This window comes from Nannobrachium achirus, assembly GCF_963921795.1.
Source record: "Nannobrachium achirus genome assembly, chromosome: 2".
Lineage (NCBI taxonomy): Eukaryota > Metazoa > Chordata > Actinopteri > Myctophiformes > Myctophidae > Nannobrachium > Nannobrachium achirus.
Genome location: NC_137811.1, coordinates 19,458,850 through 19,530,938, shown reverse-complemented (window position 1 = coordinate 19,530,938; position 72,089 = coordinate 19,458,850). Strand labels below are relative to the sequence as shown.

The 72,089-nt window shown below is 42.3% G+C and overlaps 2 protein-coding genes across 2 annotated transcripts in view; one reads left to right on the top strand and one right to left on the bottom strand.

Moving 5' to 3' along the window:
* Positions 1 to 17,765: 17,765 nt before the first annotated feature.
* serinc2l (serine incorporator 2, like) lies at positions 17,766 to 51,549 on the bottom strand. The gene is made up of 10 exons (XM_080750881.1): positions 51,414 to 51,549; positions 46,669 to 46,830; positions 43,853 to 44,046; positions 43,110 to 43,189; positions 40,851 to 40,988; positions 38,500 to 38,669; positions 35,088 to 35,178; positions 29,276 to 29,435; positions 27,830 to 28,039; positions 17,766 to 25,946 (listed from the first exon to the last, which is right to left on the bottom strand). The coding sequence occupies exons 1-10, from the start codon at positions 51,450 to 51,452 to the stop codon at positions 25,808 to 25,810; spliced, it is 1,383 nt and encodes a 460-aa protein (XP_080607007.1). The 5' UTR covers positions 51,453 to 51,549; the 3' UTR covers positions 17,766 to 25,807.
* Positions 51,550 to 60,038: 8,489 nt separating this feature from the next.
* stmn1b (stathmin 1b) overlaps positions 60,039 to 72,089 on the top strand; it is a gene marked incomplete at its 5' end in the record, with an annotated part of 15,509 nt that continues 3,458 nt past the window's right edge. Inside the window, 2 exons of the mRNA XM_080740365.1 lie at positions 60,039 to 60,043; positions 70,857 to 70,894. Coding sequence (XP_080596491.1) covers positions 60,039 to 60,043; positions 70,857 to 70,894 — 43 coding nt within the window. The remainder of the gene's footprint in view (positions 60,044 to 70,856; positions 70,895 to 72,089) is intronic.

Genomic DNA, 72,089 nt, shown 5'->3' with positions numbered 1-72,089 from the left:
TGAATCTGATTGGTTGCAATAGCTCTACCCGTGTAATAACACGGGTAGAGAGCTGCCTACGGACACTCGCTGCCTGCGGCAACACAGGCGGGACAATAATCACGTTAACCCACACCCTCTCGTGTCATATTGCTTAATTAGTGAGGACCAATTACATGAAGATAGGTTGAAAATGGGTGGAGTCTTGTCGTCCTTTAAACGAGTTAGGCTACTTTGTATATAGGTTATTTAGATTATACAAAACGTATATTAAAGCAGCACTATGTAACTTTCCTCTTCTATCCCGGATTGTGAACTCGGTTTCCTGGTGACAGTTTTGAGCGGTGGTCACACCGTCTCCTTAGAGTGACTTTGTCCGTGTGTTACTGTCTATCTATGTTACTTTGTAGCCTGAGCTGCAATACCGCTGGTGACCAAGTGGCGCTGTTGAGTCACACAGACACACATGCATGACCCTGAAATGAACTGCTACACACACGCACACACACACATGCACCACCGGTCACTTCACCGGTCACCGGTTTGATTTTTATGGAGCTAATAGAGCCTGCCTGTTGGCTCAGGGGATAGGCTCCATTTTCCTGTTTTTAAGCTGCACACTGTTACACTGTATGGTATTGTATTGGGGTATGCAAATGTATACATTTATGTCTTTTGGGACTTGTTTTGTGTAACCTATGTGGTGTATTAGGTCTACACTTTTGTTGGTCACTGTGACCATGTCGCTGTGTCTTAAGGCTGAGAGTGCTCTTAGCACAAGCATTTCATTGTATTTATACTTTGTATGGATATATAGTATGTGACAATGAACTTGAATTTAGTGTCAGATCCTGTGATCATAGGTGAGATATGACCTTTGACACAATAGAAATATCCAGAAGAGCAGGGAGACACAATAAAACCACCCCAGTTGTGTAAGTTATATCGTATAAATAATAATATAAACATATGACATTGTTTATAGGTGTAGCTACCCAGCAGGCCATTAAAATCATTAAAGTGACACTTTCCATGCATGCATAATTCATGAGTAACAGGGCCATTCTGCATAATGAGTTTGATTTGGTACTTTAAGTATATATTTTGGTGCCAATATTTTTTTCAAGTAACATTTTGAATACAAGACATGTTGTAACAGTATTGCCAACATTGTGTTATTGTTATTTTTACAACAGAAATCTGAGTACCTCTTCCACCACCACATCTTACTTCTGGGTCCATCCACTGGATGGATGGATGGATGGACGGACGGACGGACGGACGGACGGACGGACGGACGGACGGACGGACGGACGGACGGACGGACGGATGGATGGATGGACGGACGGACGGACGGACGGACAAATATGGAAGAAAGAATGGATGCAGCAGGCACTGTGATCATGGGTGAGTGAAGCAGTGTTGATTTCGTCGACTAAAACTATGACGAAAAATGTTTGTCGACTGCATTTTCTTCACTGACGAAAACTAAATAAAAACAAAATAAAAACTAAGCTGTGATGACTAAAACTAAGACTAAATATAATGTCAATTTCGTCAACAAAATAAAAACTAGACTAAAATGTTAGGGAGGGACTAGTGGAGAAGAGAAAATAGCAGTGCTGAAAATAGCAGATCGCTGCGACACGTTGTGTGCTTGTAGATATTAGCTATTTTCAGCACACAACAAAGTGTAAAATCAGCCATTACAATGTCATCAAGGCCTGCCAAAATACATTTCAGTTGACTAAATCAACTGTAGATTTAGTGTCCGAAAAATCTTTTGATATTTAGTCGACTAAAATTAGACTAAAACTAAAACTTTTCAGGTGACTAAATTATGACTAAAACTAAATGACATTTTATTCAAAAGACTATGACTAAAACTAAATCAAAATGTGCTGTCAAAAACAACACTGGAGTGAAGGAATGGTGTATGGTGCAAATTCAATAGCACCTTCATCCAAAGCTTCAAGGACACTTCGACACAATCTCTGGAGATTATTTGGACCTGTTTGGACCACACTTCCGGTTTAACAGCAGACATACAAGCTCACGTCGCGTCGCAGATGCAGCCTGTTGTGAGCTTGTAAATCACACTCGGCTGCGCCGGAAGCTCGGTACAGCGTCTGCGCAATGCACTATGGGGCGTTGGAAACTCGTGGATATGACCTAGTGCATTGTCCTGCTGATGTGACAACGTCCCTTCTCCTCTGAGCCTCTTCATACCTGAGGGACCTGCTCACCTGGACACATGGGATTGGCTTGACCTCAGAAAAGGTCATTTAGGTACAAACAAAATGGGCCAGGTTAAACCAAGTGGTCCCCCCCACTCCCCTTCTAAATGAATGGAGCCTTATTACAGGTCTGTAACTCTGAGAGTACAGATGGAACCATCTGTGTACACTCTCTGAGTTATAGGGGTCAGTGGCTTGCGTAACAAACAGTGTGTGTGTGTGTGTGTGTGTGTGTGTGTGTGTGTGTGTGTGTGTGTGTGTGTGTGTGTGTGTGTGTGTGTGTGTGTGTGTGTGTGTGTGTGTGTGTCAGGGGGTCCTTGAAATGAAAAGGTTTGAGGACCCCTGGGTCAAACCGTCCAATCCTGGGTGCCCCCACCAGCCCTCCCCCTGGTCAGACCTCAGACAGTGCTTTGAAAGGCCAGCAGACATCAGAGCTCCACCGGCCAGCAGAGGCGGTGAGCCACGGCATGGCATGGCACACCTGATCTGTACTCCCTTCCACCATCGCCATGGTGACACAGAGCCCATGGAGGAGGAGGATGATGATGATGATGATGTGTGTGTGTGTGTGTGTGTGTGTGTGTGTGTGTGTGTGTGTGTGTGTGTGTGTGTGTGTGTGTGTGAGAGAGAGAGAGAGAGAGAGAAAGAGAGAGAGAGCATTATCATCACATGGATTGGAACAATACTGTTTCAGTCTGCAGCTTCACCCATGAAGAACTGCATCATCATGGAAGGTATTATTTTGTGCAGCTCTGACTCCAATAGAGAGGAAACATTTCTCTCTCTCTCTCTCTCTCTCTCTCTTTATTTGTCTCATCGTACATTATTTTCAGTTCAATTCGGTTCAGTTCAATTCAAAGGGGCTTTATTGACATGAGAAACCATACGTTTTTCCAAAGCAAGGTCTCCCTTTGTCTGACTGTCTCTGTTTCTCTCTGTGTGTCTCTGTCTGTCTGTCTGTCTGTCTGTCTGTCTGTCTGTCTGTATGTCTGTCTGTCTGTCTGTCTGTCTCATCCAAATGTGCATAGTTATGCTATGTGTGTCACACTCGAGCTGTTGTCCAGGCATCCGCAAGCGGCAGGCAGCAGCAGCAGCAGCAGTGCACACACTCGCCCTTTGTTAACCCGAGTTGAGAACAACAGCACCGCAAAGAAAACAGAAAGGAAGGGAAGGAAGATGGAAGGAAAGGGAGGGGAGGGGAGGGGGGGGGGGGGGGGGGCAGAAGGGGAGAGAGAGAGGGAGAGAGAGAGAGAGAGAGAGAGAGAGAGAGAGAGAGAGAGAGAGAGAGAGAGAGAGAGAGAGAGGAGAAGTGAGGGACGGAGGGAGGAAGGAAAGACACTGCATGTGGTCAGAACAGTGGTGGCCAAAGTACTCAACTTGAGTCAAAGTATAGATAGGCCTATTCCTGGTCAAATATTACTCCACTACAAGTCAAAGTTACTCCATACTGGAGTACTTGCTTTAAAAAATACTTAATACTTATAAGTATGAAAAGGTATTATCTTTGAAGTGTAATGGAGTGAAAGTATCCAAAAATACAAATAGGCTTACTTTCCAGGATTCCAATTCAAAAACGGCAAAAGTAGCAGATCTACAAGCTCAAAATGTGTTGAAGATTTTTGAGGTACCTTCTTTACGGGAGTATTTCCAATTTTCAGTACTTTTGTAAATAGTAGATAAAGAAATCACTGGCTTGTGTCAAAAAATACATAGGCTGGGGACATCGAGAGGGACATGCAGCAGGGTTTGAAACATCACTTTTTTCTGAGGCAAATATTGTATTTTTGACCCCACTACAATTATTCGAAAACTTTAGTTATTAGTTACTTTGTAGATTTGAATTATTATTACAAAACATAGCATACATTAACCACTTCAGTCCTAACTTTGGCTATTTGAAAATAGCCAATCTACAAGCTCACAACGCGTTGCGATGATAGATCTGCTATTTTCAATATATATATATATATTTCTTTTAATACATAATTATGATACCTTGTGACACGGGGCATTCTGCATAACGAGTACTTTTTCTTTTGGTACTTTAAGTATTTGAGGCCTTTACACTTTTACTCGTAACATAATGTTTCTGCATTTGCAGAACTGAATTTTACTTAAGTAAAACTTTGGAGTACTTTTTCCACCACTGTCCACCACCACCAGTGCTGGGTGTGAGCTGAGCTGTCTCTCTGACAGGCTTATGTAAGCAGGCTGGTCTGGGCTCCACACACACGCACGCACGCACGCACACACACACACACACACACACACACACAGCACAGCAGACACCGGCTGCACTGCCTGTTATATAACTGCATTATAGCTGCTGCTCTGGGCTGCAGGGGACCATGCGCGCGAGCACACACAAACGCGCGCACGCAGACACACGCACACACACATTTGTGTTTGCATTGCAACACAAATAAAAACAGAAACATACACATAAAAACACATCATGCTGTTGGGAGAGAGAATAACTGCAATGCACTGCCCAACACACGCACGCACGCACGCACGTCGCACGCACGCACGCACGCACGCACGCACGCACGCACACACACGCACACACACGCACACGCACACTTGGCAAAGAGGACGTGGAGAGGATCAAAGAAAATAGGGGAACAGGCTGACAGTCCACTGGAGGTTCAGGTGCAGTGGCATCAGGTTGATGGTACTGTCCGGGTTCAGCAGGTTGTTGGGGGTTACCCCAGCAGTCATCTGTCCAAGTTTAACTGAGGTCAGGCACGTGCACACATTGACATCAAAGGGGGCTTGAGCCTTGCCCTTTTATCCTTCTGTAAAAAAGTGCACATGCCCTCTCCAGACCATGAATGCAGTTTTTACTGCGGTGAAAGAAATGCAAATGTCCTCTTTCCATGCCATAGCTGAAGGCAGCGTTCAAGAGAATTGCCTTGTCCAAAACTCTCCTGAAAACGCAGCATCTTAAGTTGAAAGAATTGTCCCCTCACAAAAACCAAGCATTGAAAATAGCCGACCTCCAAGCTCACTGCGACGCGTTGTGAGCTTGGAGGTCTGCTATTTTCAAAATTTTCACCAAAATGCCCTTTTAGAAATTTCAGCCCCTGCCTCGATCTCTAACATTCTCTGCTCGTCCCTGACTGAGGTTATTTGGGGGGGGGGGGTTACCCCAGCAGTCATCACAAGCATCTCCCTCCTGTCAGCAAGTCGTCCATCCTGGACAGCCTAATTGGGGCTTAATGTTGGGTAAATGTTTCCAGTGCACATACTGCGTATGCCAGCAGCACGCAAACACAATTAGCCCTCCCGCATGCAGAGTTTAATTCAATGTGCCTGTGGGTCCAGAACGTAACCACTTTCAACCTGGCCTCCCTATTTTTTGGGCATGGCGTCATAGGAGAGAAAAAATAGCAAATCTACTCACTCACAACACGTTGTTGCACCACAATGCGCTGTGAGCTTGTATATCGACTATTCTGGCCGTGTGACACCATCCGAAGTATACAGTGGTGTAAAGTAACTACCGTTGTTCCCTATTGAGCTTGGCACATTTCCTGGGGCAAGCTGCCCAGATCACACATGTCACACGTGTCTTCTTATTTTTTCAATCTCAAAAAGTGCCTGCAATGTAGTGCATTTGAAACTACATTGCAGTGAACATCATGGGGTGATCACTGCTTGCCTCCTGTGAATTGTTTTATTTTTATTTTTGTTTATTTTCTGTATATTTTGTTGCTGAGTGAGGTCAGCAGACAAAGTGACGTGAGTGAGATGAAAAAAACCTGGGTGAAATGTGCAAATCTCAACAGGAAACAACGGTAAGTATTTATTTACTCATTTAGGCCTACTGTACAATTTTGAAGACATTTTTACTTTACTGGAATACTTCAAATGTGCAATACTTTTACCTATTTATTATTCTTATATAAATATTTGAGAACTTTAGTTACTTTGTAGATGTTGATTATTATTACAAAACATACATTAACCACTTTAGCCCTACATACATTTCGGCCATTTGAAAACATGATTTAAGTTATTAATGCAAACAAAGAGTGAAGCTGCTGTGCTTTGGTTAAGTGCTTATCATTAAATAACGTCATTTTTCTCAACCAACGAAGGAGAAAAAGATGAAGAAGTAGAGGAGTGTAAGTTCAATGCTGTCAGGACGGTTGTTTTAGGTGTTGTTTTAGGTGTGCGGTCTTTGGGAATAATGTTAAAACAGGCTGAAGCAATTAAGACCAACATACCAAAAGATATCTGTAATCAGAGACAACCTGGAAGGCCTGTCTCATGGGGCTGATGGGCGGTATGACGTCAAATCATTATCACCATTATTACAAACTTTTAGCCTCGATCACTATGAATGGACCACCAGGGACATGCTGGGCCCCTGATTCAGCCCGGGAAAAAGAGTTGGAGAGGCCCTCATTGCGCGATGCTGCAACTCAAAGATTTGCCATTTCAGATCATGACAAGTGACAACTGACAAGCCAGTGGGTGAATTACATGAGTTATATTTCGTCGTTGTCGGGTGGAAACCTTGTATGTCCAAAACAGTGGCGGATTTATGCAGAGGCTTTGGGGACTTAAGCACCACTATTTTCCGGACTAGCACCAGTAGTTTTCGGGGCTAGCAAAATCGGGAGAGAGACGGTCAGACCAAAAAGGCCCCCCACCGCCCCTCCTCTGCAGAAAAGAATGCACCGAACTGTCTTTTGACACCAGCGCTACTGCCATCTTAGCCTGAATGAGACATCTCTGATAAACCTCGCATAGCCAGACTTACTCGTGTCCCTGATTGGCTCTCACGGCTCTTTGCCGTTGTCCCATTGGCCAAAAAGAAAAAGCAGACAACATTTCTTGATTCCAGAACTCTTTGGGAGTTTCCGCCCCGCCCCCCTTTCAGAGGCTAGTGTGTGTTTACTTTCGCTTTGACAATGCACGTTTATCTTTCTGGATATGAGAAAAAGACAAAGAAAAAGCGTCAAACGGGACTGCGGCAACAGCGAACAGGTAAATAAACATTCTTGCACTGTCAGTTGTAACTTGTGTTGTGCGATGGAGCCACGTTGCTGCTTTAGTGGCGATAAGGGCTGAGTTGCGTTAGCCAGCTGCCTTGCGTGTCACGGATAGACACTTGTAATGCTGCTGTTTTGTAATCTCTCCTACCTCGCTGTCTGTCGGTGACAGTCGCTACAGTCTTCAGTGCAAGCAAGGGCTTTGAGTTGTGTGTTAGCCTGGAACTCCTTCCTATGGGGAATCGTTAAACACAACATTTTACTTCTACTCCACTACATCTCAGATCTAAATATTGTACTTTTATTCATTTGAAAACCTTAGTAACTTTACTATTCATTATGATGATATTTTTATCATTATGATATTATAAATCATACATAAATCCCTTTAGCCCTATTTATGTTTTTGGGGGGCAGAGGATTTAGTGCTATATGTACATTTACAAATTATAGCCTAGGGCCACTGCAACATGTTTGTGTGTTGTTAAGAGAGAGGGGCTTTTCATCAATCTTTTTCCAAAAACTGGGACAAATGGATAAACAGGATAAAATATACTGCTCTGCTGTTGATTGTTGTCAACTGGTTTTGGAATCTAATTCTTCTGGATGGTGAGTACACTTGACTGCTGCTGCAGCTTGCCTAACTCTTTTCTTGATGTCAAAAGTTGTCCGCTGAGACAAATGTTACTTAAATCATCAGTTGTTTTGCTTAACCTAAGGGGTGGGTGGGGACTGGGAGACTGCTGGTGAATAGGGCAAAATGACTGCAAAACTTAAAAAATAAATTAATAAAACTGCGCTAACGCGCGTGCGCAAATTTCGTGCACGCGCAGCTCCCTTTAGCACCCCCTGCTGCTCAGAGCTAGATCTGCGCCTGGTCCAAAACCGTTTGTTTTTGTATTTATCATTTTTAAAAAAGATTTAAACTAGTGAAAACAGCCGATCTGCTGTTTTCACTACTTTTGTGCGACGGTCTTGTATGATGAAGCAGGGCTTTACTTTGCGAAAAAATCTACAAATTTGAAACTTGGAGATACGAGGTTTCTGCCCGACAGTGACGATTCTCTTTGTTGGCCACCCAGCCTCCAAAACTGAACGAAGGCCGACATTTTATTTTGAATTTTTTCCTAATGGCCGGCCTGGACCGGCCGAGAATGAACCGGCCGTTCGGGAGTTGTCCTGCTTTTCCCAATGGCCAGCACGTCCCTGTGGACCACCCTTGTTGGAGGAACTCTGAGAGTGTGTCAATGGAACCAAATGTACTCTCTCACCGAGTTAGGGCCCCATATAGATAGCTTGGATATTTCCGTGGACTCAAAACTGGGACCCCTGCTATGAAGCAGGTTGAGAATCCCTGTAGCTGCGTAAACCTTTATCAGAGCACTTTGGAGGCCAGTCTGGAGCTGAGAGGAACTCCATATTTGGTCGATACTGATGTCATATTTAATGCTGTAACAGCAGAAGATGTTCCTGCAGCGCTTACTGTATGATGATGTCATCTCCATATTTGGGCAAAAAACACAGACAGAGGTTTGGGGAATTTATTGCGACCGTTTACATATCGAACCGAATATCGAAAATCTAACCGAACCGAAAAATATCGAACCGAATGACCCTGTACCGAACAATACAATACCAGTAAGACTCCCTAATCACACTGCTGACATCAGTATGACATCACACCGTACACAAATGACCCTTATATAAGACCGGCATTATCTACCGACAGATTAGTAACAAGATGTCAAAATCATTGAAGGTTTACCCTACTAACCAACTGTTTACCATAGCAACCATGTTTTTTACCTTAGCAACCAACTGTTTACCCTAGCAACCAACTGTTTACCACAGCAACCATGTTTTCTTTACCCTAGCAACCAACTGTTTACCCTAGCAACCCATTGTTTACCATAGCAACCATGTTTTCTTACCCTAGCAACCAACTGTTTACCCTAGCAACCAACTGTTTACCATAGCAACCATGTTTTTTACAGGGCCTGGGATTGATGACATCAGAAATCTCCATATATGGGCATGAAAGGGATTTTGTTTCTGGAAATATGTCTGTGGGGTGCCACATTTGGAATAAAACACTTACATCACACATCTGGATATCCATACAGCCCATCTAGTTTGCCTGTGTCCATTTATGCCCATATATCTGATGACATTGGGACAATGATCTCCATATATGGGCATAAAACTTATGTTAATTAGTAAAGCCTGGGGATCTCCATATATGGGCATGAGGGGTACCCTAAAAGGGCATCATCTGGGAATAGCAAATATAGTTATCCTAGAAAGTGAAAATCTTACATCAAAGGCCATAACTACCTACCTACCGCCATACTGCATTCCTCATTAAACTATACCTACCAGTAAGATGCCTAAGGGAGAAAAGCAAGAGGCGAGGTTGCACCATTTCTTGGTCTTCTGGCCAGTGATGTATATCGGACCATTTAACCATATATGGAGACATCTGGTACCCATAGATATTCACAGATATGGGCTTAATATTGATGACATAAGGGATCTCCATATATGGGCGTAAAAGGGATTTGGTTCCCCTGGCATCACAGGGATCTCCATATATGGGCATAAAATGGATTTGGTTACCCTGGCAACACGGGGATCTCCATATCTCCATATATGGGCATAAAAGGGATTTGGTTCCCCTGGCATCACAGGGATCTCCATATATGGGCATAAAAGGGATTTGGTTCCCCTGACATTACAGTGATGTCAGTGGCTGGTTCTACAGAGGGGATCTCCATTTATGGGCATAAAAGGGAATGTATGTATGATGATGTCAGATATCATAGACGTCATAGGACTTTCACATAACGAATAACTGAGTAAGCATGTAAACCCGTAAAATCTATATTTGGGCATGGCTGATTTATGACCTCATCATGATGACACGAGCAAACACAGCTGAATTGTATAAATGATCAGTGCAGAAACCAACAGAAGTATTTGACCAAGACTCTTGATCTTCAAGAACCCTGAGAACCTGTATTGTTTGGTATTTTACCATTTTTGGTGTTTGAAATGTTGAACTGGACTTTACATCGTGAAAGTGGATTCAATATATTGAGACTAGGGTAAAAAAACATGGTTGCTATGGTAAACAGTTGGTTGCTAGGGTAAACAGTTGGTTGCTAGGGTAAAACCATGGTTGCTAAGGTGGTTGCTAACGTACACTAACAGACCAGCAACAACAGACTGTTGCCACAGCAACGTACACAAAGGTTTGTGTACACATGTGGTGTGATGTCATACTGATGCGGAGATATGAGCAGGGCAAAGGTGTGACGTGTGACCGACCGACCGACCGACCGACCGACCGACCGACGGCCGGTGGAGGTTTTGATACCAGTAAGACTCCCTAATCGGGAGATAAGCGACCGTTGGTCGCTAATCTCCACAAATAGGCCAAAAAATTTGTTTTACCAATTATCAAGACATACGGGCAGTTGACAGTTTGCCATGGTTACTCATTGAAGTTGAATCTCCATATATGGAGATAACCTACGCATCACACTAAGTCTGACCTCACCAGCCCATATTTGGGCATGAGCAACTTATGTCTCCATATATGGAGATATGATGACATCACACAGTCCTCAGCCGATGATGTGGCGTGATGTCATACAATACACAAACGAGCCCTACAGTATAAAGGGGCAATTCTTGCCAGGAAAGAAGCATTTCTTCGACTCAGACCTTATCGCCAGGGTTGGCTTATAGCAGCTGTCGGTAGGACCATATATGGATTCTGTTAGTGTGGATCTCCTAACAGGGCATCATCTGGGATACAATCCCTTTTATGCCCATATATGGAGATCCCTAACAGAATCCCTTTCATGCCCATATATGGAGATCCCTAACAGAATCCCTTTTATGCCCATATATGGAGATCCCTAACAGCATCCCTTTTATGCCCATATATGGAGATCACTAACAGCTAACAGAATCCCTTTTATGCCCATATATGGAGATCCCTAACAGAATCCCTTTTATGCCCATATATGGAGATCCCTAACAGAATCCCTTTTATGCCCATATATGGAGATCCCTAACAGAATCCCTTTTATGCCCATATATGGAGATCCCTAACAGAATCCCTTTTATGCCCATATATGGAGATCCCTAACAGAATCCCTTTTATGCCCATATATGGAGATCCCTAACAGAATCCCTTGTATACCCATATATGGAGATCCCTAACAGAATCCCTTTTATGCCCATATATGGAGATCCCTAACAGAATCCCTTTTATGCCCATATATTATGGAGAAATCCCTGCTCTGAGTATCTGACATCAGTGTGATGTCACCTGTTTATGCCCATATATGGAGATCCCTGCTCTGCGTATCTGGTTGCTATGGTAAACAGTTGGTTGCTAGGGTAAAAAAAACATGGTTGCTATGGTAAACAGTTGGTTGCTGGGGTAAACAGTTGGTTGCTAGGGTAAAACCATGGTTGCTAAGGTGGTTGCTAACGTACACTAACAAACCAGCAACAACAGACTGTTGCCACAGCAACGTACACAAAGGTTTGTGTACACATGTGGTGTGATGTCATACTGATGCGGAGATATGAGCAGGGCAAAGGTGTGACGTGTGACGTGTGACGTGTGACCGACCGACGGACGGCCGGTGGAGGTTTTCATAGTAAACTGCTCCCTGACGGTCGCAACTAAACTGCGACCTTACGGTCGCAACAATACTACTCCACATCCACATTCCCCTGGAACCCCCTCAAGGACCCCTAGGAGTCCGCAGAGCCCACTTAGAGAACCACTACCATAGAGGTTGGGTACCGTATGGTTCAAAGTTAAAGAAAAAATACATAGTTATAAAAATATATTTATAAATCAAGGACATTTCTGTTTATTTTTTGTATCGAAAAAATTTCGCCCGGAGTCGTCGCGGACCACCGCCACGGACCACCGGAGCGGCGCCGCAAACCACCACGACCGAAACAAATCCGTGGAGGGGTAGAACGCATGGTAGAACGTAATTTTCTGGCCAGGATTTGGGGATTAAGAGGTTAAGAATCCTTCACCATGGTAAACACTGTAGCTGAGCGAGTCTACTTCCTGAAGACCATGGCAGATAAGCTGTGATTGGCCGGTAGTGTATCATGTGTGTATGATCCACGATGTGATTGGCCAACGTATACAGATGATGCAGATGACGCTATTTTTCCGCGAAAACCGGACCCCGGCAAGGATCATAGAAAACATATAAAGAGAAGGCTTTAGAAGCTGAAAATAACGGAGTGGGTGTTCTAAAACTTTAGCGATTTAACAGATAGGACAATTTTAAGATTTGTTTTATAAAAAAAGTTACATGGTATAACTTTAAGCACAGGGGCCCCACAGTGAATCCTTGTACCCGGGGCCCAGAATTTGGTGCGACACTCCTGATGGAGCCATCCCATCCCATCCCAGCCAGCCAGCAGTGTTGTGGACATGTGAAGGTTACAGAGGCTGATGGAGGGGAGCTTTGTGTGTGTGAGGTCGACACGCTGCAAGTCGCCGTGTGGAATGAATGATGCGGCTTGTTTATGGCTCTTCAATGAGCTCTCCCTGTGCCGTGTGTGTGTGTGCTGTCTGTCTGTGTGCACGGGAACATCTTCCTCTGTGTCACTTTAACACCGTGTCCTGTTTTTGCAGCACCGACCTGTGAGGTGACAACAGAGTCTGATTCTTTTTGTGACATCTGTTTTGTAGAGGCCAGGACTGCAAGGACACATTTGCACAAAATGTCATCAAATCTTGTGTCGTCAAAATGTCACCAGGTTTCACTGAAAGACCAAGCGAAACTAGAAGTGTTCCTCTCCACCACTTAGCCAAAGAGTACGATTTTTTTGAGCGGTGCTAACCGCTCCTATGTCTGGCATTGTGTGTAGGACCAGAAAATGAACATGGAACTCCATGTATGGAGAGATAACTAACGTCGGGACAGAACAGTGTGTCTTGGTGCAATTTTCTTCAAACATCAAATGTAACTCGACATCATAAACGACCTACCTGACAAAATCTCGGTGTGCTTTGTTTATTTTTGGAACACAGCTGTGAGGCAAACAATCTAAAGATTTGCCTACAGGAATTTCCTATATAAAAGAATAACTCCATAACCCAGGGGTAGTGGGGAGTGATCTATTGGAACACAGGCCTTAGGGACATGGGGAGAATGGGGCTGAAATTTCTAAAAAGGCCTTTTGGTTAAAATATCAAAATAGCAGACCTCCAAGCTCACGTTGCAGCGCGACGAGTTGTGAGCTTGGAGGTCGGCTATTTTCGGTGCTTGATACCACACTGAACATAATAAATAAAGCATAATAAAGTCAATACTGGAGATGTGGCGTACAGCATGGATTTCTACACAGAGAGGGCAACATGCTGCATTCAAGTTCAGGAGAGTTTGTACAAGGCAATTCTCTTGAATGCCGCCTTCAGGTATGGCATAGAAAGAGGGCATTTGCATTTCTTTCACCATAGTAAAAACTGGATTCATGGTCTGGAGAGGGCACATTTTACAGACAGATAAAAGGGCAGGGGCTCAAGCCCCCTCTGATGTCTATGTGTGCACGTACGTGCCTGACAGGCCTCTTCTTTTTCTCTCCATTTCCTGAAAAGTAATAGTTTCCTACCCTGACAGGGACAATGTCTGGGGGGGGGAGGAAAGGGAACTAGATGTTTAGCACTGTGGAGCGTGTCGTGACACAGTCCATCAACCTTGGGCTGTCACCCAGCAGCCTGAGGAGGAGAGGAGAGGAGAGGAAGAGGGCAGGAGGAGGGAGGTGACAGGTGGCAGAGGGGAGTTTAGTTGGAGGCTTTGGAGGAGCAGCCAAAGTCAACAGGCCCCGTCTGCCAGCCCAGCCCAAGCAACAAGGAAATGACACGCACGCGTACGCACGCGTGCACGCACGCACGCACACACGCACGCACGCACGCACGCACGCACGCACACACACACACACACATCACAGGCTGTAGGCAGCAGCCACATACAGTGCAACTCAGACATGGATGTTTAGACATCCATAGTCATGGTTAGAGGGCCGTCTGCGAGACAGAAGGTTGTCGGTTCGTCGACCCCAATCTCAACTGTAAAATCCTCGGTGTTTGTTTAACCCAGAGTAGTGTGCAAATGGAACCGGATCCATTGGTCTCCTTCCATTTGCACAGCACTGTGAGTTTACAGGGTCCATTTGGACATCCTCGGTGGTTCCCCAATCCCCGCACAGACCAGACGTTGAAGGCCCGTTGCTGTGTGTAGTATTTTAATGAATGCTCTGGGGTGGCTGATGATACTGGGGGTCAGTCGTCATTCATTCGGCTGTTGGTGCTGCCGAGATGTTGTGACTCTCGGGACCGAACCGAAATAAATACTTCTCTAAAAGTACCCTAAGTCATGCACTTTCAATTCTCTCCTCTCTCTCTCTCTCTCTCTCTGGGAGAACCGGCCGCCTTTGTCACGAGCAGCTAATTAGCACAGTCACAGCTCTGTGAGGGGCTGGGGACACTGAGACACGACTGGCTGCTGTCAGAGAGCACAGACAGACACGTACATCATCAGGTAGTGAGTGAACATAGGCGTTGGATGCAACATTGCGTTGCTGTTGGCCTGACATTTTAACTTTTTGTGTGTTTTTTCGTAAATGAAAATGACTATCATATTACAGCCGCAGCGTCAGATGCACTGAGAGCTTGTACTGTAGATCGTCCATTTACTCTACCCAACATGCTTCCATAGAAGACATGCTGGCTTCTATGGAATCCACATGGCGACTGAGAACTTTTAATCCACGAGAGCAGCACAGCGAGACAGGTAGTTTAATTAGCCCCGCCCTAATCAGGCTCAGAGTCACCTGAACAGGGTTTGGCGCGCAGCACTGCTGCTTGAAATAGCTCTGCAAGTTTTGCATCATGAGTTTGGCCTCCTATAAGTGGGAGACCCGGGTTCAAATCCCGGGTAAATGAAACATGCAGCTTTTAATTGACTTCCACCGTCCAACCGATTCTATTTTCTATTTTTGTGGTGGCAGTCCATATACAGTGAGTATACAGTGTAACTAATGCTTGTCTTTAAGACAGTGGTTCTCAAAGTGGAGTCTGGGGACCACTAGGGGTCCTAGAAAGGGTTTCCGGGGGGGGGGTCCTTGACATGAACATGTTTGTGACAGCCACTGCTGTAAGGCGTAGAAAGGGAACCAGTGCGAGGGGAGTGGCAGGCAGTGTGGCCGAAGGCTCCTGCTGTACCACCCGCCAATGCAGTGATTGCACAACAATACCGTAATAATAATAATAGCATTTATTGTTCCCTCAGGGACATACCTCTTCAAAGTCTGTTCCCACATAATAGCACATAACAAGTAACATAACACCAAGAACATGATATCCCATCATATGAGCTATAGGCAGTTTGTTTATAGCCTGGCTTGGCCAGACTATACTAATCCAGCTAACTATCTGCAGTATATAACCCACCTTGTTTTAACATGGGTGGATTGTTTAGCTGTGCTAGGCTAGTTTGTTTAGTGCAGCAATGGCTGAAGGGACAAAACATCTACTAAAACCAACTTTTTGCCAATTCAAAGTTCTGTATCTTCATCCGGATGGCATGAGTCTTGTTAAGGGTAACAGGATATGTGGATACCAAGGATGAGTGGGCACCTTTTTCCCCCCCAAAATTAAAATATATATGTTTTTAACTTTTTATGATAGTTGCTACAAAACCTGTATAGGCCTATCCAGTCATTTTGGGGTATAAACAAGAAGTTGAAGGATAAAAGTCTGATAATGATGTTTGTGTATGTATACAAGGGGCTCTTAAAACCCAGTTTCAATATTGAACTATGCCATTGCGGTCGCAAATTTATTATGAAAACCGGCACATCTTGTCCGTGTATCTCTGTCTGTACGTCACGCCTGACACTGTGTGGGTTTGTCTGTGGTTCTATGGGTTTGTCGCTCTGACATCAGAGCGACAAAAATGGGTGGTTTTCCCCTTTAACACCACTATTACTTAAAAAAAAAAAAAAAAACGTTTTGGTCAATATATAAATTTTACATCGAGGTGCAGATGCCCCTATAGTGTCCACCTATCCTGTATCCGTCTGAAGTGACAATGTAATTTGCTGTGAGTGCTCAACGTTTGATGGCTTTATTGTTCGTAATCACAAAGTGTGGGTGCGGGAAGTTTGACTGACTTTGTTGTTTACCAGGCCCACACTGCACAGCAGGCGGTGGTGACCCCTATCCTCTCCCCCCTCTGTGGTCACCTCCTCCTCGTCCTCCGCCTCAGCCTAATCTGTATGGGGGGGCCGTAGCAGCAATCTGATGGGGAACGGAACGCTATCATCATCAACTCACTAGGTAGATAGCACTCTGCTGCAGTCTGCTTCTGAGTCGCCTCTGGAGATAAGCATGCAGTCTCTGAAAGGGTCAACAACACACCCATTGAACTGGAGGCCAGTGCTTTCATGGTATATAAAGTGCAATGTCTAAAGTGTTGCTTTCCCTTCCAATTAGGGCAGGAGAAAGACATCTGTTTTCTTTTCTTTTTTACACTGTGCACCTTCTGTCTGTACAGTATATTGCATCTGTGTTGGCAATACTCAGAACATTAACAATTCAATTATTAACAAAAACAAAGCAATATTAAGTCATTGTCCTGGCTGCACTGGTTCTGTGTTTTAAAAATGTTTCTTATGCGTTTGTTTTAAAACTTTTTCGTTTAGCTGTGTACAGCTGGTGGTGTGTGGTCTTTTTATGGCCTTTTTTATGGCAATGTTTTTACGCTGTAGCACTGAGATTTGGGTTATAAATCAAATGTATTATTATTTTTTTACAATTAAATTAAGCGACATGACATATTTATTCATGTTTATAAAAGGGACCCACCCTGTGAAGATTCCATTGTTGCTGACTGGATGATAATAACAAGCATGACTGAAAGACTTGGAGTACCACCTAGTGGGCAAAGTTTGGACATTTATGGACAGGGACAGGGACAGGGACACACACACACACACACACACACACACACACACACACACACAGGGCTGTCACAATTACTACATAATCGTCTAATCGTGATTTTTTTTGAAATAATCGCGATTATTTTTCATAATCGTCATAATCGTTTCCATGTTGAAAAATGTTCATATATTGATATTTTTAAAAAAAATTAAAAAATAGTGGAAATAGCAGATCTACAAGCTCACAGCGCGTCGCGATGCGACGCGTTGTGAGCTTGTAGATCGGCTATTTCCACTATCAATGTTATTTTTTAAGTATGAAGTTGTCAAATATGTCAGTAATTTTTTTGTATATTCAGCTTCAAAGCCTAAAAGCCAAACAGAAATGTAATTGTCAACGTCAAAAACACAATTAAATCGTTAATCGCCAATTATTTGAGTGACAATTAATCGTCATGTAAAATGTCACATCGTGACAGCCCTAGGCTACACACACACACACACACAGAGTAATAACACAGAGAAATAATTAACACACAATTTACCCGAATCAGAGCGAGGCCACTTTATTAAAAACACTATTTACAGAAACATTTACCGATATCATTGAATGAAACGGGCCTGTTGCCTTGAGGCATGCAAAACGGCTGAGTCACCATCATGTCTTACTTCAGGCAAGGAAGGCACAATAAGTACGCATAGGAATTATGATATCAACGTGTTCTTCATCTTTTTGAAATGCAGGACTATAGAAAGGCACTTTTCTCTTTTAGAAAACATTGCTTCTAGCTGACAATTCTTCATTCAATCAATACTGAAGGATCACCGTCCCAACCGATGAATGAATTCATTAGCAGGGTGAACATATTGAAATACCGACTATATTATTTTCTACATGCCTCATTTAAAACATGACTGAATTGTGCCAGTCATTTACACTCACAATACATACAATCCATAAAAGCAGCCAGAGAAAATAACATGAGATTCGGTTCATACATTTGAAATGTTGTAAAATACATAACTGTGTATGTTGTAGACAATTTCAACGTTTTTCTTTCTCCAGATTGTGCCAAAAAACATTCTCACTATATGTTACTTTACATACAAAATATACTGATTAGATTTGAATTTCTATTCACATTCAAATAAGAGGCAAATAGACGATGCATGAAATTACTGTACCACCCACCAACACCATTTAAACAGCAACACGTGACGTCATCACTGAAATGCATCATTGTTACGTAAACTGCCACACAAATGAGAATTCCCATTTTCATGTCAACAAGTTGTTGTCAACAACACTAGAGAGCATTTAACATTCTGCAATGTGAAGTTCAGGATATTAGTGTGGTACGATGTGTACTTCCGTAGGATTTTTGTGCTAAAATTGATTTTTTTGCAGATCCTGGTTCTATAGAGTCCAAACTATGAGAAAATGATGGGTGCCAACTTTTCCGGACCCCCGCCCCTTTTCTGGGGGTCATCTAGTTTGTGACATCCCAGAACAGTACGCCAGCCAGTTAATGTCCAATTTTCTTAATATTAAGATTGTTTTGTAGGTTTTAAAACATTCTGAGTTCATTTATTACACTTTTGAAGCAGACAGAATAACCTTTCTGACTTTTGGTTGGGGTCTTTCCTCACCTGGGACCCCCCAGACGTACCCCTGTGCCTATCTCGGTAATCACTCTGCTCCTGCTCCAGAAAATTTTCATATTAGATCATAATTGAATAAATGTTTTTTGTAGCTGGGCTCTAAAAACAAAAATGAGTAGTAGGCAAATACCAGGGGTCTTCCACAGGGGCTTCGGGACCCCTAGGGGGTCCTCAGAGTTACTACATAGTGTACTTCTAATGATTTCTTTAGCTGAACTTAATTTTTTTACTGCTTTGGCTTTTATAGGGACCAAACTGTCAGAAAATGATAAGTGTCAGATTTTCCTGACCCCTGCCCCTTTTCTGGGGGGTCATCTATTTTAGGACCTCACAGAACAGTATGTCAGCCAGTTAATGTCCAATTTATAATATTAGAGCTGTTTTGAAGGTTTTAAAACATTCTAAGTTCATATATTGTACTTTTGAAGCAGCCAGAATAACCTTTCTGACTTTTGATGGGGGTCTTTCCTCACCTGGGACCTGGGACATTACAGTCCTTTCTGGGCTCCTGCTCCAAAACAGTGTCAAATTAGATCATAATTGAAGCATAAAAGCTTTTGTAGCTGGGCTCTGACAACAAAAATGAGTAGCTAATAACAGGGGTCTTCCACAGGGGGTCTGGGAGGTGTCCTCAGAGTTACTACATGGGGCCAGCCAAATCTCTGGTCACCCCAACCTCCCAGTCAGCCAAGACATCTGACTGGAAAATACCCCCCACTCTCTGAATTCCATCCATTTTCTTCAATTGGTGGAAGCTCGGGGCAATTTGTCAGGTATAATTTATACTGCATTGTGACGTAGTTGGCATGGAGGATATGTGGTAGTAGTGCAGCTCCAAGTTCTTTGACTGAAATCCCATCCCATTACCCTGCATTATCACAGATGCGGGGTTGTTGGACCAAAGTGCTCCAATGACTCCAATGTTGATGGAAAAAAGTAAGCCTTGCCCAGCATAGGGCAGGAGTCTATGTCCTGTTTCTGTGAGGCAGCTTGATGTACTTGATGTACTTGATGTACCCCTGGACAGTGGACATGATAATAGTTTGTCACAGGGACATACCCCAATCCAGCCTTTGATGCTGAGGTCATACATTCAAGATGTATGACAAGATGTGTGTGTGTGTGTGTGTGTGTGTGTGTGTGTGTGTGTGTGTGTGTGTGTGTGTGTGTGTGTGCGTGTGTGTGTGGTAAATGGACATGTTCTGCGTGTCCGCTCTGACATCACACTCTGACTTCACTGTGATGGCACACTAACAGAATCCCTTTTATGACCATATATGGAGTTCCTTGATGTCTTCAATATTAAGCCCATATCTAACAGGACTTCATATGGGAATATGAAGTCCTGCCACACTAACAGAATCCATATATGGCCAAGACAGATGGCCAAGACAGCCCATATCTGTGACTGTGTGGCTGGTTCTATAGACAGGGATCTCCAAGTATGGGCATAAAAGAGTATGATGTCAGTTGTCATAGACATCATAGGACTTTCACATAACAAATAACTGAGTCAGCATGTTTGGGCTCTCATAGCATATCTCTATATACAGTACATGGATCTCCATATATGGGTACCAGGGGTCTCCATATATGGGTAACTGGTCCGATATACATCACTGGCCAGATAGCAAAGAATTGGCGCCCTGAGGCATCTTACTAGTAAATAATACTGAGAATACTAATACAGTTTCTAATATTATTCAAAAATAGATCGCAAATTGCAGAACTGGTTGCAAGAATAGGGCCAAAACTGAAATAGCCGTTTGGCTGGCCCCCTGTAGTAACTCTGAGGACACCTGGGGGTCCCGGACTCCCTTTGGAAGACCCCTGGTATAAGCTACTACAGGTACAAAAGCTTTTATGCTTCAATTATGATCTAATTTGACACTGTTCTGGAGAAGGAGCAGAGCAAGGACTGTATTGAGTACTGAGATAGGCACAGGGGTCATTACGGGGGTCCCAGGTGAGGAAAGACCCCCACCAAAAGTCAGAAAGGTTATTCTGGCTGCTTCAAAAGTGCAATATATGAACTCTTCAAAACAACTCTAATATTATGAAAATTGGACATTAACTGGCTGGCATACTGTTCTGGCATACTGTTCTGCGTCCTAAAATAGATGACCCCCCCCCCCCCCCCCCCCCCCAGAAAGGGGGCAGGGGTCAGGAAAATCTGACACCCATCATTTTCTGAAAAGTTGGTCCCTATAAAAGCCAAAGCAGTAAAAAATACATTTTAGCAAAGAAATCCTTAGAAGTACACTTCGTATCACACTTGTAGTAACTTTGAGGACCCCCAGGGGTCCCGAACCCCCTGTTGAAGACCCCTGGTATGTGTTACTACTTATTTTTGTTTTCAGAAAAAAACTTTTATGCTTCAATTATGATCTAATATGACATTGTTCTGGAGCAGGAGCAGAGCGAGTACTGAGATAGGCACAGGCGTCCGTCTAGGGGGTCCCAGGTGAGGAAAGACCCCAACCAAAAGTTAGAAAGCTTATTCTGGCTGCTTCAAAAGTGTAATAAATGAACTCAGAATGTTTTAAAACCTACAAAACAACCCTAATATTAAGAAAATTGGACATTAACTGGCTGGCGTACTGTTCTGGGAGGTCCCAAACTAGATGACCCCCAGAAAGGGGGCGGGGGTCCGGAAAAGTTGGCACCCATCATTTTCTCATAGTTTGGACTCTATAGAACCAGGATCTGCAAAAAAATCAATTTTAGCACAAAAATCCTACGGGAGCTGTTTTGTGGACGCATCGTACCACACTATATCAACAGCACTAGGGATATGAACTGAGATGGACATTCTGGGCCCATCTTAACTCTTTTAGCTGTGTACAGCTGGGGGTGCGTGGTCTTTTTTCATGGCAATGTTTACGCTGTAGCACTCAGATTTGCTTCAAAAGTAACGCTTTGGTTGTTATTAATTGCCCCTTTTTGCAAAGAAATATGGTATATATGTTTCAAATACAGCTTGGTACGCTACAGATAACCAACACACCAACATAAGCCAGTGCCAAAAATGTTTTGTCTCAAAACAGCAGATAAACATCTGGGAATGTCAACTTATTTGCCAATATGCCAAAGGTGGTCAACGAGGTGAATATACGGCTGATATATCGGTGCAACCCTATAATAATAATCATCAGCACCTTGCACTGTGATGATATGCTACAGATCAACTGATGTCTCCCTCCTGCACAGCAGTCTGCTCCACAGACTGTATTGCATTATAACAATGCCAAACACAGTGGAGTGGCACAGAGGGGCAAAGCACCAGAGATGAACCAGCTACGGTTCATTATTTTTGTATTTTTTCACAAACGAATGCCCTGAAGTGTGGGTCAGGACCGAAAGTATAAGGTTGCGGGTACAAGCGGACTAAATGGGTTTTCTCTCAGATGGGTGGCTGGTATCTCCCTTAGAGATAGGGTGAGAAGTTCAGTCACCCAAGAGAGACTTGGGGTAAACCGCTGCTCCTACACCTGGAAAGGAGTCAGCTCAGGTGGTTCGGGTATCTAGTACAGATGCCTCCCAAGCGCCTTCCTTGGAAGGTCCTCAATGCACATCCCACTGGGAGGAGACGCCACGGCAGACCAAAGACCAGATTAATTATTATATCTCCACACTGGCCAGGGAACGCCTTGGTATACTCCCGGAGGGAGTGGAAGAAGTTGCTCAGGAAAGGAAATCTCAGTTGGAACCGTTACCCCCACGACCCGATTCGGGATAAGCGATTGAAGATGGATGGATGGATGAATAAATGCCCTTCTTGATCATACAACAGCGTCACACAAAAGCATCAAAAGTAGCAGATCTACAAGCTCAAAACGTGGTTTTGGACATATAAGGTGAGGGGATATCCTCAGCAATTCTAGGGATGCAACTATAGATTTATCTTCTTAAACCTGATTTATACTGCATTGTTGTTATACTGCATTGTTGTTGTGCATGTCTTGAATTGGAAAAGAGAAAAAACTACTATCTCACAACGTGTCGCAGTGCGTGAGCTCGTGGATGTGCTATTATTTTACACCGAGACACCGGTATAAATCAAGATAATCATCAATAGTCGCAGCCCTAAAATAGCAGAGGATATGACCTGCTGTGCTATCGGTCACTTCAAAGGTTCGGTGCGCTCAACAGCTACACAGGAACTGAAATCTTTTAAGATTCCAAGCAATACCAACATCAAAAACAACCTCGCTCACGAGTAACATAGGGTGACCCGACGTCCCGATTTCAAGCTGTGTCCTGACAAATATCTCTAAAACACTCCCGGTTTTTCAACATTCACTACAAAATTGTTCTGTTTTCCGCTAGAATTTAAATTGCTTTCAGTACGGGTTGCACAGAGGATTGGTGCAGAGGGAAAAGAAGAGCAGACTAGTAGGTATTGACAGTTAAAGTGGTTAAATGTATGAAAATACACATTAATCCAAACTACACAGATGATACTGTGCTGTCAGACAAGCTGTATAAGAAATCGATGAACATCTGCAACACAATTTTATACGATATGTAGTGGGGGTCCCTGCTTCATCTCCCTCTCGGCTAAGGGGTCCTTGGCCTGAAAACGTTGAAGACGCCTGCCCTAAAGTAATAGTCTTTTAGTAGTCTTTTCAGCCTGAGGCTGAAAAGACTACTAAAAAGACTGTTACTTGCGAGTGCAGTTGTTTTTAATGTCATCATTGTTGCGTTATGCGCCCAGAGGCCCGTCAAGAAGCAGCAGCAATCCGGGGCTGCATGCTTGCAGACTAGGGGTGTAACGATACATTTTAATAGCGATTCGATACATATGACGATACGATACATGGACGATATTGGTTCATTCATGGCGATACGATACGATTCATTGATTTAAAATCGATATAGTACCTACTTAGCAAAGAAATTAAATCTGTGTGAAAGGTGTGGATAGTGCAGGTTTTTAAGGGAAACATGTATTATTATGGATATAAATAAGTAAACACAGTGATTATCTGCCAAATACATGGACATTGTATATTGACAAACCTGCACCTTGACATGAACCCAGAGATTACACACATTTATCGATAGACCAGTGTAGCTATATGGAAAGGAAAAGTAATTAAACCCCTCCTTTTCATTTTTTCTTCTTAACTCATTGAGTGCCTATCCCGAATTAGTTCGGGATATATTATCGCATCCCAGAGTGCCTATCCCGAACTAGTTCGGGATATAAAAAAAAAAAAAAAAATTTTTTGAAATTTTTTTTTTGGACCCCATCAAATCTAGTGAACATGATTTCAATCGCGATTTTGCATGTTCCACCCCCATACAACCCCATCTAACATACAGGGCAGCCATGTTTGTTTACATAACATGTAAAACATAATGGCGATTATCTCAAGAATGCCTGAACGGATTTCCAATCGGATTTTTTTGTTTGAAAGCTGTGAACAAACTGCACAAATCCACTCCAATGCAATCCAGGATTGCATTGGATTTTTTAGAGCTCATTCTTCTCTGTTTTTTTCCCATGCATGAGGTGTGCAAGGTTTAATCATGGCTAAGTTGACGAAAATAAGGCTTCTAAAATGCTTGGTAGCCAATAGCTAACTTCAAGCTAACTTCATCCTCTTCCTGTACATGCACAAAGGAAAGTGTTCAGGCAAGTCATGGCTGCAGGGCTTCTGCATATACCAGCATATCTCTATGGGATTTTCTATGGCCACTGGGCGCCCTCTAGTGGTGAAAGGGGTGGCACTAAATGAGTTAAAAACGATATTTCGATACAGTTACTATATCGTTACACCCCTAATGCAGACTGCAGTGCAGGAGGGGAGCTCTGTGTATGTGGTGGTGGTTAGCTAACTAACGGGGTGTGCCCCCAGCCCTGCTCTTATCTCAGTGCTGCACCCAGGCTCACAGGGGGGCTCCGAAGAGGGTTTCCCTGACAATCAGGGAAACCCCCCCACACACACAGGCCTTGTTTACTTCTGTCTGAGATGGAATCCCCCTCACTGAAACATGTGAGGAATTGAGTTTACAGTGAAATCAGGGACGTGCTGCAGAGAATGTTAGAGAGGCAGGGGCTGAAATTTCTAAAAGGGCTTTTTGGTGAAAACATCGAAAATAGCAGACCTCCAAGCTCACAACGCGTCGCGCTGCGATGCATTGTGAACTTGGAGGTCGGCTATTTTCGATGCTTGATTTCAAAGTTGCTGCATTCTACTTCAGGAGAGTTTGGACACGGACATTCTCTTGAATGCTGCCTTCAGGTATGGCTTGGAAACGAGGGCATTTCTTTCACCATAGTAAAAACTGCATTCATGGGCTGGAGAGGGCACTTTTTACAGATGGATAAAAGGGCAGGGGCTCGAGTCTAACCCTTTGATGTCTATGTGTGCACCTGCCTGAGTGAAATCCTCAGTGTTATTGTAACCAAGTGGACCTATTTGGTTACATATTTGCACATGCTCGGGAGTGACAGATGTATAAACAATCACTTTTTGATCTTACAGTCTGTACCTTATTACACTGAGTCATTACTTGCGTACCTTATTACCGAGTCATTACTTATGCACCTTATTACTGAGGCATTGCTATAGTGTCTGAGCTTCCTGGTGAAATCGCCACGTTATAGGAAGACAGACTACGTTGGCAAATCAAACAACTTCACGTGGCAAAAAAAAAACCCTGTTGTGGTCAGCATGACGATTAAAAAGAAAAAAAAGTGACAGATTTCTTTTCTACCCTACAACTTCACAGAAATGATCAAAGGAAGCAGCCAAGAGGAATGAACAAACCTCAAAAACTATAACGGAAATAATAATCATCAAATAAACATTTCTTCCCTTTACAATATCCTTCATAGTAGAACTCTAAGGTTAAGATAAAAACGGCAACTATACAACCACTTCATGACGAAAGGTAACGACGGTGACGAGGACGAGCTCGTCAGTTGAATTCTCGGTCTGGGAAGACGAGCGGGGCGACCAGCGTCCAGAGGTAGAGGGACAGACCCAGCCAGCTGGAGCTGATCTTCACCCACACAGCTGGCATGCTGCTCTGCATGGCCTGCATGGTGGTGTCTGGCCTGGAGGGGGCACACAAAGAGGACATACCATTTACTATTATTTAGCCCAGTAAGACCCGGGAACGCATCTGCGTCACGTAACCACTTTAACCATCGTTTTTTTAATACTTTGGCTATTCAAAAATAGCAGATATACAAGCTCATAGCGCGGCATATGAGCTTGTAGATCTGCTATTTTTGAAGAAAAAAAAACATGGAAATTTGTGCAAATCTTAGAATATGTATTCTTTTAAAGTGAACATTTTTAACTAAAATCTTTTCTTCTGGAACTAAATATTTTGAGATGGGGGACCGCGTTAAGATCCATCTTATTATAGGGGAACTTGAAATTAAAAACTTTGAGTGATTTAGAAGACATTCTTATGTATTTTTCAGGCCTGGGTTAGGCCAGTACTAGTTCCCAAACTTTTCCGTGCCAATACATTTCAACAGCAAAATGTATCATCAGCCCTGACAACTTTCTCTCATGGAAATTTAAAATCCCAAAATAGGTGTTGAGCCTATATGAGATGCATTTTTTCTCCCCTCTAAGTTTAAATAATAAGTCAAGAATAATATTTGGTATGACTTGAAACAGGTGACAGACTACATTATAAAGGGTTAGGGTTAGTACATCAACTGTGCACCTGAAAGCAAGAGTGCATCGTAAAAGACGTACCTCTCTACACCAAATACTGTATGTGCCAAAAATAGCTGATCTACAAGCTCGCAACATGTTGCTTTGCGAGCTTGTAGATTTGCTATTTGTGTCGAATGCCCAGAAAGGGTACGCTAGGGTTGTTGTGGTTAATAAGTAGTACTTAAAAACAACACTACGTTGTCTAATTTGTGGAGGTTTTAACTGCACCCGATCAATACAAGATCAGTGTTTTAATTAGAGGCTGAGAATAGGCCATTTATCTCTCACCATGCTGAACATGGTGCTGTTGAGATGTAAAGCTGTAATAAACTACAATCACTGTGAAGGGTAGCCTCCTGGGCACGTCTCGAGGCCTTTGCCCTCTAGTGGTAGAGGGGGGAATGGCAGTGGTTTTTGATATCATCACGACGCAGGCAAATCCTGTTGCTTTCTACAAGCTCAGAACACGTCTGAAATGAATGTCATGATGCGACGCGCAATGGGCTTGTAGATCTATTCTTCAGCAAGTGACACTATCGTATGACAAAATATTAATCTCAGTCAAGCCTACGTGTGTTGTGCAACCAAATGCAGATAGGAACCTGATCATCCCTTTCAAATAAGTGTGTACAGTCACAGACAGTTCTAAAGATAAGAACAAATGGATTCCACCATTATAGAACAACAATGGAAACAAGTCCACAGGACCTTTTTGTGTTATCCCTTAAGCCCAAATGCCTGACTGTGCCTTGTGCTGTTTTACATTTCTGTCTAATAAAGTATTCAATCAATCAATGAACCACGCCTCAAGCCAAATTCAGGCTGGTCCGGTGCATCTCAGGAGCGGGACTGATAATTATGAAAGGCACAAGAGCAAACTCTGACAATTAAAGGCAAATAAAGTGACAACGTTTCGACGTCGATACATCTTCATCGGGTCACGTTATTTGACGGCACTCTGTTATTAAAAAGTCTTCAATTAGCCAGTAGCTATGCCCCTCCCAAAAAGCTTTTGTCCAATGCTAGCTTAGAATAACTTCCTGCTTGCCAAGGTTTGCCTTGGCAACAGCCTTGGCAAGCTAGCTAAGCTAGCAGCATTGGACAAAAGCTTTTAGGGGAGGGGCATAGCTACTGGCTAATTGCCCCGAGTTGTCTCCAGTGCCTTCCTTCTTCAGTCCTAAAGCTAAGATCTGAGACACGAATCGTTATTGACTGAACGGTCTGAGCAGAAATAAAACACGAGCCAGTCCAGATAGATACGTACCGGTACCAGTTGGTGAGGGTCATCATGATGTACAGGGAGGCCAGGAACAGGTGGAAGTGGAAGAAGGAGTAGCTGTAGGCCACCGCCTCCTCCTCGTTGTCCACGGCCCTCATCACCCCGTCCTCCCCCACCTCCCCTCCCGCCGCGCCCGAGGACCCCTCCTCCGTCAGCATCAGCTTGTTCACCTGGGTGTTGCTGGAAGAACGGACACTGGAGGAGGAGGGGAGAGGAAGGGTGAATGAGTGACAGTAACCTTTTTTTAAATTTTTTTCGTAAAAGAACTCCCTGCAGCGTCACACAAAAGCATCAAAAGGAGCAGATCTAAAAGCTCAAAACGTTTTATTAACTTGTAGATGCACTACACAGCTCTACAGCCTACAGACTTATTATCCTGCTTATTATAGTGATGTATTACCTGCTTATTGTAAATCGCTTTGGATTAAAAGCGTCTGCTAAATGCCTAAACTATAAACGGTAAACTGTACATCTTTATTTATTCCTAGATCAGTGGTTCTTCTTTTTCATTTCAAGGACTGTAACTCTGAGTGTACAAATGGAACCAATGGAACGATTTGGTTCTATTAGTACACTCTGAGTCTGAGACATACCTCAAGGAACCCAGAGAGTCCCTGGAAGCCACTTAAAGGGGCCTTTTCCACCGGCAAAGAACTAGTTTGGGTTCTTTCTCCGGCCTATGGGATGAACCAGAGGTGAGCTTTTCCACTGAGAACCGGAGTTGGTTCCGAACCATAAAAGTTGGTTCACGGCCGGTTCGCAAGAACAAACCAAGGTTCCCAGAAAGTTGCCATCCCATAGGCAGGAGAAAGAACCCGAACCGGTTCTTTGCCGGTGGAAAAGGTCCCTTTGAGTCACTGTCCTAGATTGTTTTTAAATTACACGATGGTATCGGAACCGGGAAGGAAAACATTCTATCGGTACATCTCACATTTTTCGGCGAGTGTCACTGTTGTATGAACAAGAACAGATTAGGTTTCAACAGGTGCCCGCCTTACCTGGCACAGAGCAGTGGTTCTCAACCTGTGGGTCCCCAAATTATTTTGGGGGGGTCCCCGGAAGATTAACCTAATGAGCAACATTGTTTTCTCTCTCAAAAGTAAACAAACCAACATAAAGTTTAAGTGTAGAGAGCATGATCTGCACATTTCTAAAGTGACAAATTAAGGACTTTTTAATACCTCTAAAATGACAAATCAAATATTGGCCAAATTGTCAAATATTAGAGGCAGAAATTGTTGGCGTTGTCGGCTATTTTCATAAGAGAGCCGTGTTATACAAAATGTAATGCCTCAACTCTTAGTGCTCGTAGGGTGGGGACTGGGGAGGTCTCCAGTTAAAATATGATTATTCTGGCGGTTGCGGCCTGAAAAGGTTGAGAACCAGTGGCATAGAGGGTACAGATTAGACTTCAACACATGCCCGCCTCACCTGGCATAGAGGGTACAGAGGAGGAAGATGATGAGGCCCACGATGCCCTGGGCGTCCCACCACTGCACATGAGGCTCAGTGGTGCCGTCGGGGCCCGGGGTGGGTTCTACCAGGCTCACGTTGGACACCAGACTCAGCAGGCTGGGGTTACAATTCCTGTCTGGAAAGTAGGGGTGGGCGATATGGTGATAAATATCGTTGAGACGATACAATGTCTCCACAATACATACGCCTTTTCAGAGATATCGTATTATACATCGTGATACAACAAAGCAGCCTTGAGGAAAAATCCTGTGTAATCGTTAATAAAGAGATTCATTGCTGAATGAGATTTAAACCTGCATTTTGGTCTAAATAAGTAGTTCTCAAACTTTAAAATGTCAAGGTCTCCACTTAACTCTGACAGTATACAAATTTGTATAATGTCAGAGTTACATACTTGTAAAGTTCAATTTAGACCTACCAAAAGGAACCCAGAGAGTCTAGTTTTTGTCAAGTCACTTGAAAAATAACCATAAAAACCAACGTGAAAAAGAATTGTGATAAAATAGTGTATCGTGATTTGTGATACAGCTTGGGAAAATATTATGATATTGTATTTTTCCATATCGCCCACCCCTACTGGAAAGATAATAAATGTGCAAATATTATGTACCGCACACAGCATGCACCTTTACACCTGTCTCCACCATGCAGACTGCAGAGTATTCGGATTGTTTTGTTATGGATAGTTTAAACTAGTGATTCTCTCTCAACCATTTAAATTTCAAGGTCCCATAAATGTAATATGCGGCCACGGATCCACATTTAAATTCAAAGCTACAATCTGTAAGTTGTCCTCTAATTGCAAGTGTTAACACTTGGGTTTGGAACCCTGGGTCTCCTGTATGGGAAACCAAACATTTACCAGCGGTCATACAAGAGGGAATCCACTCTTGGCAAGGAGAAACACGGCACTCATGAGCTTCAGGCAGTAGCACTTATAATAAACCAGTGTCCTTCTCCTACCCAACACCAGGGTTTGTCTCAAGGGAAGAGTAGGGAGACCACCAATAATTGTAATGAATATCGAGGCTATATTATTGATTGTTCAGAGACTGTATTGCTGTGTCGAGTGGCCCAGTTGTTCTGCGTTCTTGAGCTTTCTGTGGACCAATGATTCAGACTTGCAGAAGCACTACAGTATCTCTCTCGGTCGTCCTCAGACGAGCTTCCATCGGAGTCTCCAATCTTTCCGGTTCTCCATACACCCGGCCAGCTCTGAAGAGCTTTCAGCTCCCGCATCCTTCTTCAGGACGTCCACATACGTTGACGTGGAACGTCCTCGCGATCGATGCCCGCGCGTCGGTTCCCACAGGACCAGCCTGCTGGCCGGAAGCTCCCAATGTCTGTGGCAGTGGCCGGCCAGCTTCATCCTGGTGGGTGTCAGGGTCCAGCTTTCGCAGCCATACAGGAGGACAGACTCCACAGTGGCGTGGAATAGACTCAGCTTTATGTGTCGGGGGAGATTCAAGCACCACACTCTCGTAGATGAGGTTGGAAGCTTGGCTAATAGCAGCACCAGCTGTTGCCCGTGATGTGCTCGCCTAATTAGTGAAGGCAAGCCGTCATGGTGGTAAAAAAAACACAGCTCTACAGCCTCCAGAGAACCAAGATGGAAAGAGTATGCTGCATGCATTACCATTATTAGTGGCCAAGGCCACGAAGTGGCAAATGGCCACTCATTGATATTGGACTTCAGCACTATTATTATTATTATTATTCTTCCGCCACTTTTGCTCTAGCGGCTAGACCGTGCAGTCGCTTTTTACGAAACTCGGCAGTATGGCAGAGGACTATGCCAAACGGCTAAAACGCGAAGCTCGCAACAATCGGCCAAAGGGTGGCGCTGTAGGAAGCCTTTGAAAAATGCCAACTTTGAACTGGTGTAGCTCATGCCCTGTTTCAGGTACAGCAATGAAACCTGTATACACTTATGCGTCTCCTCATGCCGAACAACTTTTACGCTCTGACTTTTGACCTCTGACCTTTACTTCTCCCACAATTTTGAATTATATGAAAAACAGTAAAAATGTATCTCCTCCTGGGATTTTCGCGTAATGTGCGCGAAACTTTTTTTACATGAACTTTGGACCAATACGGTCTGAAAAGTTAGGCGGATTTTCTTTAAAGCGAAACATTATTTTTTAATAATTCACTCAATGTTGCAGTTTTATGCAAATTATTCTTCTGCCTCTAAATCATACATGCAAAGTGACACGTTCATGGCATTTGGCAAATATGTAGAGGGTTAGTCCAAATATCACTGAAAGCAATCTTACTCCAATTGGCCAAAGGGGGGCGCTATACGAAGCGTTTGAAAACTCAAACTTTAAAGGGGCATAAGTCATGCCTCGTTTCGTTTGAAGACATGCAACTTGCTTACACGCGTGCCTTGACTCAAGCGGAAGACATCTGTGTCTTTGTTAAGTAAGCTCCGCCCTTAGATTTTCCGCCATTTTGAGCAGTTTGTAAAACACTTAAACCCGCTTTTATTCCGGAACTTTCGCGTCACGTGCACGGAACTTTTTTTTACATGAACTTTGGACCAATATCTAAAGATCTGTCAGATCGTTTTTTTTTTAAATTGAAACATGCTTTTTTAATAATTCAATCAACATTGCAAGTTTTATGCAAATTATTCTTCTGCCTCTAAAACATACATGCAAAGTAAAATTTTCATGATGAACTACCGTAGAGGGTAAGTCCAAATATCACTGAAACCAAAAAGAATCATATTTGAACTGGGGACCCCCCACCCTGACGTGAGTAGGGTTTTCCCATGATCTGGGCCTTAGGCTAGATGCAGAATAGAGCTGGGACGTTCGCGAACGAACCGAATCTTTTGAACGGCTCTTTGAAGTGAACGTTGGGATCCGGTTCGCGCAGTAGAGAGCCGTTCATTTGGGGGGGAGACCCCCTCCCCCCAATTCAACATCTCCTTGCTACTCCACTGAGTACTGACTGAGTACAGTGAGTGAGTGAGAGAGAGAGAACAAGTGAAGGAGCGAGTTCATTGTTGCCTGCTTGTTTTTTTTGGGTGTTTTATGAATAACAAAAGTCAAGGTAGCTTAATTTACACACACATTTTATGAAAAGGGTAAATACTAAATTGTGATCTCAACTGTCAGCAGAGGAATGTGGTGCCACCTTGTGGATTCATGTTTAAACAAATTCTTCTTAAAAATATATAAATATACAAGGAGCCAAATGAGCCAGTCTTTTGAACGGCTCTTTTTATTGAGCCAGATCGATGGTACTGTCTCACTTCAAAGAGCCATAAATCCCACCTCTAATGCAGAATGGTTAGGCACAGGTGTGTGTGTGTGTGTGTGTGTGTGTGTGTGTGTGTGTGTGTGTGTGTGTGTGTGTGTGCGTGTGCGTGTGCGTGTGCGTGTGCACGTGCGTGCGTGCGTGCGTGCGTGCGTGCGTGCGTGCGTGCATGTTAACTGAATCTAACTGATGGCTTAGTTTGGTTTTCAGAAAAACTACATTTCCCAGAATGCAGCAGCTAAGATGGCTGCTTGTTGCAATCAGTTTGATTTGTCAGCACCTGGCCGCAACACAGCTTCTCCGAGTCAGGCAATCCAAATGTTTTTGCTCTTAACCACCGCTTCACTGTGTAGCTGGCTCTCGAAGGGACTCTTCCATCGAGCAGTAAGCAAAACTCCACTATGTTCTCCTCTGTCGCACATTTGCTCTGTATTTTGCCACATTGCTAATGGTGGTTCTATCTGTTCCCATTGTAGGCAAATTAGGAGCTGCATCTGAGTCTTGGAAGAGAAATGGCATGTGTTAATGGAAGCAACGGCATACTGTGAAACATATGTTTCGAATGTAACCCCTGTTTGTTAAGTTCTGGAAAGAAGCATATTTTGAGTTAAAACTTTATTTCATGTTTTAGGGGAACGCCCCATTGAATAAAACAACGCTTATTGCGTTTTCACCTTGAGAACTGTTTCCGTGTGCTGGTTTGGGTTCAGACTTCACAATACTTATTTGAAGACGTTTACTATTTGAAAACATTGTGATTTAAAAGACATGCCTGAAAATGGCTAGGTTGTTAACCCTCTGTTTTGAAGGTTTACAACCTGATGACCAACTCTTCAACAAAGACAACTAATGAAAAAGTTGGAAAATAAAGATATTGAGTTAAAACCTTGAGGAGTTCTTTGGAACTATTTTATGTCTGTTGCATATAGTATTTTGCATACATGTTGTGTAGAGGTCAATTTGTGCTTTTACCAATAACTATGCCGATTAGTGTAAAATCGGCAGAGTCTCTGTCATTTATAGCGCCACCAGAAGGCCGAAAACGCATTCTTCAATATTACTCCTTCAGATTTTATCCGATAATCACACAAATGGGCACACAGTATCTCTACAGTGATGTAATCATGACGGATTTGTCCAATATCATATTCTATCTAATTGGCTAACATTGAATTCCAAGGTTTGCAGGATTGCTCCTTTTTGAACAAAATGTCTCAAACGCAGCCTGCTATTTGTGTGAGATTCTGCACGCACATTCCCACTAGGCCAAGGAACAGATGCCACCCTTCTCACATTGGCCTGTTATAGCGCCACCAGCGGGTCAGGGTTTTTGCAAAACCCATTTTTGGAACAAAATGCCTCAAATCCCGCATGCAGCGTCCGATTGCCGTGAAAGGCCAAAGAACACGTGGTACCCTTTTGACTTTGGCCCATTATAGTCACCACTAGGCCAAAAAAAAAACACCTGACCTGCTGGAGACCTGTTCGGAAGAACACTACTTCTAGTTTTTCTTTGATTTCTTCTTTGCTTTCCCTTGATGCTTTTTTGCTTTCCTACTTTTTCTACCTTGGCCACTTTATCGCTGCTTGCAGCTATATTTATTATTATTATTATATGCTCAACAGGGATTTAAAATTTCTATGAGAGAAAGTTGTCAGGGCTGATGATACATTTTGCTGTTGAAATTGAACTGAGATGAGATGCATGTTTAAATAAGTCAAGAATAAACTGAAAGAACTGAAACAGGTGACAGACTACATTATACTGCAGTACATAAACTGTGCACCTGAAAGCAAGAGTGCACGGACCCTTCCGTAGCTTACATTTGCAGCTATTCAGCTATGTTGTACCATAGAGTGGTTTTCAAACCTTTTTGTACCCAAGGCAAGCCAGCGGGCAAGGTAACATATTAAGAGGCAGCAGTGACTAAATCAGGGGTGGGCAACTTTGATGATGGGGAGGGCCACTATATTTCCACCTTCACTCCAGAGGGCCACATTGCATATTGCTACGTCCTACTTGGTCATTCTAGTATCTCATACAAAAGAAGCAAAAATAGCTGCGATGCGTTTTGAGCTTGTAGATCGGCTTATTTTTTTCATTGGAATCCTGAAATGTAACATTTTGATTTAATTTCAAACACATTTAGTTATATACTCATGTTAACTTTATGAACTTAAATACAAATACATTGGACATAAAAAAAATACATTTTAATACTACTATACTAGTCATTAAGCTACTAATATAGTCTGAGGGAATTAAACCAGGTCATGTTAGGAATTGTAACAGCTGAAATCAATAATATATCAGTATTCCGGTATTAACCTGCGGGCCGCATTAAGCATACAGGCTGCCAGTTGCCCATGTATGGACTAAATGGATGCCTGTACAGGTGGACAGAGGACTGTATACTCATCTGTATATGGACTTGACAGAGGACTATATAGATGGACAGAAACAGTCACTAAGTGGATGCCTGTTCGGTCAGTGACTTACTAGGGTTGTTGGTCATGGCAGACCAGGTGACGTACATGGTGTAGAGGGAAATGAGGGACGCCTGGAGGAGACCTGAATGAGGCTGGGCTTCCTGTGGACACACACACACACACACACACACACACACACACACACACACACACACACACACACACACACACACACACACACACACACACACACACACACACACACACACACACACACACACACACACACACACACACACACACACACACACACACACACACACACACAGAGTGAAATGCTGAGTGTTCATTTAAAACAAAGCGGGTACAAATGGAACCAAATGCACCCTCAACACTGTGGAATCTACCGCGTACACACAGGGTTTGATCAAAGCCACGTAATAATACCTGGAATTCATATCTTTTCTAAGTACTCAAAGTCGCTTAAAGGAATACTTCTGACCAGTGGAGTGTTCCTTTAACACATCGTCACCATCGTTAAGTCACATCACAGCAACCAATGTAAATGTCAAGTAAAATGCACTGTACTGCTACAATTTGATGTGGTAGTGGTGCAGTTGATCATCTTGATGGCTGCATGCTAAATTACACCCCCCAAGACACTTGGACGGATATGGTTCTTATGACTTTGGCTCTTATATTGGTATGTTTATTTATTTATTTATTTTTTACCAGGGACAATTCTCATAAAACAACATTCAGTTTTCACGTGATCAATGTAAATGAGCATGAGTTATCAAAGAGCTCATTTGAGATAATCTGTAGTCCCTGACCAGGTTGTTAAGAAAGGGTGATCTAACTATCAATACAAAACATAGACCTATCAATACAATACAAGTAAACATAGGTACAAAAGACAAAACAATTACAGTATATTTAATAAGGATACAAATGACAGCAGTGACACATGGAGCTGATAATTACCCATGATTATAAGTTTGGTTTGCTTTTCAAGCCATCTCTTAGGGTTGAACTTGAAAGTCAAATGATCATGATTATAAGAAGTAAGTAAGTTCTCTGTCTGGTACTGCCCTCAAGGTCTGTGATGAGGTCAAGGCCATTATTTAACAAATGACCTATCTGATGATAGGAACTTCTACAGTGAACGTAGAATGTTATATGCAGAAGCCAACACAATTGTCCGTAAGATTAGCATGTGTTCAGCTTCTGTGAAGTCCACACTGTTCAAAGCTTTTTGCACACCTATGTATGCTTCCCACTTGTGGCAGCGCTACAGAAAGAGCAGTACGCAAAAACTCAATGTTGCTTATAATGATGGCATGAGAATGCTGCTTAAAGTGCCACGATGCAGCAGTGCAAGTGAAATGTTTGTAAATATCGTGTACCCACCTGCTCCGCTGTGTTGCAGAACCTTATGTACAAATGTATGTGTAGGCTGTCTGATTCTGCCAACAGTATCATTTTAATTTTGACTTAGCCTTTATTGAGTCAGGTTTGTCTCTAAACTGTGGAACCATTGGCGTGTAAGCCTGTATATGCATCTATGATTTTATGTGGACTATGTCTGCCTTCGTTTGTCTCTGTATTGTTTGTCATGTTTATGTTGCTATGGACCAAGCGTCCTTAATAAAGTTTGATTGATTGATTGATTGATGCTATCTCTTGATTCGGTAGAAAAACTATTCTCCATTGATGGGAGGCTCTAACAGAGAAGACTGTTTGACTAAACGTACAATAAATGAATAATCGTTCTTGCCCATCATGTAACCACTGGGTTCCCATGCAACCAACAAGTGTTACATTCTGCAATTGTGTATTTCCTGGAAGCGTTTGCTTATTTCTTTGGTTGAACCAGCGCCAGTGGGGGAATGTCCAGCCAAGTCTATAAACATCTTGAGCCAGAATCTTTCCAAAGAAACAATAATGCATACAGACCCACTGGTCCAACGGTGACTCATGAAGTTCCTCTTAAACTGTCGCAATTCAGAGACATTCTAGCATTATTGTTCTGTAACCATATTATTATTCAAACTGCAGTTACGATACAGAACTGAGTGTATTCGTACACGTTTTTCAGTTCCATATAAAAGTAGGTTACAGGGATCCAGACAGAGCCTTCAAAGTATGTGTTTTACTTTTGGCCTGTGTCTCTCTCATGTTGTCAGATGTAAAATGCCATGAGATTTAAAAATATATCAGTGTTATGATTTAACTCCCGCAACGGCGATGACTTGTCAGAAACAAATATAGTGGTTAATGTGAGGACAGTGTTTCAATCAGGAAAACCAACCTGGAAAATTTGGGATTGGGGCTTTAATGTTGTACTTTTGCTGCTGTTGTCGACGTCTTTGGCTCAGGAGGTAGAGCGGACGCTTGGGAATCAGGAGGTTTCCCGGCTCGATCCCTAGCTCACCCTGGGTTAGTGTTGAAGTGTCCTTGAGCAAGACACTGAACCTCTTAACACACCGCTTGCCATCGTGTCGCCAAAACAATACACTATTCACTGCCAAGGTTTTTATATCATATTTATATATAATATTTAACTAATCCCGGATCGCCCTGTGTGTGCGCCCACCGCAGTTCATGGCCGCGCTACGTGAGTAAACATGGCTGTGGCCGGGTTAGGCAGAAGATGTGTTATCACTTTCACCTCCGTGAATGTGGTAAGACGTCAAACAGCTTTTCCGGTGGTTTACCGTAGACCAGGGGTCTTCAACATTTTCAGGCCGGGGACCCCCAAACTGATGGGGAGATGGAGCAGGGACCCCCTACCACCTCGTAGAGTGGGGGGGTCGGGGGTCGGGGCATGTACAAGTTACAGCGAGCAGGGTGGGCCGTACCACTACCATTTCTAAACATACTACTTATTAACTGAGAACCAATGTCAATAATATCAACAATCTGTCAATTGCATAGTAATCATGTATTCAAGCTATTCAAAATGGATAGAATCATGATTTATTTTTTAACATAAATGTGAAAAATGAAAAAAAAAAAAAAAGAAAAAAAAGAAAAAAAAATGATTTTTTTTAAGCAATAATTTCGCAGACCCCCTGCAGTACCTCCACGGACCCCCTGGGGGTCGCGGACCCCCTGTTGAAGACCCCTGCCGTAGACTGAGCTCTCCCGCACCCGGGAATGATCCAGGGACTACACTTCCCATGATGCAACCAGAAATAACGTCATCCCCGAATCCTCCTTTCCATGATCTGAGTCAACGTTATGAAATTCAGAAAAATGTATGTATCTCGGATTCTTCTCCCAGATGTTCGCGTTTATAATTCTTCTTTTCCGGGTGAAAAGTAAAAGGCAATTGGCTGCGCCGTGACCAGTTTACATCTGGTCACATGGTGTGTTCCTGTTGCCGTCGAAAATAAGGTAAAAAACTGTGCAGGAGTCATCAAGTCAACTGCTGAAGCCAAACAAGACTGTAAGAAGTGCTGTCGTGCTACTGTTGTTACCTGTACTTTGGGCGCGATGGAGACGATGGAGATGACGACGCAGAAGATGAGGTTGAGGCTGATGAAGACCTTGTGCTCGGTACAGTCGTCAGGCTGGGTGTAGTAGACGTAGAAGAGCACCACGGCCGTGAAGGCCATGGAGTAGAGGAGCACGGTGCAGGTCAACAGGGCTGCCACACACAACAACACACACATCCAGGGTTAGATTATCAAAAGATGTTGTTCCAGGGACCGCCCAGAAGCAAATATTTGAGTTACAAATGTTCGCTATTGAGTTATAAATATAACTATAAAGGTATAGTTTTAAATAGTATAGTATAGTTTAAGTCAAGAGCATGGCACAGACTATAGAAAAATGGTGAACGATATAGTTATAGTTGTCTATACAAAAAGAAAGGAAACTTGTTTTCGGTCCATTATATCTCCCCTTTAATACCAAATTGTATTGTGTTTTATATCATTTTTATCGTGGATTCCTCACCTTTACAAGGAGGTACAGCTTGTAAGCATCAGGCATTCGAGGCATGAGCTACACAGCCAAATGTGTGGGTAGCGCAGACCTAAATGTTGCCAAAATGGCTTGCAATACTGTTCTGCTGGCATTTCCTATCGTTTTGGGCTTCCCTGACACAGAGCTTAACATTAACAAAGTGTAAAAATGGCCAATATGTGTTGTTTTCTTCTTTTCCTTATTACTGTGGGAGAGTGAAATCATTCAATGCTCCAAGCAATAAAGGTGAACACCAAAAGAACAGTATTGCAGGCCTGCCAGGCCATTTTGACCATTTTTGGAGGGGCGCAACGCTACCCACACATTTGGCTGTGTTGCTCATTCCACAAATGCCAGATCCTTACAAGCTGTACCTCGTTGTAAAGGTGACAAATCAACGGTAACAATGATATCAAACACAATACCATTTGGCATAATTAAAGGGGGGATATAATGGACCGAATGTTATCACATTTTGGGTCGGCGCTACACACACGTTTTACTGTGGTGCTCAAACCGTACCTCATTGTAAAGGTGATGAATCAACACATGCAAACAGTCAAATCAATTCAAGTTTCCTTTCTTTTTGTGCTGAGTTTAGTTATAGTGCCCGGTGGGAATGGTGCTTTAAAAATCTAAATATACATCTGCATAGTATAACTAGCATCTATCAGAAAAAAGTAATACAAGGAAGGACATATGAAGAGTGCTAGAGGTTAAGTGGAGTGGAGTCTGAAGTGGTGTATTTTCAGAATGCAGTGAAAACGGGGAGTGAGTCTGCAGTTCTAACTGAGGGGGGGAAGGTCATTCCACAGCTTGGTAGCCAGGAGGGAGAAGAGTCTGGAACGCTTGGAGCGATGGCCAGGGTGTTGTACGAAACGGAAGGACATAGAGTACATTAGTTTAATAGCTCTGTGGTTTTCAAACTTTCTGTGCCAAAGGCACTACCAAATTACAAAGTGCAAGACCAGGGTAAATGCCATGAACTCAACAAACACCAGAACAATTAAATGCTACAAAAAAACAAGGATATTTGGTAAACATACCGTGCTTTCTCGGCTGCTGCCCCCACTCTCTGGACAGCCTGTCTCAGGCTCAGTCTATTGGGGTTTGTAAAACTCTCCTCAAGACTGATTTATTTTCTGAAGCTTTTAATGTTGTTTAAATTCCTAAATCACCTTGCCTTATATGTTTTTCTGTTCTTTTTTCCTATGTCCTGTGATTGTTGAACAGTTCATTGATGCCTTCCACGTACAGCACTTTGGGCAATTTTCATTGTTGTAAATGTGCTTTATAAATAAAGCTTGATTTGATTTGATTTGAAAGGCAGACCAATGCCCAAGTCAAAATCTCAAGGCACACCTGTATTCATATACGTGCGAAATAGCCTCTATAATATCAAATATGTAACATATTAAGTTTAAAATCTATATGTGAAAATCTCTGTGCAGGGAAACTAGTTTGCATATTGTACTGATATAGTACATAAAAAATAATGACTAATATATTTTTTGTATCGTTACATACAGTACATTGCTATAATAATATGTGACTGTGACAAAATCCCATGGGCATTACCTGGACTTGACTCATGTCACACCAGTGTGCCTTATCAAACCGTTTAGGGAATGAACGTGTCAGTGGCGGTGCTGGCTCCAGAGCTGACCTGCGCATCACTAATGCACGATAAGTTCAATGTGGCCGAGTTACTTAGTTTTGTACAGCCATGCGATCGCACTTGTTTGTAGGAATATACTGAATAATAGACCGAGCAGATTCATTGTCTGCCCGGTTACCTGTCTGTAATATGAATCCAGTCCCTAAAGACTACACTATGCCCACGGCACCGAACACACCGTACCTGCATACCAGCTTTTATTGTCGCCGCCTTCGGCGTTCTCCACCCACACTTTGTTCCAGGAGTGGGCGAAGTCGATGAGGAGGATGAGCTGGATGACAATGAAGAAGAAGGATCCCGCCATTCCGAAGTAGAACCAAACTGTTGTTGAGGTGCAGAGGAAAAACAAGACGAGTGGATTAACCCACTTAGGCCTAGAAATATTGAATGCTTTAACCAGTGAAAAATAGCAGATATACAAGCTCACAGCGCGGCACCGAGTGCCGCGCTGCGAGCTTGTAGATCTGCTATTTTTCAAAAAGTTGTGAAAATGTGTGCAAATCTTTGAATATATGCATTTTCAAAGCGAACGTTTGTAACTCAAATTTTGCTTCTGGGTGGTCCCTGGAACTAGATATTTTGAGATGGGGGTCCGTGGCCAAATAAATATCAGTTTGGGGGTCCTTCACGTGAAAAGGTTTGAGAACCACTGACATAGTAGTCTCTCAAGAACAGACTAACTGAGCTCCATTTAAGTGAAAAGGACCTTTTCTTTGACGATGGCTGGCCAGATTGCTGACATAGAAACATATGTTTTTCAAAAATTCTTAGAAGGATTCAAAAGACACTTATAGAATCAGGTCAAAATTCTAATTTTCACGATTTTTCAAAAATAGCAGATCTACAAGCTCGCAGCGCGGCACTCGGTGCCGCGCTGTGAGCTTGTATATCTGCTATTTTTCAATAGTTAAAGCATAAAATAATGATACACAATAATGTGTACCCGTTCTAAATAGGTTAAAGCAAGACAAAGCATGACCTCTTAGTAACATTGTTCCTGCTGTTCTACATAGGCCAACCTGGTGATGACATCGCAGATCAAGGCTTTAAGTCTTCAGACTCCACCTAGACCCATAGCACTACTGTAACACCCCCCCTCCCTCAATGACCATACATGAAGCTAGATAGCATTTTTAGGTTTTAGAAACTTTTTTTCCTTCTTTTTTACTGATTAGGTGCGTGGTCTACCTATGTCATTGTTCTTCTAGATTGATATTCCTATGCATTGCAGTATTACCTGCTTATTGTAAGTCGCTTTGGATTAAAAGCGTCTGCTAAATGCCTAAACTGTAAACAGTAAGGGTTACACCCCGCCACTCCGACATGTCTCCTTTCCGACATGTCTCCATTCCGACACTAACCCTATCTCTAACCCTAACCCTAAATTTAACCTCTATGGAAGTGTCGCCACTCCGACAATAAGAAGTCAATTTCGGAGTGGCGACATGTCGGAATGGAGAGCTACACCCAACAGTAAGTTAACCTTTGCTTTTTTGTGAAATATTTTTGACTATTAGGGTTTTATGGAAAATGCTAGTTTGACCACTTCAAATGCTCTAATCATTTTTTAATAAGCTAAAATAGCCTATCTGCAAGCTCTCAATGTCATATAGGCTTCCATAAAAGACATGCTGGCTTCTATGGAATCCAAATGACTGGAATCAGACAGAGAACTTTAATCCATGAGGACACTGTCATGAATGCAGCTGATCCCATGTCCCCAGGCTGCACTGAGAATAGGCCTCTTATCCCAGACAGTCACTGGTCAATGATTCAGTCAGTGCACTTGTTAGTGACAACATCCTTGCTTCACTATTTTCAATTCAATTCCATTTTAAGTGGCACTCGCAATATAATACAGTTCACTAGGCCAGACTAGTTTACTTGTAGAGCACTTCAACAACGAGGCAATTCAAAATGCTTAAAGGGGCACTCCACCACTTTTCAACCCATGTTCATATAATTGGTCCTCACTCAAAAATAGCTTTTTTTTTTTTTTTTTTCTTTTTTTCTCAGAGGAGGGCTGTGGCCTGTGGGCAGGTCAGAAACCCATTGTCACACATCATCGATTGCCAATCCAGCTTATATAAACTGCAGGCTTTCTATTCCTGAAAAGTTGCAATTTTAAAGTGGAAGCCATTGTTCTCGCGATAATAAAAATCTAAATATTGTTTTCAAAAATATTGATTAATTTTTTTTTTTGGAAAATGATGATGACACAAGACGATGGATTCTGAACTTCCCACAGCTCTCCTAGGAGACTTGGACTGAGTAGAAAAACATTGTGATATTTTATCATGAACATTAGTGAGGACCTATGATATGAAGACAGGTTGAAAAGTGGTGAACTACTCCTTTAAGCATTGAGACCAAGTGCAAATAGCTAATAATAAATATGCTAATAATAACTGTGTGAATATGCCTGTCAAAGACTGTTAGTACCGTTATGAAATGTTCCATCTGGGATGAAGAAGGCCCCCACTGTAATCCCAACCAGAATCAGGAACTTAAAGAACCAGAAACTGGAAGATATAGAACACAATTTCAGGTGAAAATCCATTATTGGCACATTGGCAGATGGACTGAAAAGTCCACATTAAAAATCATTTTTTACTCTGGTCTCCTAGTACATTACAGTTGGCATCTACTTAGTGTCAAATGTCCTATACTAACCACAATTGTAAATATGTTCTGCAAGGAAGGTAAATTAAGGAAGGGACACGCTGGACGCTGGGCATGTGCCATGATGCTCATGGGTGGAAAACTCGCACCAGAGGTTCGAAGGATGAAATACATTACAGTGAATGAGAGCCGGCTGGAGCTGCTCATGAACAAACACTTTCCTTTCCTAGACGAGTATTTTACAAACGTCTCAATCATTAAGAAATAGTGATTATTTGTAAGCCAGTCCACCTGACTCTCATTGACTGGCTGCAACGCATTCCATCAAACTCCCGGCTGCAGTTTACCAGCCAGTGCAACGAATCTGCCAGCTCAAATTGCTGGATAGAAAAAAGGACGTTGGTGTCCCTTGCTTCCTTAATTTACCTTCCTTGATGCTGTGGAGGAAATGGACTTGGCTGATTGCTCTTTAGTTCCGTACACACCCACACACAGTACACAGTATTATTCTGAATGCATGCGCGAAGCGTTACACAGAAATAAAGCAGTAAGAGCCCAGTTACCCGTTCTGGATGACGGCGCGACAGTCTTTACTGCTGCGAACACCTAACATGATGACAGAGAAGAGGAAGAAGAAACAGGCCATGGCGAAGCACATCCGGTACACAGACTTGTAGCCCACGATGACGTCACAGTTCACCTGGTTCTCTACGCCAGGTATGGGTATTTCACTGCCTCCCTTGCAGAAACCTGGGATCTAGAAGCCAACAAGAAAAAACAAGGACAAACAGCATTCAATTATGCTTTACTGAAACAATAACAAGACTAAAGCATGCAGAACACAAACTGTGTCCAGCTTCGGCGGGTCAATTTTCATGACAATGTATTCACCCATGAGATTATGATATAGCTTGTCTGAATGAATGGCACAAAATGAGTAGGGAAAGCCTGTGGCTGGCGTTATAACGATATAGTAACTGAATCGGAAAATAGATTTTAGCAACGATCTACTATATTGATATGCAAACAGCAAAATATCGTATGCAAACAGCAAAATATCGTACCGTTTGGCTTAGTAATAGTATCGTAACGTTTTACAATGCAAATAATCGGTATCGAATCGTTTTGCAATGCAAATAATCGATTGTATGGATACGATGAAAAAAAAAACATCACAAGGATGCAACTGGGACGTATCATCAGTGATGTAGCCTGGGGTCGACGGGTGTTTCGGGTCTCGCAACATCATACACCCTCGCCCAGGTGACCCAGCCGGGGTTGATCAAGTCCCGACTTACGTCCCAGTAGCTATCCACGATCAGTCCTATTAGGGAAAGACAGGGTCACTCAATGTGCTGCACCGGAACTACTCTGCCGGGATTGGGGGTACTATTCTGGCGCGTGGAAGAACTAGGCTCTATGGGTTGACTCCTGGCCGGGCTCCTCCTACGTCTCACCAGGTCCACTCCTGCTCTCACCAGGTTCAGAACCTGTGCGTTGCACCAGACCCCAATCCAAACATTCCATTCAGCTGCTGCAGTTGAATGGCCCTCCTAAAGGCCTCACCGTGGATTTGTTGGGCTTCTCCCTCACGGAAGACACAGGCTGGGGCACAGGCTTGTACCTTGTATTTAGCAACTTAAAGAAGAACATTTTCCTCTAGTGCCACCCATAGACCGTAATTTAACACTTGCACACAATATATCTCAAAGGCGCACTGCAAATTCATATGCCTGGAGTCTGTTTTCTATCTATCTTGTTTTGTACCAAAGTGGAGGAAGGACAGACTAGCATTGTCATCCCTACCGCAGTGTTGCTGGCATCAAGGGCTTTTCACATGGGGAGCGACTGACGCGTCTAGTAATTCATTTCCAACGAGAGGCCGACCAGGCGGGTACAAGGAGGTGTGGGCAATCTGACAGAGACTGATACATTAGTGCTCGTCTCACACCCATGCCCGCCTGCCTGCCGCCAGAGGTGAAACATGTTGCACTTCTATTCTGTGCAACGCATAGAAGCACATCTACCGGATTCAAGTGAGTATGTGGGTGTCAGGCAGATTTGCTTAAAACGTATTCACCTATACACATTTGATCCTTTCGCCTGGCACTTTCGCCATGGAGGCGAGTCTTTTCACCGCCGTTGAAGAGCCATTTCGCCATATAGGCTACCCTCAATACTGCTGTCAGACTGTCCATGTTTGCATATTATCCCTTTGTCATTTAAATATTATAGTGACTGTGACAGCGGTGTAACCTGTCAAACGGTGACCATTACACAACCGAGTATTTCCCGGTGAACCTAAGCGCAACGGTGGGGGCTTGGGAGTGTGGGGAAAACGAACACGCACCACTGACTATTGCTGATGATGGAGAGGTTATATAGCTTAGCCTTTATGTATTGAGATTTAGTAAGAGATTCGTCGCCAATTGCAAGATATAAGTTATTTGGGGCCATGATGATAACCTTTTCTTCCCACAACCAGACTAAGGATTTATATTGTTTGTTATTGTTTACAACCACAATTTTAGTAGGCTATAGTGTTAGGCTTAGAAGCCTTTTCAGAAGTTGATTTAATATTTTCCATTTAATGATTTCCTTTATCGTCATCTTCCGCTAATGCACACAACTGTTTTCATCAGGTTTTAAGGTCTTATTTTAGTTGTTTCTCATAAGCTCGTAACCCTCCTTGCCCATCGGCCCCCACCTTTGCGCACAGGTTCACCGGGAAATACGCGGTCGTGACCATTACACACGGCTAACCTATGCACTCCATAGTAATCACATCAATACAGATTTAGTTATTGGAATCAGGAGCGTCCAAATAATTAATTAATTGATACGTGCACTGAGCAAATAGGTCATATATACTGTATGATATACATCATGGTGGCATTTAATTTGGAAGCCTATCATACTGGTGCTATGCTTTATGGTGAAGGTTTGTAAAATATATAGGCTATGTAGCAAAATTGTTCTGGTGGGAGGCGCGCAGATCCTCCCGCAAGCATAAACTTTCCGTGTCTGGTTCTGGTGCGCTCTCCTCTGCGCTGTGCCAAATTCTGTCTGTCTGTCTGTCTACCTGTCTGTCTGTCTACCTGTCTGTCTGTCTGCCCACAGCGTGGCAGCCCAGCCAGTGCACTGCACCGCATGTCATCGTTGCCTAGTTAAAGACACCCGACTTAACATTCTAAGGACAATTAAGGCAAAATGGATAAAAAGACGGACCCTAGAAGATTTAGGCGAAATGGCTCTTCAACGGCGGTGAAAAGACTCCTCCGCGAAAGTGCCGGTGACCGAGCATGTGTCGCTCCCCGTGATGAAAGAACACCTTTAAGTAGCACTTAGAGGCACTTAACCCAAATGGCAGTTAACTCACCTCTCGGAGATAGGCCTCGATTCCGGGGAGGATCATAATGACAGACACTGCAGTGCCCAAAAGCAGGAATATGGAGAAGATGAGGCGCGTGATGGTGGAGTTGTTGGAGGAGGGGCAGCAGCCGCACAGCAAGCATGGTGCAGATCCACACAGACAGGAGGCCTGAGAGAGAGACAGAGAGAGAGAGACAAAGTATCAAGCATCCACAGTTAGGGCTGTCACAATGATTACATAATTATGTAATCGCAGTTATTTGAGTTAATCACAATTATTTTGCATAATCGTCATAATCGTTTCCATGTTGAGAAGTGTTAATATAGTTACAAACATTTCAAAAAGTAGTGGAAATAGCAGATCTACAAGCTCACAACGCGTCGCGATGCGGCGCGTTGTGAGCTTGTAGATCGGCTATTTCCATTATCAATGTTCTTTTTTGAGTATAAGTTTGTCAAATATGTCAGTAATTTCTTTGTATATTTAAGTTATGTGTCATGATTGCAATGTGCAACCTAAAAGCCAAACAGAAATGTAATTGTTAAACGACAAATACACAATTAAATCGTTAAACGCAATTATTTGAGTGACAATTAATCGTCATGCTAAATGTCATAATCGTGACAGCCCTATCCACAGTACTGAGAACCTCACACACAAGGACTGGGCGATAAGACAAAATCAATATTGATATTGTGATATAATAACCAAGTGTGTTTGATTGATTGAAACCTTTGATCATTCTCGAAAAGAGCGTGGAGCTTTTTACCCTCATTTGCAATGCTGTCAATGCAGTGTGTAAAGGCTAACAATGGAATCACCTATACTCGCATGTTCTCCCGGAGCGTTTTCGGCGCTTCCTTTGAACAGGCGGCAGGGCCGTATGACGGCATCAGAATCATTTATCAGAAGCATTTTGAAAATGGTGTTAGTCAACAGTCTGGCTCCAGAGACCGTGCCCACTATGACTACTGTATGAGCAATCAGCATTTTTATGACATGTTTATGACACGAGGCCACACAGGGCCAGATACCATGTCTATGTCCTGATTTCCCCCAAAGCCATGACTCTCATGTGACTCTTAAAGCTGCAATACAAAACATTGTTTAATGAATTAAATGTTATTTTAACCAATCTGTATGGTAGAGTATGTTAATACATAAACCAGTTCATCTGTATGGTAGAGTATGTTAATACAACTAGAAAAGTATTGTTCCTTAGAAACAATTGTGGGCTCGCTTCAAGCCAGAAAACAATGGCTATAAAAGTACAAAATGTCAAGATCATAGGCAGTGCTCTCTTTGACATTACTGACGTCAAAGATTGGTCCATTTTGTTCCAAAAATGTGTTGTGCAAAAGTTGACCCGCTGGTGGTGCTATAACAGGCCAATGTAAGAAGGGTGGTATCTGTTCCTTGACCTATTGGGAATGTGCTTGCAAGATTTCACGCACATTGCAGGCTGTGTTCATGATTTGAGGTGTTTTTGGCTTTGGCCACTTTATCGCTGCTTGCAGCTATATTCATTATTATTATTTTTTTTGTGTGTGTGCACTTCATAGGCATATTAGATAAAGGTCCTTAGATTGTGTGTAGAATGTTTCATGCAAATTGCAAAAAAAATCCTAACGGGTTTAAGCGTTTCACAAACTGCTCAAAATGATATAGCGCCCCCCTTTGGCCAATTGGGGTAAGATTGGTTTTAGTGATATTTGGACTAACACTCTACATCTTTGCCAAATGCCATGAACATGTTACTTTGCATGTATGATTTAGAGGCAGAAGAATAATTTGCATAAAACTGCAATATTCATTGAATTTATTTAAAAAAGCATGTTTCAATTTTAAAGAAATCCGATCTGACAGATCTTTAGATATCGGTCCAAAGTTCACGTAAAAAAGGTTTTGTGCACGTGGAGCGAAAATTCCAGAATAAAAGCGGGTTTACGCGTTTTACAAACTGCTCAAAATGGCGGAAAATCGAAGGGCGGAGCTTACTTAACAATGACACAGATGTCTTCCGCTTGAGTCAAAGCACGCGTGTAACAAGTTGCATGTCTTCAAACGAAACGAGTCATGACTTATGCCCGTTTGAAGTTTGGATTTTCAAACGCTTCGTATAGCGCCCCCCTTTGGCCGATTGGAATAAAATTGGTTTCAGTGATACTTTGACTAACCCTCCACATATTTGCTAAATGCCATGAACGTGTAACTTTGCATGTATGATTTAGAGGCCGAAGAATAATTTGCATAAAACCGCAATATTGATTGAATTATTAAAAAATTATATTTCACTTTAAAAGAAATCCGACCAGACAGTTTGACCGTATTGGTCCAAAGTTCATGTGAAAAAAGTTTTGTGCGCGTTATGCAAAAATCCCAGGAGGAGATCGATTTTTACTGTTTTTCATATAATTCAAAATTCTGGGGGATCTAAAGGTCAGAGGTCAAAAGTCAGAGCGTAAAAGTTGTTCGGCATGAGGAGACGCATACGTGTATACAGGTTTCATGGCTGTACCTAAAACACAGCATGAGCTATACCTGTTCAAAGTTCGCACTTTCGAAGGCTTCCTACAGCGCCACCATTTGGCCGATTGCTATAAAAAATAATAGCACACTTCGCCACAGTAAACTGAACACATTGATGTTTTTATTTTCATTTTCTCACTAAGTATGTAGGAGTAGAAAGGAACCGAAGATCCCGTCTACTGATTGCCTGCCTGCCTGATAGATAAATAAATAATGACAATATCTAAAGTGTGCTCGCCTTACAGGCGAGCCCACAATAACACTAGTTCATCTGTATGGTAGAGTATGTTAATACAATAAAACTAGTTCATCTGTATGGTACAGTATGTTGATAAAATATGGGCGGCAGTGGCTCAGGGGTAGAGTGGCCACTGGCCAATAGAGCGGCCGGATGGAGAACTGCGAGGTTCCCAGTTCGATCCCGGGCTCCCCCAGAGTTAGTGTCGAAGTGTCCTTGAGCAATAATCTGAACCCCTAATTGCCCCCGGTGAGCAGGTTGGTGCTAGGGATGGACATCGGTATCGGCCAATATAGAAAATCGGCAGGTATTATATCAAACCGGACGAATCGGTGATCGGCAGGTCACTGACATAAAACCGGTTTTATGCCAATTGTGTCTATGGCACTGCACAGCATGATGCTCTGGTCCTGTGACTAAAGTAAACATTAGCAAGTAGCAGCCAGTCTACTTAGTGGCAGCCTACAGAATACAGATGGTGCTTATTACTGCAATGTAAGGATATATTCCATAATCCAGTGTCAATGTCGTCTCCAAAAAGAAGGAGAAAAAAAAAACAGACGGTCATATTAGACTGGATATTGTCTGTGTTTTTGGATATTGTACTATTGTGATTGATTTGGCATTAGTGTTCTTCTAGCTTATTGGTACTCAAATTGAAGTATGTATTGTAGGCCTACTTGGCCTGAAAAAAGGGTATTGGAGCAACCCTATTTTCTAGTTCTTAGCTAAAGAAATCGGTATCGGAAAAATCGGTTTTGGCAGGTCAGACCTTCATAAAACCGGAGGATCGTATCGGCCAAGAATTTTGCAATCGGTCCATCTCTAGTTGGTGCCTTGCATGGTTTCCAGTGGAAATAAGCTTAGTCTTTTCATGGATCTCCTTTTAGTAGACCTTGTACCAGTGAACTGTACCGTCATGAAACTGTACCTTTTCCTATGCAAACTTCTAATAAAGTCTTCAATCAATCAATCAATCAATCAATCCTCCGCCATCGGTGCATGAATGTGTGAGTGAATGGGTGAATGTAATGCACAATCTCTGTAAAGAACTTTGAAATAAAGCACTATATAAAATGCACCATTTACAATACAATTAGAATTAGCGGTTGGAGGTGGTCTCCCTACTCTTCCTTTTAGACATTCATAAGCACCTGGGGTCAGGTAAGTGCAGCACCATGAGCTTGTTTTTGAAAAATCATGAAAATGTGTGCAAATCTTTGAATATATCGATTTTAAAGCAAACATTTGTAACTCAAATATTTGCTTCTGGGGGTCCCTGGCACAAAATCTTTTGAGATTGGGTTCCGTGGCCAAATACGTATAATTCTGGGGGTGCTTGACATGAAATTTAGAAACATAGGTTACACACACACACACACACACACACACACACACACACACACACACACACACACACACACACACACACTTTTGTTGTTCTATCCAGGAACAGGAACCATTACAGTTACAGTAGACAGACACCTGTTTCATCTCAGCATCTCCAATGCAAATCATGCGGCCTGTCTGTCTGTCTGTCTGTCTGTCTGTCTGTCTGTCTCTCTCTCTCTCTCTCTGACAGTTCTCTTCAGGAACTACATTTTAGAGACCACATTTTGTCAATGTTGGCTTTTTTCGTTTGTATTAAATGAACCGTTTCTGCTACACCTTGAACTGAAAAACAGACTTGCTTTAATAAGTAAACAATGATGTCATTTCATGTCTGGGTGGTTATTCAGTGGCTACAATGCTAAATAATGACATTTAACACATCCCTGGACAGATCTATTACAACTCATGTATCTACAACAGCAACAATACAAACAACAACAATACAGCTGTAAACGTTCATTTAGGTCAGCCAGTATAAGGAGAGTTGGTGACAGCTAGCGTTAGCAAAACATGCTAACATTGACTAGCCCTCTAAAGGGACATAATAAAGCTGTTTACTCGTATTTGATATAAAAACATAAATATTACTTACACAGCTGGCGCAGGACGCTAAGGCCATACACGCCCCCATGTTTTATATTTTAATATATCCTGTCTGTATTATAATATGTGTTGGAAGGAAAGCTGACCGACGAGACGACGAAAGTGCTCTCCTTCCAGCAGTGGCGTCAGTTCAGCAAAAGCTAAGGTATGGCAACATGACTGGTGTCTTGCACCAGTCATGTTGCCATACCTTAGCAACATCATGCACAATGAAAAGTGCATTTTATTATTCCCCTCTGTAGCCAAGGTATGGCAGCTGCCATAGCTTGCCATACCCAATTGACGCGTCTGCCTTCCAGTGTGTATCTATTCTGCATCTAGCTTAAGGCAAGACCCATATTTAGAGTGAACATAATATGTTCACTCTGAATGTGGGTCTTGCCTCCCTGAGCTAAACATATTATGTTTAGCTCAAATCTTTGCTTCTTCTGGGGGTCCCCGGAACAACATACTTTGAGATGGGGGTCCGCAGCCAAATACATATCAGTTTGGGGGTCCTTGACATGACAATGTTTCAGGACTTGTGTTCTAAATCCTCTTGATAAAATATATCTTTAATATCAGTGGTTAAAAATATGTTGTTCCAGGGGACCCCCAGAAGAATTTTTGTTGAGTTAAAAATGTTCCCTCTGAATTTGGGTCTTGCCTTAAGCTAGATGCAGAATAGATGCACGCCTCCTTCCACTCAAAACATAGCCTCTAGCCTGCCAAAACAGAACAGATCTACAAGCTATCGACGCCTGCCCTGCGAAGCGTCGATAGCTTGTAGATCAGTTCTGTTTTGGCCGTTTCTACCACAAGTTTCTACGGTTTCCAAAATAAAAGTATCCAAGGTATAATAGTAAATGTTAGATTTTTCAGACAGACAGACAGACAGACAGACAGACAGACAGACAGACAGACAGGCTGGCTGGCTGGCTGGCTGGCTGGCTCATCAGGGTGGATTTTTACAGTCTATAATAGGATATGGGTCGGATATGGCTTTCCAAAGCAATAATGCATACAATAGTAATAAGTATCAAAGTAAAGAATATATTTATAAAACTGTCAGCAAATATCCCTTTGTGCTTGACATTTGACATAAACCCTGCTTTTAACCGGCTATGATTGATAAAGGCCTATGTTTTAACTTGCACGAAAGTGGCATTTTCTCCCAATCAGGTATAGAGTCACCATTTCATGGGAAAATCCAATAGAGAAAAAGGTTACATCAGATGATGAGAAAGCTAGACAAGAACTATAGTCTGGATTGTTATTATTATTATAAATACAAATTATGATTAGCAGCAGCATAGGTTATCGAATCAATTATTTGTCATGTTTACTCACTCATACAGGTAGCTTTAATCTAAGCATATAGGTGGTCTGATGTGCTAGCTACAGTAGGCTACATAAAAATTAAACAAGGTAAATGTATGAACGAAAGAATTAATAGGCCTATAGCCTAAATAATTAATTTATTAAATGAAGAAAAAAAAGGAACAATAGCCTACTTGATATTGAAGTAAAACAAAGAGCCTAAATAAATAAATAAATCAATCAATATCATCATCATCATCATTCATCACAGATCGTCGGATCCTCTCATGGGTCTATAATTTGACATATAATATAATATGGCATATAGCCTACTACTGTGGTGATAGCCTACTATAAATAGCCTATCATCTTTATAGGCTCCAAGCGCCCTCTTGCTTTTCGCCTTGCCTTGGTTCTTATAATTCTGTCAACGACACCACGTCAATCGAAAGCCAAAGAAGCAAACACCGAAGATGTCAGTGGATTTTAATTAGCTTATATGAATGTGTGTGCATGACATTGATGCGGGTCTCGATCATTTCTGATACATTCCTCGATCATTCTGATCAGTTCCTCGATCCGTGAAAACAATCTGTGATCGATCATTGCAAGAAGAAAGGCTTAAATGAAATTCGTCTTATTCCAAGGACCATAGGCTCTCGATCAGCTCCATAACGGTACGTATTAAACCTTAATAGTCTTTTTTTCGTAGCTGTTTTTTACCCGATTAGAATATCGATGTTCATATTCTCATGGATCTTTTGACGGTCAAACAGACAGTCGTATGCATGTCGGATGAAAACAGCAGCCGTTTTTTGCAAGACTCTCCAGCTGTCAAAACGATTAGCTTGGATGTGGATAACAGGTGATTGTAGGCTAGCCTACTTCCATGTTTTTGTCTCCAGCTTATTCCTAAAGAATTTTGTTTTTGTTTTAATCTATAGCCAATAACCATATGGGACCGATGTAATATCATGTAAACTAAACACCTTCCCAAATTCTATTTCTGTGCACGTGCATGCATGTTGTTGTTTTGCCCTGGGGGAGATGGCTGCATGGCTTGGCAAACGACACATTTGATTGATTGATTGATTGATTGATTGACAGCTGCTGGAAACATCTGCATTCATTCAAGTATAATGCAACTGCATGTCCCTTTGTCAGTAGAAGAACTGCGTTGCTAGGGAACAGTTTGGTTCCAATTAAGTTTATATTTCCTGCCATGCTACTGATGTTCACACGCACTGCACGAGGAGATCAACTAGGACCAATTTGGAATGTTTATGTTGTCCACTGTTAAAGAAGGTCAAGAAGACCCTTTCTAGACCTTGTTATGTTAGTAGCCATACTGTAGTAGGGGTGTAGCATATAGTCTGTCTGCACTGTCTGTCTGTCTGTCTGTCTGTCTGTCTGTCTGTCTGTCTGTGTGTGTGTGTGTGTGTGTGTGTGTGTGTGTGTGTGTGTGTGTGTGTGTGTGTGTGTGTGTGTGTGTGTGTGTGTGTGTGTGTGTGTCTGTCTGTCTGTCTGTCTGTCTGTCTGTCTGTCTGTCTGTCTGTCTGTCTGTCTGTCTGTCTGTCTGTCTGTATATAGGTCCATGTCTATGAACAGGTCCATTTTGTGAACTTGAGTCCGCTAATAAGGACTTGAATGTCTATCTATTCATCTGTCTGTCTCTCTGTCTGTCTGCCTGCCTGCCTTACTGTCTATCTGCATAATAAGCAAGGAGCCAACAGTAAAATGTTTTTATTTTTATTTTTGAATGTGCTCATCAGTGAGAGGAACATGAGCCATGGTGACAGGTCATCATGATGAGTTAGGTAGAGCAAGGCTACAGTCTCTGCTGGGTGAATGTGGACTGAAGGCAGCAGGACATTAATACTGCATGGACAAGCAGGTTAACATCCTGCTAGACAGACAGAGAGGGAGAGGAACGGCCTTGGGCTACCTCTACACTGTATTAGGGATGGGACGATATGAACATTTCATATCACGATTATTGTGACAAAATAAATCGCGATTTATGATATTGTCACGATGATCAAAATCCACTATCCTGGGGCGGAACATTTGCCAAAAAATATCAGATCTACAAGCTCACAACGCGTCACGCTGCGACGCGACATTTGATAGAGAGTGGGAAAAAAAGACTTTATTATAAGTACCTTTTATCAATTATAGAGGGTTTAAGTACCGTATGCAGCTCGGCAAATAAAAGGTGAATTGATCCAAGTGCATGATGGAGGACGATATCACGATGAATTAAATCTCCACGATACGATTATCGTGAGTGTTTTCTCTCACGATAAACGATAATATCACTTATCGTCCCATCCCTACACTGTATAATCCACTGTGTTTAATTTAACTCTGAGAGTGTGTACACATGTAACCAAATGACAGACACCAGAATGTCCCCTCAGAATCGATCTTTTGTTATTCAGTTCAGTTCGTTCGTTCGTTCGTTCGTTCGTTCGTTCATTCGATCGATCGACCAACGATATTTTTTTATCAACAGTTTCCAAAAAGTACAGAGGTACAGTTATGCTAAAAGGATAACATGAAAAGCCCTGAGGGCTTGTTTCCATAGTGGTCCTATGTATTAAATGAGTCAAGACATATAAATATACTGTACAATAACAATACTATACTATACAAGGAATCATCAATAGTAAAAGTACAGACAAACAGTGGAGGATGATTTATTTTGGCAAGCTAGATGACTTGTCTGGGTCCAGTAGTTGCAAATTGCAGACAGGTGCTCTCCATGGTGGTTTTGTAGGGGGAGACACACTTTTTGATGGCTGTTGGTAGCGGGCATTCCACATGTTGGTGGCATAATAGTAACAAATTCATCCATCATTTTTGTACCGAATCTGGGGGGAATGACATCAGGGGAGCTCCTTCTTGCATCTGTCTGTTTATCTATCTACAAAACAAGAAACAATGAAAGAAATGTTTTGTTGCTTCTCTCTCACAGCCCGATAAGGAACACAGAGATGACGGAGGTGCCGGTGATGTTGGACTTTGCCTCGTCGGACCGCGCCGGGCGCAGGAACGCCCTGCCCGACATCCTGGGCTCCCCGGCGGGGGTCAACCCAGTGGACCTCTCAGTCAAACTGGCTGAGTTGACTCTAACAGGTCAGATGTTTATTATAAACGAGTCCTTACTTGTTCGAACATAATTGTGTGCTCCGAATGATGTGCAGTTTGAGTTATGGGGTGTGCACAGTATATGAGGGATTGAATGTCTCAGAAGTAATGTTGGAGAACCCAGACGTATCAGTGATGTCAGTCATCTCCAAATTTGGGCACTGTTTCAGCATGCGGCTGTTACCATGGCGGCGACGCATGCGCAGTACAGGCGGTGGTGTCAGTTATCTCCAAATATGGACACTGTTTAGTATCAGTGATGTCAGCATGCGTGTGTTACTGTATAGCAGACAGAGATTGGACAGATATTCGGTCGTTTATTAGTAGGATAATCAATCAATCGATTGTGTTCCGGCTTGGATCAATGGAACTAACATTATAGTATATTTAAGTTCCTACATATCGGTATCACAGTGAAAACACATTTTAAGGTTTTAAAGAAAAAAAAACATTTTAATGTTATATTATCATTATCAATAAAATCGTAGTGTTTTGCCATTTCTTTGGAGGTCCACTTCCTCACGGCGTGTACAAATGGAACCATATCGGTTGTACACTTACGTAGTTACGAAAGGATCGATTAACACTGAGGGTTTTACAGCGTGTACAGTATGTATGTGTGCATGTGTTGTTCTTGTATATGACCTTACCTGACAACGCTGGGACACTGCATACCCGCAGGCACTGTGCAGTAAAAAGGAAATACGCACGCGCACATGCACGAACACAGTCACGCAGGCACGCTCGAGCACACACACACACACACACACACACGTGTGCGTGAGTATGAAATAGGGATGGGACGATAAGCGATATTATCGTTTATCGTGATAAAAAACACTCAAGATAATCGTATCGTGGAGATTTAACATATCGTGATATCGTCCTCCGTCATGCACTGGGATCAATTCGCCTTTTATTTGCCGAGCTGCATATCCAGTACCACTTAAACCCTCTATAATTGTAAAAGGTACTTACTTATAATATACGTACTTGATACAGTCTTTTTTCACTCTGTATCGAATGTCTTTGCCAAAAAAAAAAGCAGATCTACAAGCTCACAACGCATCGCAACAATGGATTTTGATTATAATATTGTAAACCGCGATTTCTTTTGCCACAATAATCATGATATGAAATGTTCATATCGTCCCATCCCTAGTATGAAATGACACTTTCTTTGTTTCCTCTCAGACGGTCCAGGGGGAACCCAGTCACCTGATGCAGAGGAGCTGTCTTCCAGCTCCAGAGACACCACAGAGGGAGGACAGGCTTCATAGTGGATGGAGGAGAAATGGACGATCCACAACATGGATTTTAAAAGTACATTTCATTCGATTGATCTGCTAAACTTTGCAACTGGACTATAAACAAAAATTAGCCCTGATCTGTTGCAAGTTGTAGAGAGAGACAGAGAGAGAGAGAGTTACTGTACAAACACTCACACTTGAACATGGCATGTGTGCCCAGTATATAGGCCTACACTACAGCTGTCTATTGTGAGCCTGCTGCCTGCAGTCGGTGTGCGTTCGAGGGATGAAGAGGTTCAAGGGTCATTTCAGGAGAAGGAGGAGGGAGTTACAGTGTTTTCACTTAATTACCTGACTGATGTGAGTTATGTGTCTTCTTCGCTGGGATTTTGAACCCACGTCTTGTGCGTGGGGAGGAGAGCAAACATCTTGCCGCTGAAGACGTTAAACCCTGCTCGGCCAGGGGAGATTATTTAATTGGCCTTCTGATTTTCAGGCAGTACTACTTGTCAGCAGACGCCAACCACTGCAGTGCAGACGTGCTAGTTATTATTGTATTAGAATATTGTGCTATACAGATCGGCTAGAATTACATTGTGAGTTCCGGATTGTGGCTTTGAACGGCATGTGTCCAGGAATTATCTTGTTTGTCTACGATGATTGCAGCTATTGCTCCTCGAGTATGCAGGACCAATTCACCTTTACTGAGCACTCTGCAGAACATCACCTACAGACCAAAGATGGAGAATAATGACGTACATATAAATATGTATATGTATAAATATGTGTAGTGACATATATATATATACATGGAAGTGAATGTGCTTTAGAAGTTCTTGTTTCGACTAAACAAAGTCTGAGTAATCAACCAATTTGTTGTGAGAAAAATAATCCAAAGTGATTATGTAGGAGAACAAATCAGTCAGTTTGTTGTACAATGCAATCAAAAAGCCTTTTCGAGATACTTTTTGTATTGAATATATTTTCTAAAGTTAAACATGTATAACCAATGGAATAACCAGTTGTTAATCATGCAGTATGTTTTGTGGCTACGTAAGAAATGTATCGTTTACAAATATGTAAATGTATTTATTGCTTTGTGTATGTTAATTAAATATTTCTCTAGTCAAGACTAAAGTAGCTTCTTCGCTTGTCAGCATCTGTCATTTGCCTTCATCCAACACAAGGTGGCAGTATTTCCCCCAAAGACAAATGTCATGTAGGTCTACTTATTTTCTGATGTTATGCTATTTGTTATTTTATTTAATTCCCTAACTGCAATGTTGTCTGCATGTTGCTACATAAATATAAAAAAAACAGATATGCTTGATTTAGTTTTGGTAAGTCAATGATTTTATTGATTTGCTTTATTATGAACATTTCTGTGAACTTCTGCACTACATTCCTGGCCAGTTATATTCAAAGGATCCAGATCATTTAAACTAAATAAACTCATAACACGTCGCAAATTCTGAGGTGAGCTTGTAGATAGGCCAATTTGGCTGTGCGACACTGCTGTATGACGACATATAAATCAGTCGAGCCCTGAGTTAACCATACAGGGCAAGTAGTGTGCTCTTAATTGTTACCACATCAGTTCCAACAGTCATATTGGAGTTGCCAAACAAGAGAACAACATTATTCTGCTCAATACAATGAAGGATGCTGAAGTTTCTCCTTTTTAGGAACAGACATAAAGGGATAGTTCACCCCAAAATGACTTTTTTTTCCTATCGATTACGATTACTCACTCCATGGAGACTTGAATTCAGGGATATATGTTTTGTTTTTGTCACATTCCTAAGCCAATAATTTGATGACTAGAAGTGGTACCTTATGGAGACACAAAGAGCCTGCTTTGTTCCCTATGGAGACACAAAGAGTCTCCTGAAAATAATTGTATAATTATTAATTGAGAGTATGTTTTCGACCCTGTCCGTCCGCCCGTGTGTGTGTGTGTGTGTCCGTCCCATTAGTTTGTTAACAGCTAATCTCCGGCGCTGTTGGCCCGGTCGCGGCCAAACTGTGTGCACAGTGCACACACACTTCCTGGATGTCAATTCAGAACTTCTGACCCAATTTTTTCACTTGGCCTTGTTCAAGCGCCACCATGAGGCCGATGTTTGCACATCTTTGGACGACCACAAATCTTGCAAATTGGAAGACAGTATCTCTATTCTCTACAGTCATGTGATCAACATGGATCTGTCCGATTTTCCATATTCCATCCTGATTGGCTAAAATTGGCTTCTAAAATGTGCGGGATTGATCCGTTTTGAACAAAATACCTCAAATCATGAACACAGGGTGTAATCTTGGTGAAATTGTGCACGCACGTTCCCACTAGGCAGAGGAATAAATGCCACTTCAAATTCTCAAATCAGCCTCATGGTGGCGCTATAACTGGCCAATTTGTCTTTTTACCTTTAACTCCACCGATCAGTGGAAAACTTTGTATGCATACTCCCTAGACTGAGGCTAAGGAAAAACCTTTGCCCTGCATTTTTCACATTTGCCTTTTATAGCGCCACCAGGAGGCCAACTTATGTAAAACACATATTCTTTGCTATTACTCCATCAGATTTTCTCCAACAATCACGCAAATCACTACACAGTATCTCTATAGTCATGTGATCCGATATTTCATATTCCAAAATTGGCTAATATTGCCTTTCAAAGTTTGCATAATTTCTCCGTTTCTGAACCAAATGCATCAAATCATGAACGCAGCTTGGGATTACCTTGCTATTTGCCACATATATTCCCACTAGGTCAAGGAACAAATGCCACCCTTTTCACATTGGCCTATAATAGCGCCACCAGGACGCCTGACCTGGCAGACCTGTGCTCGGAAGAGCACTGTTTCTAGTTGGCTTAGGAATACGACAAAAACGAAAATATCCATCCAAGTCACCATGGGGTGAGTAATCGATAGAAAATAAGTAATTTTGGGGGTATAAAAACTATCCCTTTAAGTGCTGCTTTGCACCTCATGTCCCCCCAACCAGTGTAATTCGGTACCTACATAGTAAGATCTTATTAGTAAGATTGATCAGTGCAGATGATGATCAGAGATATAGGTTTATGAATTGTAACCAGCAACCTCGTAACTTGACATGGAGCGAACTCTTCTTGTTGTGTCGTGCGACAAAGTAAATAGAGGTTTGTCCAGCATGCCACAGTGTATTATTAATGTTTGACTCACTAGCAGTGGGAGTTTCACACAGAGGCATATGGTGGCTATGAGATTAGAGGCGGTATAATTACAGTGAGACTCATCTTAATGTCCACCCACCCATCTGTGCCCATACCAGCTACCCATGACTCCACCATGATGCCCCTGGCCTGGCCTGGTGGCCCCCCACCGGGTTCTATTTCTGATCAGAGGGGAGAGAGTGAATTCACCTTTGGAGGAAAAAAATATTATTTTTTATTTTACTTGACCTGAGGCTGATTCTACAAATGTCTTCTAAATCAGTAGGCTAGTTCTTAAACTTTTTTGGTGCCAAGGACCCCCAAAATGATATGTATTTGGCCGCAGAGCACAGACCCCCCCCCCCCCCCCCCATCTGAAAACATTTTGTCCCAGGGACCCCCAGGAAAGATTTGTGAATGTTTTGAACACTTTCAAGATCTTAAAAAGTACAAAGTGTACATCTGCTATTTTTGAATATAGCCAACACTATAATCTAAATGCACACAGACGCTTTAATGGGTTCAAGCAGCAATTCCACAATTTAGGACTACTCTGTAACAAGTGAAAGTCTTGTATTGGACATTTGGACGTACTAATTTCGAAGCATATTGTGTGTAAATTATGGAATCTTTATAATTATTATAATGAAAGGTGTGAGCTTTATAAAGATGACAAGAATGAGTATAGGCCAGTAAAAGGTAGCCAGTGCCACCAATTTTAAAAAGATAGTTCTAGGCTGGTTTCAGGGTCTGGAAATGCTCCACCACCATGACGATAATAACACAGACATGCACACAACGAGACAGCAAAAACTCACTGAATGAAACATACAAATAATTTACCTTGAGTCAACTACAACAACTGAGTTGTAAAATTCTTTACAGTTAATGAGTTGGGTAAGACTAATAATCTGAGGCATTCACTGTAAAGCCAAGCAGGCGTGGACACCGATGCTGAGCTTCTTACACTCCACACAGAAATAAAGAGCATTGTCACCATGGTGACAATAAAATGCTATTATGTCTTTTCGAATTTTAAAATGGATTGGAGGAGCTCAACAGTGTTGCTTACTATAGTGCAACAGTGTTGAGCTCCTCCCATCCATTTTAAATGTAGAAAAGATGTGATAGCACTTTATTGAAAGCCCTGTCTGTTCTCTGTATTCCATGGGTCTTCAACAGAGGTTCCGGGGACCCCTAGGGGTCCTCAGAGTTTCTACAGGGGTGCTGCCAAATCCTATTATTGGGTCCCGTTTTTTGTTTGGTATGACACAGCCAGGGATCAAACCCCGACCTCACAGTCTCAGGGCGGACACTCTAACCACAAGGCCACTGCGCTGGTTACTACAGACTAATGAATCAAGACATGTGATGCAAGAGTGCAACACCGACTTGGGAGTCCTGGATCGCTGCCCTCCACACTCTCCAATCTCTGCTTGTGTCTTTGTTTTTGTTTTTTAGATTTTTTTTTGGGCTTTGTATGCCTTTATTGATAGGACAGTAGACTGACAGGAAATGGGGAGAGAGATGGGGAATGACATGTGGCAAAGGTCATCCGGATCGGGAATCGAACCGGCGACGCCAGCAGGCATCATAGCCTAGTATGTGGTATGCGCCTTGACCACCAGGCCAGCGGGCGCCCCCCTCTCTCTGCTTGTGTCTGTTGTGAAAAAGGGTCCATCAATGTTGCCAAGCACACTGAGGTTACACGGGAATACAGAGAGAGAGAGAGAGAAACCAGGTGCTCGTCAGAGAATATAATAGTAAAAACGAGTATAATGGTGCTCTTGGATCGACGGGATCAAGTCATCAAAAAAGAAAAAAGTGATCCAGGCACTCAGGTTTAAGAAGCAGGAACAGCTTTATTGCATTGTGTTAAAAACCGACATGTTTCGACCAGAAACTGGTCATCATCAGGGCATGTACGGGAATAGTTGAACTTGGACACTAGTGTACAAAATATGTCTGATATAAACAGACTGGGATTGAAGGGGGAATTTGTGTGCAAGAGGACAAGGGAAATTAATATTTCAGTAGGCCTAGATGCAAGAGACCAGTCTACACTAGTCTACACTGTCTGGTATTGTTTTTGTAAGTGCTAACATCCAGCCTGCTCTCTTGCAATGAGAACCTTTTTTGGCAATCCAAATATGTCTTTATTTTTTCAAAATGGTACAGAATGTGTCTCTGGCACAGAGCAGCATAAAACAACATTAGAATACAGCCAGTCCATCCATAAAATGTTCTAATCAGGGTCTATTTAATTTAAGGTTCACATAAATCCATGTGTTTTACTTCTCCATTAACTCTGCCCAACATGTGTTCATATGACGTAATATTAAATCATTTCCTCATTCCACTTAAGTCCCGGGGACCTTCCCTGACGCAGCAGATTTCTGCCAGCTGTAACACGCTGTGGTGGAAAAAGTACTAACATTTTTTTTTTTTTTTTACTAAAGTTAAAGTATCAATGAATACCACAATTTACAAATATGTCCGGAATTTAAAGTACAGTAAAAGTATAGTAAAAGTACAAAAGTGTTGACCTCAAAATGTACTTAAATTATCTAAAGTAGACTCATAAGTACCAAAAGTACTCATTATACAGTTTTCAAACATAAACAAAACAGCTGAACTTTTTTGAGCAAGGCAATTAAGGGGAGCAGTGGAGCTGTTCAGTGGCCCACAGTAGCCTATAAGGGTCGATTCATACTCCACTTTTAGAGCTTAATTTATTTTGGTTAGGCTCTGTCTTAACTATGATATGGCGTCATTCAGAGCCGAATTAATGACGTTACCCTCCCCCCGATCCTCTGAATGACGCCGTATCATAGTTTAGACAGAGCCTAACCAAAATAAATTAGGCTCTAAAAGTGGAGTATAATCGACCTTAAGACTTGGGTTTGTACTGGTCAGCTCCCAGGTTTTAACCCCAACCCTAACCTTAACCGCATGCGTAGCCACGTAGTCGGTTTTATTAGTGGGAGAAATATGTAACAAAAATAGGCTAATGTGTTCACTTCCGGCAGAAAGCTTGACAATTCACCCTTTGTCAAGTCCCGCCCATTGTCCTGCCCCTCTCCACACCCATTGGTTGCTGTGTCTTGGTGGGACATTCAGTGGGACATTCCATCCACTGCCATGTTAATTCAGTTGCTTCATATTGTTATTCTGTGTGCTCAATTCTAATTTCAATCTTTGTTTCAGTCAATTGGAGCTGCTCAGTGGCAGCATAGTGAATCAGCATGTTTTTAAATGTTTTTATTTCTCCAAAAATTATGTTTTAGCTTATTCAACATAAAAAAGGCGTAACCAGGGCGGGACAAAGCAGATAGAGCCTGCTGGTTGGTCAGTCAGGGACCAACCAGGAGGCTAACAAAGGGTGAATTTGCACCTAGGGGTATTTTTGTGCGCTGAATTCAGAAATTGACGGATCCAAGCACTTTTCCCATGGGATCTGGTCGTGAAATGAGAATTAAAGATGGCTCTAATTCACTTACTATACAGGGAAAAAAGACCCCACCAAAAAATCTTCTTTTACTAGCATGTAAGGGGTCTATAGGGGTTTTCCATGATTCTGAATCCATTGTAAGCATTTGTTTTTGCACGAAAAACATTCCTTGGGCTAAAAATGGACCCTACAAAACTGTGAAAAGTGATGACTCATCGCTAAACCACACTAAACCATATTTCTCCCACTATATGGTTATGGACAGTGTTCCACCTTAATCTAATACATGGACAACTGGCAGCCCGGGGGCAACCTTCACTTAATGCAGCCCGCAGGTTAATATCAGAATACTGATATATTATTGATTTCAGCTGTTACAATTCCAAAAATGCAAACATGACCCGCTTTAATTACTTCAGTCTATGTTAGTAGCTTCATCATGACTACTATTACATTTTTTATTGCATGTTTTATGTCCAATGTATTTGTATTTAAATTCATAAAGTTAACACAAGTAGGCCCATAAATTAATGCATTTGAAAATAAAATCGAAAGACCAGTGGTGTAAAGTATTCTTGTAAAGTAACATTTACTCAACTCAACAATTTTGAGGTACTTTTACTTATACTGAATTATTTCCAATGTTCAGTAATTTTACTTTCACTCCACTACAATAATATGAAAACTTTAGTTACTTTGTAGATTCTGCATTATTACAAAACACACTAACCACTTCAGCCTCATATATATTTCAGCCATTTTAAAATAGATCTACAAGCTCACAATGCGTCGCGATGCGACACATTGTGAGCTTGTAGATCTGCTATTTTTAAAATATTTTTTTATACATTTTGAACTTGTGAAATGGGACATTCTGCACAATGAGTAGGCTCCTTTTACTTTTGGCACTTTAAGAATATTTTCATGCCAATACTTTTGTACTTTCACTCGATCAAATTTTGAATTCGGGACATTTACTGGTAACAGTATTTCTACATTGCAGTATTGATACTTTTACGTAAATAAAAGTAAAATTGGGTAGGGCCTACTTTTTCCACCACTGCTAAAGATAGGTGTGGGCGTGAGTCAGTCTCTCAGAATGGCAAAACTTCTTACTTTTATAGGCTGCCTGCCACTTTAATTTAGCTAGACTAGGACCACTTTCAGTTTGGTGGTATGAAGGAGGTGTGTACTCAAGTGTCTGGTTACAACCCATGTCTTCACTTCACAAGGCTCTTTTAATAAGTCTTTCATTCCGGTATCAATGTGCAGCATGAAGATGTGTGTCTGTCTGTTGGTGACAGCGGCTGTAGGACTACTACTACTCAGCCTGGCAGCAGGTAGGTCAGAAGTCCTACGGAGAAGAGCTATATAGTGGAATTGTGTGCTTTGGCTATAGAATATTTTATCATAGCAGTGGGATTGGCTAATTATAAAAAAAATGGCTAAATGTAAAAAAATAAGGGGAAAAAAGGATATTTGGGAAATGGTCTTAAGGGTCGTGTCATCACTGTTCCCTTTTAACATAGACAATTCATGTTTTGCTCAACATTCAACGATTTATTGCCATAACCAACACACATTTGATTTTGAATGTATTACTGTAGTTGTGCTCAGAGCAACAAGACAAAGAAGATTGGTGTGAGCATTGGGTGAACCAGACAAAGCGTTTCTTTGGAACAGTGAAACTTAAGAATGAATACAGGACTTATTGCGACCGTCAGGGAGCAGTTTACTATGAAAACCTCCACCGGCCGTCCGTCGGTCGGTCGGTCACACGTCACACGTCACACCTTTGCCCTGCTCATATCTCCGCATCAGTATATAGGGCTTGTTTGTTTATTGTATGACATCACGCCACATCATCAGCTGTGGACTCTGTGATGTCATCGTATCGCATCAGTATATAGGGCTTGTTTGTTTATTGTATGACATACAATTATTGTGTCCGCCCTGAGACTGGGAGGTCGGGGGTTCAATTCCCCGGCCGGGTCATACCAAAGACTATAAAAATGGGACCCAATGCCTCCCTGCTTGGCACTCAGCATCAAGGGTTGGATTGGGGGGGGGTGATCACCACCACCAAATGGGGATCCTGTCTGTCTGTCTGTCTGTCTGTCTGTCTGTCTGTCTGTCTGACCAGCTCAGTGGCCTTGTGGTTAGAGTGTCCGCCCTGAGACTGGGAGGTCGGGGGTTCAATTCCCCGGCCGGGTCATACCAAAGACTATAAAAATGGGACCCAATGCCTCCCTGCTTGGCACTCAGCATCAAGGGTTGGATTGGGGGGGTTGATCACCACCAATGGGGGTCCAGGGACTGCAGATGAAAATTAGCACGCGGCGGGCTAACTCTGGCTCATTTACATTGAAGTGAAAACTGACATGTCCATTAATGAGCACGGTCCCTGTCAAATAAACAGATCTTAACTCTTAACATCATCAGCTGTGGACTCTGTGATGTCATCGTATCTCCATATATGGCCATCTCCGTATATGGAGATATAAGTCGTCCATGCCCAAGTATGGGCTGGTGAGGTCAGACTTTGTGTGATGCGTAGGTTATCTCCATATATGGAGATTCAACATTCCAGGCAATGCTCTCTTCCCTGGTGAGAATTGCCCCTTTATATAGGGCTTGTTTGTGTATTGTATGACATCACGCCACATCATCAGCTGTGGACTCTGTGATGTCATCGTATCTCCATATATGGCCATCTCCGTATATGGAGATATAAGTCGTCCATGCCCAAGTATGGGCTGGTGAGGTCAGACTTTGTGTGATGCGTAGGTTATCTCCATATATGGAGATTCAACATTCCAGGTGTAACTATGGCTACCCGTATGACGTGAGAGGTGGAGGTTGTGATATTTGTGGAGATAAGCGACCAACGGTCGCTTATCTCCCGATTAGGGAGTCTTACTGGTATGGTACTACTGCTACTTAACACCTGAGTACTTCATTATTCTTCCACCACTGAATGAAATAATAAACTGTAGTATGTCTGAAAGATTTAGTTTAGTTTCTAACTTCTGTGTGACTTGTGTGTACTGTATACCTATATATCAGTGGTTCTCAACCCATGGGTCGGGACCTCCAGAGGGGTCCCCACATGATTTTGGGGGGTCCCCGGATGACAGTGAAGTGACAATTTAAGGCCTTTTTAAAGACCTTTTTAATACGTAAAAATAAAAAAGATAGATAGAAAGAAAAGAAAAGGGCCATTAGCCTACTGCATCAAAAGTAATCAACAAACTATATTATAAAAAACGGTCAAACATTGACCAAATAGTCAAATAATATAAGAAAGAGGACAAACTTCTGAAAATAGCCGATCTACGAGCTCACAACGCCTCGCAACACTAGATCGGCTATTTTCACAATATTTATCTGTGGATCCATAATTATGTCAAACAAAACTGAATGCCTCAACTCATATATTCCAAGTTCAAATATGATTATTTTAGGAAAAGAAAGGCCCTTTCACCAACCCCACCTAGGGTATGGGTGATGATGATGCGGAGGAGAGAACACGCACCCCCAGGGGAATCGAACCCAGGACCCTCTAGCTGTGAGGAAACAGCGCTGCCAACCGTGCTGTCTTGGCATTGTGCATGTTTTCTGTAAAGTGGCTTGTAAGTATTGCTATAGGCTAGTTGTGGGTTTTGGGGGACTTGTTTCTGAAGTGTTGTTATTTGGGATTGCTTCCTAATGTTTAAAACAGTGGTTCTAAAACATTTCCAGGCAAAGGACATCCCAAATTATGTTATGCCCACAGACTACCCCCCCCCCCCCCCCCCCCCCATCTGAACATGTTTTGTGCCATGTTGTTGTGAGCTTTGTAGATCTGCTATTTTCAAAAAGCCAATGTAGGTTTATGTGGCTCCCATGTGGACAGTGACAGTCGTTTCTTTTGGGCTTGTTTTTTATAGACCTGGTCGTTGCTTAGGCTACTTCTCTCGCAAAATCTGGCAACACTGACTCGGAGTTATAGGTGGCCTAACAATACATCTATGTATATTATACATAGATCTAACTGGGGCTCCTTGGAATTTAAAAAAGTTTGATAGGCTATAATCCAATGGCTCTGAGTCTGACTGGGAAAGAACAATGCTGTGCTTTCTTCAGCAGCCCTCACTCAGGGCTAATATTGGCATGAGAATTAAGTTAACATTGCCAAACAAATACAATCATAACACTGTCCTCCATGCTGGATTGTGGGGTCTCTCTCTCTTCCACCACACACACACACACACACACACACACACACACACACACACACACACACACACACACACACACACACACACACACACACACACACACACACACACACACACACACACACACACACTACTAACGCACGGTACAACATGCTTTGTGGTGGGGGTTGGGTCCATAACCCGCCACAAAGCCTGATTGGTGGGTTTGACTTGACCGCCTACAACCCCTGGCGGGCTTTGTTGGACTCAGACCAATGGCTGAGAGGAGCTGGTCGTGACGTCACGATTCGGTCGTTTTTTTTGCCGCGAAAGTGGGTTGCTGGAGGGAGATGCGCACAACTGCACACCGTGCCACACGCACACATACAGTCACAGTCACACAATAACATAACACACACTCACACTGAACGAACACACTGACTGACAGAGGAGAGGAGAGCTACTGCACCGGCCAAAACAACAGCAATAACAACACAGCATTTAAAACCGTGAGTAACTTTACAAACCACCGAATAAATGTGTGTAACAAGGAAAGTAAACAGTTATTAAACTGATGGTCAAAATTTGGGGCTCAAAATTTGACGAAGAATTGATGCTTGTAAAAAAAAACGATGCGAGCACATTTTCTTTTGTGGCAATAATGCTTTTGCAGAGCAACACTTAACAAAACAAACCGTGGGTTTATTAAACTTACAAAAACGTAGACTAATATTATGTGTATTGTTATATGGAATAACTTTAAAACCGTGTTTTAAACTGCTGCTGCTTAAACATGACGAAGAATTTGAATCGGTGGTTAAAAAAAAAAGATATGCGAGCACAGACCCATTTTGTGCATGCGTTTGTTTTACTAATGCTATATAATAACTTAACTAACTCATTAAAACCATTGAATTACTTTTAAACTCGACGGTTTTAATCTCTTTGGTGTTTTAGGTTTGTATAAAAGGCTTTAGAAATGGTTGAATTGGACATCTTTAGGGTAACATATTTGTGTGCATGGCTCCATCGCATGTGTGGGTCGCTTCGCTTGGAAGAAAAAAAAAAAAGCAGATCTACAAGCTATCAACGCCTTGGTGCGACGCGTTGATGATAGCTTGCAGATCTGCTCTTTTTTTGTTGTCGGTAGGGGATCAACCTGACAGCGGGTTTTCTTTCTTCTTTTGTTCAGGCGCGTTTTTGAAACGACGTGAAAACTTAAACCACAGTTTATTTGCTGCAGGTGGGTTTATTCAGCTGCAGATTGTAAAGAAATAGTGCCTTTTCTTAACTTTTTTTGAGATTTGTTTTGAGATTTAGGGGAGAAAAGGGTCATAATTAAGAGTTGAGCCACACCATGTTTGATAGAAGGTATTAGCAGTAGCCTAACAATAAGGTAGATTGTTGTTACACTTACAGCAATAACAGCAGCCATGATGGTTTGGATCAATAGGGTACCTTTTTTGATTGAATACTTTATTAGAACTTAGTAGAGTTTGCATAGGAAAATGTACAGCACGGTACAGGAAATCCTTTGTAGCCTACTTGTTTAAATTCGTTAAATGACGGACAAATAAAACACAGTGCTATGCAGAAAATATCACAAGACAGACGGAAAACTAATTAAAAATAAATGGTATTTTCCAGGGGGGGGGGGGGGTATAACACCATGTTATGATGGTTTGAATCAGTACATTGATTGATGGGTTTTTATTGTGTTATGAGTGACACTTGCATTGGCAAACATATAATTATGTTTTCTCAGGCCAATAAAGCTCATTTGAATTGAAATTGAATTGATTGATTGAATATTTTATTAACAGTTTGGCAAAAATAAATAAATAAAGTACAATTCTATACAAAAGAATGCTAAAATGGACTAAACCCAACTTAATCTATGTGTATTCCATTCATATAAACATTTAACAACAAACAATAATGTACAATACTATGCAACAACAACAAAAAGAACATCATAGATGAGTAAAGAGAGTCTTTTTTTCCCTTCATTACATTTTTGCTCCTAATATAGTATTGACTTAGGCAGGTATCACACATCAGGTAGGCCTAGTGCTTTTTGCCAGTTACAAGAACTTGCGTTAAATATGTTAAATTTGGTCTGTTCGGCTGTGTTTGAATACTTTATCGGTCAGAAATGTAAACAGCACGAGATACAGTCAGACATTTAGGCTAAAAGGATAACACATGCATGTGCAAAAATATCAAGTTTGGCTCATCATGCATGTTATGCCATTATTGAATGTGTACATGGAGTAAAAGTGTGGAAGCAGTGTGTGCTTAGACATACCATGATGCACGTTGCTAAGCAACAGTGAGATTGTTCCCATTGTCTGGGCGTCACTTATATAATGGTACAGCTGTTGAGATAACACTGTGTGTGCATGACTTTGTCTTTTGTCTATCACCATTTGACAGACAAAAACCTACAACCGTAAAACGCTGTTTTTACCGTGTTTGTCTGCGCTGCTGCGGTTATATCTTTTTTTTTATTGCCTCAGCCAAAGAGGTCATGTTTTCGGCCCTGTCTATCTGTCTGTGACTAACATATTTGAAAAAAGTAATGACCGACCGGATTTTCAATTTAATTTGATGTGCACCCAAAGACAGATGCAACCTATTGACCTCGTGGGTGCCAACAAATGGGGGGTTGGGTTGTCCCGACCCCCAGTCAGGGAGTATAAATGGGGTTGTTTATGAGCCTCACTGCCTGGGGGGGGGGGGGGGAGGACTGTTGTGGCGTGAGGAAGTGGTCTTGATAGGTAGCTTTTAGAAAAGCTGGTGATGTTGTTTGCCTGCTCAGTCCTGTGTGCACAGAATGAAAGACCTTCAATCCTGATACTGATCCTTTCCTCACGTTTTCCTCCCAGGTACAAGAGAAACAACTCAGCTGAAATGGCATCTCAAGGTGGGTGCAGTCAACACAAGCAAATAAAGTATAACGTTCTCGTCATTGTTTGGGTTTGAAGATTCTAAATTATTCAAACGTTTCCAAACATTTTCGACATTCATCTAAAAATCTTCAAAAACAGCGGACGTACAAGCTTGCAGCTCTGTGATCTTGTATATCTGCTATTTTTGGAGCGGTGAAAGCGCTCCCAATGAACAGGTATATCCGTGGGTATGTGGCTGGCTGGCTGGCTGGCTGGGTGGCTGGCTGGCCCTGTCCGTAGCCTGGGCAATACCTTGAGTGGCCACACACAACACACTAGTTAAAGGAGGGGCGCTGTTTTGTGCAGGCTAGGCACACTCACCACTCACTCACAGGCACAGTTTACACTCACTCACTCACTCACATAGGGTACAGCTGCTCAAATTCACCGCTCCACTTCGAACCAAGGTTTGATTTTTGAATAGCCAATGAACATGGATGAACAAATTGATAAAGTGGTTAAGATGACTGTAATGCTGTAATAACTACTTTAGCTGGGGACCCCCTGGAATCCCCTCAAGGGGTCCCACTTTGAGAACCAATGGTCTAGGTGTGCCCCCCCCCCCCCCCCCCCCCACCGGTATTTGGAAAATAAGATGGAAAATGAACTTTCACGTTTCAATGTGTTATTTGTTTCTCTAGATTCGTTTTTAGCCTAGTGTTTCTGCCTTAATATTTACATCATAATGGATGTGCTATTGAAAACAGCACATTATATAGAGTCATATGCCTAGTGCCTACAGATTGTGTGAAAGCCAACTCATTGTGCATCAACGGTCAATCATTCCCTTTCTCTATGAGCAAAGTGCTTGCGGTATGTTAAAATCAGTTATATAGTTAGTAGTAATCACAGATTATTGGGAGATATCTGTCTCACTGAGGAATTCAGTGGGTAGGCTACTGGTAGTATCACATTTTAGAGTATATTGTATCTTCCGCATTTAAATGTAATGTATCTAGCCTATGTAAGTATCTATTTACTTAAATTGTTGACCGCTTTAACCGATTGGGTACACTAAAAAGCAAGGATTTGGTTAATTGTATCTTCAGTTTAAGGTTTTTATGTGTCAAAATACACTAAGATTGATGGCACAGACAAACAAAACCCCTCCAGGGACAGAGTTTGCTCTGACAGATTTTCAGCGCAACAGTCCTTGGGTGCAGTGTGTTT

Coding starts and splice junctions, on each gene's coding strand:
- serinc2l (XM_080750881.1), bottom strand. CDS start 51,452: ATGGGGGCGTGTATGGCCTTAGCGTCCTGCGCCAGCTGT. Junction 38,670..40,850: donor CAATAAAAGCTGGTATGCAG/GTACGGTGTGTT, acceptor TGTGTGTGGCAG/CCCTGTTGACCTGCACCGTG. Junction 25,947..27,829: donor ACCCTCACCAACTGGTACCG/GTACGTATCTAT, acceptor TGCCCCCTCCAG/GCCAGACACCACCATGCAGG.